Below are 72,089 nucleotides of genomic sequence, written 5' to 3'. Positions count from 1 at the left end.
TGCTGCTCATCACTGGATTGATGCATGATTGTCATTTCAAAATCTTGGAGATGAGTGTGAGGATCATCTCCTTGGTATCCATTGAACTTCGGTAAGATCTGAAGTAATGAAGGCTTCAGGTCATACCGACGAGGTGCGAACAGGTTTGCAGGTAAGGTAATTCCGTTTGGTCTCAAGTTGAGATTAGTTGGGTATGCCAACTGTCTGAGGGTCTGCGCCTGCTCGGCTGCTGCTTGCTCTGCTTCTGCTTCTGCCATAGCTTTGCGTCTCGCTATTCGTGCTCCTGCGTGTAGTCGTCTTTCGGTACGATCAATATCAGGGTCAAACACCAATGCTCTTGCAGCTCTACGAGTTCCACGCATGCACCAATAGCGGAAAATGGAATGAGGAGAGAACAAAATTGTTGCGCGTCACTCCCCGGCAACGGCGCCAATTTTGACACTCACCCGTCGTGCGGTGCGGGCAAAATACTTGTGTATGCCTAGTACAGACGATACACGCTCCTACGTCTCACAACAAGAACTCAGTCTTAGTGGCAAGTGTAGGGTCAAATCCCGCAGGGAGTGAGGAACCACTTTGTTCTCCAACGACAAACTGAGGTGTCACAAGTCTCAATCTGTATACTCTGCACAAGAAATTAACAAGATCAATAATAACAAAGGGGTGAGGTTATTCGGTTAGGTCATAACTGTTGTCAATATTCGTTTCGGTCATAGGCAAACTGATGATCCGTCCATGATCCGTATAGACTTAAGGCGTGGCCCAAAGACATTGGGGCGTTTCAAAAGGCTATACTTCACATTTATGATGGTTGATCCCATTGTAGTCACTTGGTCCGAAGGTCACACATTCCCTGGTCACAAGGCAGTACTTCACTTCTCCTTAGATGGTAGTCATACCCGTTACTCACCAAGTATGACCCTCACCAACCTTCTCTCCCGAGGTCCCCAACTCTGCACTTTGAGTGACACATGCCTCCTGGACACAACTATTTCCGGCTTGTTAGCCGACCAGTCATAGACATGCTACGGCGCAGAAGTTACCTTCCTCGTTTGATAACCATGGCTTGATGCCTCGTCACAGTTGATGGATAGTCTCTAGAGAAGCCCAAGACTGAGGAAGGACAGTGTATCCCATCAATCATTTCCCCACCTTCTGGATCTACAACGCCTTTTGTTGACGCTGCTCAGCTACTCGGTCATGGGTATACCGGTTGTCACGCCCTGGTATGCCCTGGCCTTTGCTTGACACGGACAATGTTTTACCGAACGGAGATCACCCGTTAGGCCGCTACTGCCCATGGTTTCGAACAGATCCTTCCAGAACCACGAGACTCAACCGAAAGAACAAATGCCTCACGAATGTTTACATGTTGACAATAATTATTTCCACCCCTAAAATCTCACCTAAGGGATTACTCATACATAGCAGAATTCATAATTGCAAAATGAATAAAACACATCATGTAACAAAAAGAAAATAATTGATCAATAGAAATGATACCTACGGCCTCGAGCCCTTGAATCTTGTTCGAATTGAAAGCACAACGGAAATAGGAAAATAATACTGGAATGTAAATTGTTTGGATGCCACACACGGCAGGATTAAAGTAGTAAACTAAAATAAAACCAGAGTTCAAAAGTGCCAAGAAGTTCTTTCACGCTGCACACCATCCTCCTTTTATACTGCTGCATGGTAAAGGTCCAACTCCATCTGCGCCAGCTTCATATCTTCAACGAGATCTTCTTTCCTTCTTTAGCTCAATCCGTGATTGATCTGATTGAAGATAGCCTCCAGCTGCTTGCTGTCGTCAACCTTTCCCTTTCTTCCGATGCTTCTAGCCCCTTCCTCCTTCTTCTCTTTCTTCTTCCAAATCCCCGAGATTTACTTTCCTTTTCTGGCTTTGGCTGTCTGCTTCTCATGGTGGTGGTCAGACGGATTGCTTCCTTCGGTTTGATTCATACCAGGTGGGATGCTTCAGGTTTCCATGCCCCAAGTTAGACTGGAGAGGTACTGCGGCCGAAGCTCCATGCCGGTAAACATGACATTGCAATCTGGGCTTGGTAATGCCCATTCCAACCACATTCTTTCCGTTTCCGCTCCATTGGACCTTCCTTCCTCAACAACTTCATTTTTCCCTGGACAGACCTGAACTAACACAAATAAAGAGAAAAATAGGGCCAAATGGCCCAAAAGTCGAAGACGCATCAACGATCTTATCATCCATCTAATTGTACAAGAAGTTGAGAGAATATGTTGAACTCTTCAAAGTTCAACTCTTGGAGCTCGTCCAAAAGACCATCCCAATCACATCGCAATTTTTCCAAGTTTCAAGCTGATTTTCTCAATCTTGAGAGAACAGGCAGTTGACAAATCTGCTCAGAAATTCCTTCAGCTCACCACCATGATCGAAAATCTCAAATATCAGGTATCTCTTCAAGACGTAAAGGTCAAGAAACTGATCAATACGAAAGTTGGTACGAAGATCAATCCTCTCAAAGAAAAGGTGGACGGGCTGACCACGGATATGCTAGAAGTCAAGCACATGGCCGACTTTGCAAGCGTCTCCCATTTTTATGAAGAGTTCAATACACTGCAAGCCTCCGTTGCATCCCTTTTAGATGATGCCAAAAAGGGAAAAAGATGATCAAGAAAAGATAGTCGACAAAATCCCACCTCTAGAGCGCAAGCAGAACAACGAATAATAGAAAAATTTACAAAAGAAGCCAGAGATGCCATCAATAGAGAAAAGGCTACCCCAATATTCAAAGCCTCATCTTCACAAAGTCTCAAAAGGCCCATAAATGAAGATACACAGGAGCCACCTCATGCCAGATGAAAATTGGATATGGATGGAACCCATGCCCAAGGAAATCATGTCCCTACTCTGCCCTCACTGTTGGAGCAACAACTGAAGCCATACCAACGCATGAAACCTTACTTGGAGGTAGGGATTCTAAAGTCCCTTTTCACCGCAAAGAATGTGAAACACCAAGACTACTGGGTGCCAAGTGACTTAAGTGATTGGTGGATCGGGCTAAAAGAAAGCTTCACCAAATGGTATCTCATTTGCGCAAATCTGAAGAGAAGAGTTCTAGAACAGACCATAAAGGATGCATGGATATACTTTCTCAGGAACTGGGGAGAAAATGAGAAGGTGCATCGTCTCTCAGTTGCAGCAGACTCTGTAAATGCAGTTCATCATCATCTTCTGCATTATATCGCCGTTCCCACCAGGAATGAGATCTTCGACAAGAAAATAGTGGAATAAGAAATCAAGGTCATCATGAACACCTGTAAATTCACCGAGGAATCTCAGCCAGAGTGGGAAAAGGATTTGAGAGAAGGAATCTATCGGATCTACGGACAAAAACCGTAGATTTATCTTGTCTTATGTTATGTTCTCTCTCCTTGTTGTGAATGTTTTCTGAAATTGATAATCATCAGTTTCTCTGTTTTATGAAATGACCTCTTCTCTACATCCTGAAGACAATCACTAGTTGTCCAGGCACTGTTCAGATATTTACTCTTTTTATGCTTTACTCTTCTGTTCTTCTGTAAGTCTTTTTCTGATTGCAGGTTAAAATGTTAATATGTTTAGGGGGAACTGGTGTTCTCTGCTTCGTTTTGTAATTCGAAATCCATGTTGTTTTTCTTCTTGCCGTAGGAACTCAATGGTAAGGTTTTGGCATCATCAAAAAGAGAGAAATTATTGGGACACAAAAAGATATATCCAACCTCCTTGTTTTAATGATACCAAAACTGATAGAATGTCTCTCTTGTCTAATACTCTTTTCTGGACTTAAGTGTTTTAGTCCACATTAACTGAAGAGGCAAAGACTGCAGACCAGTATCTGAAGACTGAAGATCAATTGACTGAAGCATAAGATTGAAGATACATGATCAGCAGAGCCGACTGATGAAATGGCACTAAAGTCTATGTAACAATATTCTGACTGATACCTTGGAATGCATCAGTCCGTTCTTCAAGAAGCCAAAGAAGTCAACCACCGCACAAGGTGAATTTAATGCAAATGACAGAAGCATTAAATGCCGAAGATAGAAGATCGTCTTTGCTGACATAAAGCTTCCTTTTTCATGTCACATCGGCCTAGAAACACCATCTCCAAGCAAAAGAAGACGTTGCCTCTTTTTAGCTTTATGGAGAACAGAAGATTGAATACTTGAGCCCAAATTCAATTATGTCTCACAACGGTAGTTTCTGAAGAACATCTCCTCCAACGAATCTATTCAGGACATTGCCTATAAATAGGTTCAACGTTCAAATTCACTCTTCACCGATTCAAATACAGAAGTTGAACCTCTGCCGAATTTGCAACTCAACCTACTCCTTAAAGTTTGAATCAAAGAAGAGAATATTCAAAGCTCAAAATCAGATTCCTAATTACCTACATTCTCTTAGAATTCTTAGGCAATACATTGTAAACCTTTAGCCTAAGAACTTATTACAGAGAGCTTGTTCTCTCTAATTTAGTTGGAAGATCAAACCCCTTATCAACCGAGCAAAAAGAGAGTTTGAGTGATAGAGATTTAGACGGTTGTCTAGACTCGAAGAGTTCTCAGCCCCCGCAAGCAAGACGAGTGAAGTCTTAGCGTATTTGCGAGATTGAGAAAAAAGAAGAGAAATCCAACCCAGCGTGTTGGTACTGAAACAGTTGTTTAAGTTGTAAGGTTTGATGTGCACCCGTAAGCACAAGGGAGTACTCGTCAGCCTGATCGACTGACCGTGGATGTAGGAACGTGTTTCCGAACCACGTAAAAATCTTGTGTTATTTACATCTTTCAGTATTTTCTTTCTGTTCTCTGTTGTTAATCTTCATACTGAAACTGATAACTTAAAAAAAGAAACTTTAAATATTCATAACTTGATGCACTAAAGGCTTTTTCCGTTCAATTAGCTTTCGCACGTGTGTGACAATTTCACTTGATATTTCCTCAGAACATCGAAACAAAATTCTCACCATACTCTGTGTTTTCTTTAAGTAACTGATCTTCGCTTTCAGTCTTACCTGTGACCCCATAAGTCAAAAAGTTTTCAAAAAGCCTACTGGTGTATCCCCCCCCACCAGTTCTAGCACCCCGGGACCCAACATATACTAATAAACAAGCCAGTATATATTGATGAACAATGTAGTATATACTGATGAATAACAAAATTTAAAATATTTTGCTCCATCCAGGATTCGAAGCTTGAGAAAAAAATTCGCCCTCTAAGTACAATATCAGACATAGGATTGATAAAACAAACGCATGAGATCGTGTCTAAGATCTCACTAAAAATAGGGAGTCTCATTGGAGTGCTCCCATATATATATATATATATATATATATATATATATATATATATATATATATAGAGAGAGAGAGAGAGAGAGAGAGAGAGAGAGAGTGAGAGAGAGAGAGAGATGCACTAAAATAAAAACTTTTCTTAAAATATAAAATATGAATCATTTTCCGCTCTTATTAGATCATCAAGATCTACGGTTGATTCATCACTTTGTTGAATGAATATTCATAGTCCCGAGTTTGAATTCTATACGTAGCAAAAAAAAATTATAGTATATATATATATATATATATGTGTGTGTGTGTGTGTGTGTGTGTGTATGGGGTGGGCTACCATGAAAATACTTTTAAGTGTATAAAATAGGAACAAATCATGTCCATTAGATCATAGTGAATTAATGGTCAGATCAAATTATATGGAGATCTAAAATTTGTAACTGTTTCCCTTGCAATTAATACGTTTTTCTTATTACGAATTGAAAGTACTTTTGTTACAAATTATATTCTATGCACAAATCTGAAGTTCTTTTGTTACGAATTATGTCTTGATTAGGTAAATTTCAAGCCACAAGATCAACCAAAATCTAATGGACATGATTTGTTCCTATTTTATACAATTATAAAAGTGTTCTTATTTTAGTCCAACCATACACACACACCTAATTAATTAAAACCGCAAATGTCTATATATTGCAGACTTGCTTAAAGATAATTTGTAAAATCCAGCTTATATATTTGGACGTGGGTCAAGAGTTCTAAGAGTTATAATAGGATGACACTACTAAGTAAATTATGGTTTTGAAAAGTAATTATTAGTCTTAGAGTCCCATTTTAAAATAGTCATTTGGAACAGTAAAATATAATATTTAGTCGCCTATTTAAAAAATACTCTCTCCTATTAAAAGTACGACATTTTGATTGGGCACGAGATTTAATAAAATGATTGGTAATTTTTATGTAGTGAAGAAAGGGTCTCACCATTATTTGAAATGAATGGTTGAAATTGAATAAGAGGTGAGTTTTTTGTAAATAAGGGGTATTTGTAAGGATGAATGACAAGGAAAAGATGTGGGACCATGTCCTAAAAAGAAAAGTGACATACTCTTTGCGGATGCCCAAAATGACAATTGTGGCATACTATTGGCGGAAGGAAGGAGTACAAATTTTAGCCATTTTTTACATTTTAAAATTGTTTTGCCCTTAATTAGGGCGGATCAGATTCGAGTTTACGTGCGAGTTAGATACACTTGGCATTATTAGTGCAAAAGTACCAACATGAATAATAATAATAATAATAATAATAATAATAATAATAATAATAATAATAATAATAATAATAATAATAATAATAATAATAATAATAATAATAATAATAATAATAATAAGTAAATTGGTACTTTTGACACAAATGACAATATTAGTACCAAAAGTATCATTCGAAGATTAAACCCTAAATGAGGAATCTAAATGGGGAATCTAAACCCTGAATGGGAAATTTAAACCCAAATGGATAATCTAAACCCTTTGGGGAACTGTTCAAAATAGCCATATAATTGCACTAATTTATATAAGTGTTAGGTCCGAAGGGTCTCGAATAGGTGTATGGGAGGGGGGGGGGAGAATACACTTATAGACTATTTTTGAAAAACGAAACTTGAAACACAAACTGACACAACCTTTTTAGTAAAAGAGTTTAGTAAAATTTAGGTTGATGACTGATACTGAATACTCTTCGGTAAGGAGTTATCAGTTAAGTCTGAGACTTTAACTGATACACGTAAAGCTTCAATCAAGTTTGTTGAATAGAGAGATGTTATGAATCTTCCCGACTATCCGGAGATAAATCAGTTAGACTAATAACACACGCAGCGAAAAACTTTTGTTTCGAAATAGTCTGTGAGATTAATCACGTTGTTAGAAGTTAAGTTTCTCTTTGCAGTTAATCAGTTTTCAGTTTAAGAAGGTTTGACCACAAGTAGAAGGTAAATACTGAAAGCTGTAAACAACACAAAGATTTTTACATGGTTCGGAAAATACTTCCTACATCCACGGTCAGTTGATCAGACTAACAACTTCACTGGGCATGTGCTTACGGGTGCACCGAAAACCTGGGCGTGTGCTTACGGGTGCACAACAAACCTGGATAACTGGAGATCCTATCTTCAGTACCAACACACCTGGTTGGATTTCTCACTCTTAGTGCACACTGACACTAAGATCTCTTCGGAGACAGAGCACTGGTCTGAACTCCTTACAACTCAAACTCTCAATTCGGTTGATTGAAAAGAAGTTCGAAAGTTTGCTAACTAGATTACAAAGAACAGGTTCTCTGTAATCAGTTATACCTAGGCTTTGGATATACAATATTTGCCTAAGTTTTAAGAGAATGTATGTAATCAACAGTGACTGATTTTTGGCTTTGTGATTCTCTTCTTCGATTCAAACTTTGGAATGGCTTTGAATGTCGAGTAACGAATTCGGCAGCGTTTCAGCTTATGTAGTTAAATCGGTGAAGATTGAAGTGATCCTCGAGCTCTATTTATAGGAGACGTCTTTAATAGATCCGTTGGCTGAAATGGTCTTCAAGAATTCTTCCGTTAGAGAGTAATTTGAACTTGGACTGAGGCTTCAATCTTTGAGGTTCCTTTGTTTGGTGAGAACGGCTACTTTGAAGAGCAGGAGATAGGACATCTCTGAAAAGGTAGTCACCAAAAGGAGTGGCCTCTGCAGAGAAAAGACGATCATGAGATCTCTGCATTTAATGCAGCTGTACTTCTAGAGTGCGTGGCTTCCTTTAAGCTTTGGAGCTTCAGTCCGAGGAAGAATGTTTAACTAATACTTGACTTTAGTATCAGTTCGCTGAATCCACGTGGCTCGTATTAAGTAATTAATCGTTACTGATTCTTGGACTGGTTAGTCAAATATCAGTATTTTGAGTCGTCAGCTTCAATCTTCAGTCTTCAGTCCTTCGGCTTTAGTCTTCAGTCTTTCAGCTTCAGTCTTCAGTCTTCAGAACATAAACTAAACTAGAAAAAGAACTCTAACACTTGAGTTCGAACAGTTCTAGTCCATTACAAGTGAAACCTATTGATTTTAGTATCATCAAAACAAGGAATAGGATATTTCATTAGGTTCCAACAATAAGACAAGACAGTGTATCAGCACAAGTTTACCAATTTACTTGATTTTTTTTGTTGGTACTTATGGCACTAATAGTGTCAAGTGTACCTAACCCGCGTGCAAATTCGAATCTGATCCGCCCTAATTAAGGGCAAAGCAGTCCTAAAACGTAAAAATGGTCAGATTTTATGTTTTTCAAATCAGTGACCAAAAATTGTGTTTCCTTTTTCAAAATGGTCAAGCGGATGTATTGTTTGTATTATAAATATGCTACATTTTTTTTAGAATTACAAGAGATATCTATTATATAATTAAATAAGTCACTAGTACGCAGGTCAGACCTCTACACCACACAAATGCGAGAAAATAACTACTCGCAAGCGGGACCACTACGCACACAAAGGTAAGAAAACTACACCTTACGCAGGCGAGATTGAACCTAAGACCTCCCATAAAGAAAAATATTTGGGTATCTCAGCTTTGCTACTTGAGCTAGGCCTCATTGACAGTATAAAAGGGGAACTTTTAACTTCCAAATTTTCTTTCTCCTCTCAATTTCCCCCATCAATTTTTCTTTTTTCTTTTTTTCTATTTTAATATTTTTCAAAAATACTTAACCTCAATTAATGAAAAAAATATTCAATATGGATGCTAAACTAAAGATTACAAGATCTTTAATTCAATGTAAAAATTATAAAAAATGAATTTGAAATGAATAAGTTATGATTGTTTAAAATGTCAAAATTAATTTTTGTTATCTCTAGTGTTGAACATCAAACTCTTTTTTCATTTTGTTTTTGTTTGGTTGAAAATTTTAAGTTTTTTTTTTTTACTTTTCAAAAAGTTTACATGATTGTTTACTTATAATTATTTTAAATTTAAATATTTTTAAATTAGTATTCCCTCTTTCCACGATAAGTGTGATGTGGATGAGAGAGCAAATATTTTAAGGAAAAATTGGGAGATGTGTTTAAAGTGAAGAAAGGGATCCACCAAGTTGATTTGTTAAGTAATTAATACACATCAATCACCCTACAACTCACATAAACACACTCACTTAGATGCAATATACACAACAAATATCAATACAAAAAAAAAATCAAGGGCACGATACATATACTTCATTTTCTTGAGTTCATGATGAAGATCTTTCACACCAAACTCTTCAATTCTACATCATCTTCTCCACAAGGCCTTTCATGGTTTGTTTCTTCCTTCAATTCTCTGTTTCTGAGATGTTAGGTCCCTTGGGGTCTCAAATAGGTGTATGGGGGGGGGGGGGGGGAATACACCTATAGGCTATTTTTCAAACGAAAACAAACTGACGCAACCTTTTTCAGTTAAAAGAGATTAGTGAAACTTTGGTTGGCGACTGATACTGAACACTCTTCAGTAAAGAGATATCAGTTAAGTCAAAGACTTTAGCTGATTCACGTTAGGCTTCAGTCGAGTTTGTAAAACAAAGAAGTAATATGAATCTTACTGACTATCTGGAGATTTATCAGTTAAATTAATATTACTGGCAGCGAAAAACTTTTCTTTCGAAATAGCCTTTGTGATTAAGAAAGTTGTCAAGATTTGTGTTTCACTTTGCTATTAATCAGTTTCAGTTGATAAAACGTTTGTGCACAGATAAGGAAAGTAAATACTGAAAGCGATAAATAACAAAGGAATTTTTACGTGGTTTGGAAAACACTTCCTACATCCACAGTCAGTTGATCAGACTGACAACTTCACTGGGCTTGTGCTTACGGGTGCACAGCAAACCTAAACAACCGAAGAATCCAATCTTCAGTACCAACACACTGGGTTGGATTTCTCACTCTTAGCTTCACTGAGACAAAACTATGCCTTTCCGCAAAGACTAAGATCTCTTGAAGTCAGAACACTGGTCTGAACTCCTCTCGGCTCAAACTCTCGATTCGGTCGGGTGAAAACAGGTTCAAAAACTTGCCAACTAGATTACAAAGAACAAGTTCTCTGTAATCAGTTATACCTAGGCTTTGGATATACAATATTTGCCTAAGTTCTAAGAGAATGTATGTAATCAGCAGTGACTGATTTTTGGATTTGTGATTCTCTTCTTCGATTCAAACTTTGGAATGGCTTTGAATTACCGAGTAACGAATTCGGCAGCGTTTCAGCTTGTGTAGTTGAATCGGTCAAGATTGCAGTGATCCTCGAGCTCTATTTATAGGAGAGGTCTTGAATAGATCCGTTGGCTGAAATGGTCTTCAAGAATTCATTTGTTGGAGATAGATTTGAACTTTGCTGAGGCTTCAATCTTCGAGGTTCCTTTGTTTGGTGAGAACGGCTACTTTGAGAGCAGGAGATACGACGTCTCTAAAAAGGTAATCACCAAAAAGGAAGGCTCTGCAGAGAAAGGACGATCTTCAAAATCTCTGCATTTAATGTGGCTGTACTTCTGGAGTGCGTGGCTTCCTTTAGGATTTGGAGCTTCAGTCCGAGGAAGAAGGTTTAACTGATACTTGACTTTAGTATCAGTCCGCTGAATCCACGTGGCTCGCATTAAGTAATCAGTCGTAACTGATTCTTGGACTGGTCAGTCAAATATCAGTATTTGACTCTGCCTTTCATCGTTACATCAGTCGGCAACTTCAGTCTTCAGTCCTCCGGCTTCAGTCTTCAGAACAACAACTAAACTAGAAAAAGAACTCTAACAGTTAAGTTCAAGCAGTTATAGTCTATTACAAGTGAAACCTAAGGATTTTGGTATCATCAAAACTAGGATTAAGATAATTCATTAAGTTCCCAACATGCGATGCTCTAAGGCATTGTCCATTTCAAGCTTCAAGTGCTGGAAACATAGCTTATAATATGGGGTCACCTCCGGGATCAATCCAATGCCATAATCCACAATTGTCCCACTGATAACACTCATGTTTCCATAGTTTTTAATATTCATATGATGTGAATTTTATAGGGAATTGAGTGTTTGATGATTGTTTTTTGCTTAAATTAATTTATCTTGTGAAATATGATACTTGCTCGTACTTTGATAAATTTTACAGAAATATGGAGTTTGAATTTGGACCAATGGTCTTAATGAAAGTTGTAGTTCGTTTCGATACGAGTTCTTAGGCGCAAACAGTTCACAAATCCGAGTTCGGACGAGGAAGATATGACTGAAATGAGATAGTCGCGCGCAGCAGTGAATAGTGTCCGACGAGAATTTCTGAATTTTCGGGATTTTGCGCGATTTTTTGATTTTATCAGTATTTTCGAGTTCTGTACTGTATTTATCCCCTGTGCCTATATATAGGTCCTCTTTTGACCTATTTAGGGTTTCCAACTTTATTTTCCAGTTCTCTAGCTTTTAATTTTCATTGCTTTCTAGTTTTTAGAGCTTGGATTGGATTTCTGCAAGGATTGAAAATTCAAGATTATTCTTCCAAATTTATTCAGAGTTTTTATTTAATTCAGTTCTTTCAATTGCTGTCTTTTTCATTATGTTTATGTTTTCTTTTGCTATGTGTGGCTAAGTTTTTAATCTGATTCTAAAGTTTGTAATAATTAACTGAATTCATGTGATTAATTTGTTAGTACATTTTTGCCTTCCAGTTTATGATTCATAATTTCTTGTGCTTAAATTCTTGTGAATGATCTGATCAATAGTTTGCATGTGTAGCTATTCGGTTTGAGACCTAGCGAAGATAATTGTTTAGCGGATTTAGGAATGTATGATATGATTTTAACCTTGAAACCTAGTGGAGATAGGTGGATCATAGAGAGCTATTCTTATGTGCTTTTGGGAGTTAGTAGATTTTCTTGAAACCTAACGGAGATAGAAAATGTACTAATCTACGATCGTTGCTGCTCTAGCGAGAGTAATTGATTAAATGTGTGATCTATCATCATAACTGGATTAAATTGGTAATTGGGATTAATAGATTGATTGTGTGAATATGGTTAATGACTTTACTTCCCTAGGATCAGTTGTTTTATTATTTGATTTATCTCTGTTATTATTTGCTTTGTGTTATTCTAAATTTCAATTCAATCATTATTTTTCTGTTGAATATTTAAAGTTATTTTGTTTATCAGCCCCTGAGGATACGATACTCGGTTACTTTTTATTTGCTACAATTATATTGTGTTAGTTGTAGTTTATGTTGCTAATAAATTAGTGATCACCCACTAGTTTCTAAAATTAAAAAAAAAAATAGTTACATAAATGCAGAGTCAGAGGGTTTTTTAGGACAATAACTTAGGTTGATTTGGAAATTAGGACAATAACTTTCAAACTTGTAAAAATAGGACACTAATTAATAAGCGTTGCACCCGCAGGACATTTCTGGGCCAATTATCGAATTTTCGGACTTTTCCGCACAGATCAAGCGCATGATAACCCGCACAGAGGGGTTAATTATGTGGCAAGTACGTCATTTTTACGGCTCCAAATAGGATGTCATGTGCTTGGTCCATGCGGGAAAGTCCAAAAATTCAATAATTAACCGAAAAATGCCCTGCGGGTGCAACACTTATTAATTAATGTCCTATTTTTACAAGTTCGAAAGTTATTGTCCTAATTTCCAAATCAACCTAAACCTAAGTTACTGTTTTAAAAAACCCTTTGACTCCATAAATGCATGAGAGCATATATGGAATTTATGCTCTGAAATTTTCTTTGTATGAAATTCGAATCATAGCAAGGATCCAATGGCCACAAAGTTTCTGCGTTTCAGGATGAGAGCGAGAGCTTGAGGTTGAGCGTGAGGTAGCCATGGCTACTACAGAACCGCAACCAAATAGGCCTTCAATTTGTAGATTGTTATATTGATTTATGGATTTCTACCTCAAGAAAACGAAGAACCCTAGTGTTGTAAGGATGAGCCCTAATTTGTAGAATATAATCTCAATTTCTAACTTAGCGAACGAATTACATCATAAACGATGACATTTTACTTTAGACTAAACAACGCCGCATGTCTTGCCGGACGACATTGCCATGTTAGAATTTCTGGGTGCCAGGTAAGTTTTAAATTTGACAAAGTTTCAATTGAAGGGAAAAACCAGATTCAATCAAAAATTGATGAATTTTAAATGACTTTTGAAAGTCATGGGAAAAAATTAGAATACGACCAAAGTTTGTGGATTTTGTTATAAAATATTCATTTCTTAATATTCATGCTCAATCTATGTGGCCTATTGAATTGAGACAGAGAGAGTTTATTAAATAACAATTATTAATTTTGTCATATTGATGGTTTTTGTTATTTGCTCAAAATGAGATTGACTTAAATTATTTGCTTTACAATTTATAAATTTAATTATTATACGTATCTAATTATTATTATACGAAACTCATTAAATTTAATATTATCATACAATATTTTAATTCAATTACTAATATTTAAATTAATATATTTTTTGCTACTAGTTAATCTAACTCATGGATAATGGCTATTTAATATTTTTATATAATTTCAAAATCTAAAATTAAGTCTTCTAAAAAAAATCTAAAAATAAGTAAATATACCATGATTCGTGCATCACATGTGAGGACGTACTAATATGATAAATAAATTAATAAATCTTTTTTTATATTAGTATAGATGTATAAATTTGACAAGTGTAAATCTCTTTTAACTTTTTAAAGTATTTAATGGCTTCATAATCAATATATCCCAGCTGAGATAAGGGGTTAAATGCATATAAATTCACGAACTTTAGTCAAAATTCATTTTTAACACGGACTTTCAAAAATCCATTTTTATACATTAATTTTGGGATACTGTTCAATTTTAACATCAAATTCATCTTCGGTAATTTAAAAACACACATGGCACTAATGTGTAGGCTCACTACCCTTTATCTACCAACCAATCAGTCTTTTCGTGTGTTTTGGGGGAGGGTAGTGAGACTATCCAAAGTGCCACGAGTGTTTTTAAATCAACGAAGATGGATTTGTTGTTAAAATTGATCAGGGTCCAAAAGTTGATGTATAAAAATGGATTTTTGAAAATACGTGTTAGAAATGAATTTTGACTAAAGTTCGTGAATTTAGATGCATTTAATCCCCGAGATTAAGTGTTAAGAAATACTTAGATGTACGTGGTGGTATATTTTAGAGTTAATAGGTCATCTATTCGTCATATTTAATAAAAATAATAATTATTATTAAAAAAAAAATTATTTTTGATGTAAATGTACCAATATATCCTTAATAAATTTTAAAATATTAAAAAAACTAAAAAGTTGCAATTGTTACACTCTTTTTTTCAAAAAACTAAAAATTGAAAATAGTGTGTAATAGTGTAAAATAAAGGTTACACAATTTTTACAAAACTGTGTAACTGTGTAAAAAGAGTGTAATTGTCAAAATAAAGTATGTAGTGATGTAAAATATAATATTACACATTTTTCGCAATTATCACACGATCTTGTAAATCGTGTAAATGGAAAAAGAAATGTGTAACATTGTAATTTAAATTATTATGTATACACGATACGAGAGTATGTTGGTCACAAAGACTATTTTCATAAATTTCTCTATATAATAACATTGTATTTTAGTATATGATCATTTAATCTGTAGTTTTTCTAGTTGGACCGCAATCGCAATTTCCCATATTTGAATCTACGAAGAAGCTCAAGTTTTCACAAATTACATGCAATGTATAAATATATTTGGGAATTGGGATGCAGACGGTGCTTCGACTGAGTAACTTAAGATTACTGGTGCCTTGCACTGGAAGTTCTCATCTTATAGCTCATCGATTTTCCCCAGACAAAAATCAAAAATATCTTTTTTTTGATCAAGCAAGATTCATTAAAAAACGAAAGGGGGTACCAGAGGTACCAAAACAAAGTCTTACAGAAAATGCGAAATAAGATCGTCGCAACACCACCTGGATAAATCCATATCGGGGTCCAAGATACCAAAAATTTTATTCCAACACCAAGAACGGATCTTAATCTCCCTAACCAAAGTTTTTACCTCCCAATCTTTTCCTTCAAAAATCTTCTCGTTCCGCTTTCTCCACATAAGCCAAATGCAGCCCACCCAGATTGTCTTAAGCAAATTCCGGACTTTCTTCTCTTTGCCGCACTCGCTGAACACTATCCAGTGCGCAGCGGCCGATGAGGGCCGTGCCGAGCTAATCCCAGTCCAACTCTGAATCTCATCCCACAGTTCCTGTGCTTTTGAACATGTAAGAAACAGGTGATTCAAATTCTCACCGTGAGCGTGACACCATGGGCAATCTTGGTTCACGTCTCCCAGCATGATATTCCTCTTCCTTAAGTTGTCGGCGGTTGGAAGGCGGTTTCGCAGCAGTCTCCAAGCTGTGACGAGAGCTTTTTGCGGTGCAGCCGTCTTCCAAACCGACACCAAAGTTTTCACCTCTGATCTTTGGTTTTGGTTCACACTCCTCTTTGATTTAATCGTGTCGTAGGTTGATTTAGTGGAGTACCTGCCATCCGTGGCTGCTCTCCAAGTCCATCTGTCTTTTGTACCTGCAGTTGGGACAAAAGAAGAAATAGCATCCATAAGTGATTTCACCGTCTCCCTCTCACAATCCCGTAGCTCTCTCCGCCACTTCAAATCCCAAACCCACACCCCTTCAACCCACCTTCCCGACTCACCAACGCTAACCTTCCTATTTTCACAAAGTCGATAAAGCCTATGGAAAGAGATATTAAGGGATTCCCTGCCCACCCAACTATCCTCCCAGAACTTAGTACCTCGCCCATCTCCTAATCTCCGTTTGATGTTCTCCAAAAACCAACCCTCGTTTCCCCTCCCAGCCGCTGCAACGATCTTGGACCACCAACCATTTTCCATCCCTCTATTTCCCCTAAGAACCAAGCCTCCCTCCCCCCACTCTAATTCGCCATAAAGGGAGTTCACCACCCTAGTCCATAGTAGCTCATTCCCATCCCACTACCTCCAAATCCATTTCATTACCAGTGCTGAATTAACCCACTCAAGATTTCGAAAACCCAGCCCCCCCTCTTTTTGGCTAAGACACAGATCACTCCATTTAACCCAAGGAATGCCCCCATTGAATCCGTTCCCACCCCACAGAAATTTACAAAAAATGGAGTTCAAAGATCTCACAGTAGCTTTTGGAATAAACGAGAAGGAGAGCTGATAGATGGGTATCGCTTGCAGTACCGCTTTCACCAGTGTGATTCTGCCGGCCAAGGAGAACTTAACATTCTTCCACCTTTCAATTCTCTTCCTCACTTTTTCCACCAGATAATTCCAGTTCGCAATGCTTTTACTCTTTCCTCCAACCTTGACCCCCAAGAATTTAAAGGGTGCTTTACCGATGTTGCACTGGAGCTTTGACGCCATTCTTTCTGTTATAGCATCATCCACACCAATTCCCACCAGACAACTTTTTCCAAAGTTCACTTTCAGACCAGAGAGGAGTTCGAAGATTTTCAAAATGAATTTAACCGCCTCGGCATTCCTCTCGCAATTCTCCAAGATGAAGATCGTGTCGTCGGCATATTGCAAGTGGGAGAGCTTCACCTTGTCTCTACCAACCTCAGCCGGCTGAAGCAGTTCCAGAGTCACCGCACGATCGATGAAGGATTGGAGCCCTTCGGCAACAATGAGGAAGAGGAAAGAAGATAGGGGGTCTCCCTGACGAAGGCCCCTCTCCAAGTAAAAATCCCCTGACGGTGAGCCATTTAACAGGACGTTCGCTGAAGCTGAAGATAAGCAACCCTTCATCCACTTCCTCCAAATTGCATCAAAGTTTAATCTCTCAAGCATGACGTCAAGAAAGTCCCATTCCACCGAGTCGTAGGCTTTAGCGAATTCAATCTTGAAGAGCATTCTCCCATTGCCACGTTTTCTTGCTTCATTGATAACTTCATTCAGGACAATCACACCATCAAGAATGAATCTTCCACTTATGAAAGCAGTTTGATTTTCAGAAATAATGGAGCTCATGACCATTCTGATTCTGCCTGCAAGAACCTTTGCGATGACTTTATAGATACTCCCAATTAAAGAGATTGGCCGAAAGTCCTCGAAGGAGCCACAATCCTCTTTTTTTGGGATGAGAACTATGTACGAAGAATTACCTCCTCTAGGTATCTTACCATTCTTATGGAATTCCTTCATAAGGAGGATGAAATCTTTTTTAATAGTCTCCCAGGCCGATTTCCAAAATTTGAAGTTGAAGCCGTCCGGCCCCGGGCTTTTGTTGGCTTCGCAGCTCCACACCGCTTCTTTTAATTCGTCTTCTGTGAACGGTCTAACAAGCCACGTCTTGTCTTCAGGAGAGAGTCTTCGAGCCGCGAAATCAGGGGGAATAATCGGTAGGATTCTATCATTCATTCGGAAGAAGTTCCCAAAGAATTCTGAAATCTTAGCCTTAAGATCACCTGGTTCATCAACCCATTGATCTCCAAACCACAAACCAGTAATCTCGTTTTTCCTCCTCTGCCCAGCAATCACCTTGTGAAAAAAGTGGGAATTGATATCACCTTCTTTCAACCATCGGCTCTTAGCTTTTTGCCCAAGTAGTCCATTCTTGTTCCTTGTATGAAGAATGATCTTGGCTCTCACCTCGTTCCTCTTAGCAACCTCCTGCTCATCAAGGCCGAAAACATCATCAATCGCATCCCATTGTTGTAATTCCTCCTTGCCCATCTTGATCTCATTATCGATGAACCCGAAACTGGATTTATTCCACTCTTTCAGAGCCTCCTTCAACGCCTTCAACTTTTCCTTGAAGATGAAGAAACCCCACCCCTCAACCTTGGTTTCGTCCCACACCTTTTGAATAAGTTGACTGAACTCCGGGTGTGTAGTCCAAGCATTTATGAACCGTAACGGTTTTGGCCCCCAATCCACTGTCTTGGTCGAGAGTAAAATCGGGCAGTGGTCCGACACGGATCTCTGAAGGACCCTCCCGGCAGTTGACGGCCAAGAATCAAGCCAATAGTTATTCACCAGAAATGTATCCAATTTGCTCTTGCATCCACCATTCGCTTGATACCACGTGAATTTCCTCCCCTGTGTACGAACCTCTGTCAACTCGCTATCTCTGATAGAGGTGGCCATCCGAATCGGAACCGTGAACCGATACCGGGAACCGGACCGAACCGCACGGTTCCGGAACCGGAACCGTTAGAGACGGTTCCGAACCGGGAACCGAAACCGGTTCAATACGGTTCGGTTACGGTTCTATTTTTTGGAACCGCCGGTTCCCGGTTCCAAACCGGAACCGGAACCGGAACCGTGGAACCGTGGAACCGCGAACCGCCGTACTTGAACCGTGAACCGTACCAAAAAAAAATTGATCATAAATTATAGATAAAATAAAGCTTGTTTACAATTAAAAAACTTAGTGCATGTCAATTGTACGAAAAATAATTTACTATTAAAGAGCTTGGTGATTGCGAATTATTATGATTCATTAATATCTGAAGATATTGTAAGATAAAATATCATCAAAAAGAAAAAAAATATATACTATAATTTTTTGGCTTAAATTATTGTTTTGTCTTAAATTGGAAAATTTAAGACTAAATACATGACCAAACCAATTATTTGTGCTAAATTAATCATTAATTAAATTGGGATACTTCACACAAAAAAATATGATTATTTGTGAGTTTCCCTTAAAAATAAAGTAATTCAGAGTCAAATTTATTCTTGGTGTTAAAATAAACATATTTATCAGAACGATTCGCAACTTAACCTCCTTTTTATTGTAAATTAAGAGGTAAAAATTAATTTATATTTACCTCGTTCCAATTTAATAAGCCACAAGGTTTGGACACAAATATTAAGAAATGAATAATTTATAATAAAATTTAAGAGGTAAAAATTAATTTATAATTTCCTCGTTCCAATTTAATAAGCCACAAGGCTTGGACACAAATATTAAGAAATGAATAATTTATAATAAAATAAGAGAAATAAGGTAATTTTTTTGAGGATATATTTGTCTAAAAAGTAGGCGAGATAAATAAAGAAGAGATAATTATTTGTGAGGTAAAATGACATTTGATGTAAATAATAAGTTATGTATAGGATATTTATTATGTATTGACTTTTTATTTTAGGAAGTCACCTATTGAATTAGGGTACATGGAGTATCTTTTTTTATGTTAATAATGTCTAATTTATTTTTACTATTTTAAATTGATAATTTTAATAGTGTACTCCAAAAATAATGGTAAAACTATAAGAATGATTATTTCTTAATATAGATATATATATTTTTATCTTAATGCCTATTTTGTTTACTATTTAAAGTTTAAACCACTAATAAGAATATATAAGTTAATTATATAAGAATATAAGTTAATTATATAAGTTAAGAATATATAAGAATATATTCTTTGTAAGAATATATAAGTTAATTATTTTATATTTGTAAGAATATTTGTAAGAATTGCAATTTATAAGTTAAATTATATTTGTAAGAATTGCAACTTTTATTTTATTAAAGCATATTTTATTTAATTAAAGCATATTTCATTTAATTAAACCATATTATATTTGAATACAATTTATAAATAAAAGAAAAAAAAAATCACGGTTCGGAACCGGAACCGGCGGTTCGGAACCGGAACCGGAACCGCCGGTTCACGGTTCGGAACCGGAACCGTGGAAGTTATAAATCGGTTTGGTTCCGGTTCCCGTGTTCGGAACCGTGGAACCGCCGGTTCCGGTTCGGTTCGAACCGGGAACCGGACCGTGGCCATGTCTAATCTCTGATGAAGGCGTCAAACCTCCTCATATCTGCGGTATCAAAGTTGTCGCTCTTTCCAGCCCTCTCACTCTCGGATTGCATTAAAGTCTCCCATAATACATAAACATCTATCTCTGTTATGCTCAACTAAGATCTGAAGCTTATCCCACAGATCAGCCCTTTCTCGGGCCACATTAGAAGCATACACATTAACAAGACAGTAACTTAAATTACCATTTTTTCCGACCCCATTTATGATCACCGCTCCCTGCATATCCCACGAACTTGTAGCTGTAAAGAGGTCCTTGTTCCAGGCACATAAAATTCCCCCAGACCTACCTTCCGCGTCCCTTCTAGCCAAACTAAAATTGTTCATATCCCACCAGCCAAGGCACAATCCGTCCTCCATAGATTCCATTTTTGTTTCCTGGATGAAGCAAAGGTCGATACGCTGCTGTCGAATAACATCCCGAACATCTCGTTTCTTCGCAGAACTTCCCAAGCCTCTAATATTGTAAGATAAGAAATTCATAATTAAACAACTCTGACCTCTCCCAGCACGCCCTTTGGTTGGTTTTGTGACCTAAATTGTTCCTCCATAACATCATCCGTAAGATTGGTTGACAAGCCAAGTTTTTTACCGAAATCCCAGATGTCCCTGCCCTCGTCCGCGTGCTGCTCTTGGCCTTGTCTCATCTGAATTCCGAAATCAGACGCCTCAATGCCTCCAGTTTCTTTGTGGGAAATCGACTCAGATTCCATCTGAGCTATGAAATTCTTCCACTTTTTCTTTTCACCCGCCTTCAAGATGTGTTTTCGAAGCTTTTTATGTTTCTTGGCCCGATTCTTGTCAGCTTTATCCCGCCATTCCCCTTCCTCACTGTTAGAGTGGGCAGTTCGGAAAAACTGAGGATCCTCTCCCGTTTGACTCTGCGTGTCCACAACTTCCTCTATCGCCCCTTCCAGGTCACCTGAACGCCTTTCAGAGTTATCGGTGTCTTGCGCAGCAGCCGGAGTGACTGGATCCGCTGGCACCTTCATAGTCGAAACCAAAAGATCCCTCGAAATCAATTCGCCGCCAACCTGATTTTGATTTGCGGAAAAATCCTGGCGAGAAAGGGGGAAAACAGGTTGCGTAGGATTATCTGGGTCAGCCTCCAAAGGACCACGATCAGGGTCCAAAGAAGAAATATCGAAATGGGCCGCAGTCCCTAAGGATTGGTTTGGAATAATAGAAACGTCACTTGGGCCGCAGGGCCCGGCAAAATTCGGCCCATTCTGATTAAACACCAGCAAGGCGTGATTTGAATCTGCTTCGGGAATTGAAGATCTGGGTTCACGCCCAGCCGCCAAGATCTCACAGCTTTCCACGCGTCCAACGCACACATTATTTGCCAAAGCAGGAAACGAGGAGACGCCATCATGATCCACCGCTCCGCCTTCCGCCTGAACGTCGGAAAAAGTGTGATTGTCGATGATGGCCTCCGCCGGAGCAGTCGAGATCTCCTCCCACGACCATTCGGATTCAGACTCGGACGCCATCTTCCTCCTGTCTTCCTCGCAAGGAAGTTCGTTAATGGTGCGGACTTCTTCCACCCGAATCTTGAAAAGCAACTCCTTCGATTCTACAATTAATAATTCTATCGATCGACTGTAGGCCCGTGGAGATTTGAACTCTAGCTTCATCGAGTTTATCTCTGAATCTAGTGCCCTCTTCCGGCTTGAGCACCAATCCGAACTTTGAGCATGCAACGTCGAAAAATCTAGGGTTCCATGCATGAAGTGGGATTCCACACCATCTTGTCCAAACAATGCGTTGATGAGTAACGTCAATATTCCTCCAAGGCCTGCACCATTGAAACCAAAACTTGCTCCACTCGTCGAGTTCTTTCAACACTTCCTCCGTTGTTTTGTCGCAAAGGCTCCGAATCAGGACCAAGTTCCCTCCGAGAGAAGTAACCGATAATCTACCTGAACATTCGCAATTTATCTCTTCCTTAATCTCCTCCCAAGCATGATCATTTTTAATGAATCCCGTGTGGGCTCCTCGGAGCCATTCCTTTTCCGACTCCAAAGGTTGGAAATGAAGTTCCTCATCAAACATCGGTTTACCCCTGTTACCCACCCTATCTGTCTTTTCCCCCGTCAAGGCCTCTCTAAACGAGACCCCTTCCCTCCTTGTTCCAACCGAGCAACTTTTAATCTTGAAGGAGGTCGAAGGAACGTCTTGTTTCTTCTCTGTGTCAGTGCTGCCGTTGCCAGCTCTTCCTCTGTTGAACTTAGGCTTAAACACCCTGATTTTGTAGCTGCCAATCCAAAGGTTATTGAGTTCTGTCAGAAGCTCCTCTTGGTTCACGACTCCTTCAAACCTAACGAAACCGAAAGGTTTTCCTTTGAGGTCACGTTTCGAAGGGCAGAACACATCAATAGCTTTCCTAACTGTGCCAAACTTTCTCTTTAGAAACTCCACGCTGCAATCCTCTGGAATATTGTTGAAGAAGAAAGTAGTCAGATCGTTCCCGACACCCCTCGAAACGTTCCTCTTCCTCTGAAGAGAGGCAAGGTTCCAGCTTCCTGCTGTGCGGGTCCTTCTATCAGCTCTCACATGAAGGGTCTTAGGGTTAAACCCACCGGTGGGATAAAATATCTGCCTCACCGGATTGCACTCGGAAAAGGTCGGCGCTACCCCTCTCTTCCTCACCTCTCTCCACTCGCCTTCCATTTGGTCTCCAAAAATCAGAAATATCATCGCACAATTTTTAATATTAAAAAATTATAAAGATTATGCATGATAATAGTTAGTTAGTCAAGATAAATGAACATAAAGCAGTTAGTTATGAATCTTGATTCTAATTGGCTATTGATTTTGCTGAAATCTTATTGGTCAGTTGCGGTGCTGCGATTGAGGTCAACAAAGCAAAATTGATTTTTACTCACTAGACTAGACTAGCCTTTTTAGGCCTGCTTTCTTTTTATTTTCACCACTCGATAATTTTTTCCTTTTTTCTTCTGAGGAATAAAACTCGATAGTATTTTTTTTTTCTTTTTCTTTAATGAACAAAACTCGATAAATGATTGCGGTAACAAAATTCGAATCGAGCTTGTTATACATAATTTCTTAAATTTTATTTATTTATATATTACCGTGATCTTTATAATAATATGCAATTTCAAATTGTAATCGCGTGTCTTCACGTCATTCGAAACTTAATATATCCTTCATACATAGCATGAAATTATAATTTTAAAACTTACAATGAAAAATGCAGGTGAAGATTAAAAAAAGTGCAGGTGAAGATAGTATTACTCCTCAAATTCATTTTTCAATCTTGCATAGTCATTTAATTTATCGTATCGTTACTATAATGGCCTTCTTATTTTGAAACTCAAAGCTTTTAAGTTTAATACTGTTCATCTAGACATATATTTCATCCATTCGAAAAGAATATGCCTAGTTCACATGTTAATTAAATGTATTGTGTAAATGGAGAAAATGGTCCACTTTGGTGAATAGAGTGGAGAAATAATGATGAATCATAAAGTTGTAGAAAAGTACTGAAAGTGGTGATAAAAAATACTTCTCCAATCTTATAAGTTAAATTGATCAACTTCTTTTAGACATGTGATTTAAAAAACTAGTATTTTAAGTGCTCGCTAGCTTTCAAATAGAGAAATAAAAAGGAAATGGAATCAAATAAAGGAGTGAAATGATAACAATAACCATTGTTTTTATTGAGTGTTTGGTTAAACAATGGAAATGAATCATTAGTAAAGGATTCTCTTTCTTTTGTTTCTCTTCTATTTTGAGAGGTAACAAATTAGGTGATTGAGTTACCCTCAATAAGGGTAATGATTAACTCATTACTCAAATCAAACAACAAGTAATGAATTCAATTAATTGAATCTATTTCCAACCTCTAAAAACACTCAATCAAATGTGGGCTAAGTGTGTTTGGTAATAAAGTGAATAAGTAATTAAATGTTTCCTTACTTATATTTATTATATATAAAGAAATTGATCAACTTAGTTAGGACGGCCCGAAAAGAAATATTGATCAAGTTAGTTTGGACAGAGGGAGTAAGAGATTAGTGATGGAATCCAGACGAAAAAAGAAAGTGAATATACTTTTATGTGATGGATGAGTATAATTTTCTTAGGAGACTCAAATATGCCTTAGCAAACTCATATTTCCCAGGAAATTACATACCTTACTTTTCAAATTTTTATTATTGTAAGTAAATTGCCATTCCATGATACTCAAAATATATATATATATATATATATATATATATATATATATATATATATATATATATATATATATATATATGGTTGGGTTCCGGTGGATCCCTATGCTTATAATAGATCCGTAGATCCAAACCTAGACCACACATTTATGATATGTGGCGCATCAAGATGGTGAGTACACGTGGCAAGGCATTTCAAGGCAAAATCTGGAGAGGGGTAAAATTGGAATGTAATTTTCGAAATTAAAAAAAAAATTAGATTTTCTCAAAATAGGTATATTTTAGATGCATAAAGTTTCATACGAGAATGCATTAACTTTCATATAAAAATGCATAAAGTTTCATATAAAAATGCATAAGATTTCACCCCACCCCAACCCCACCCCCCATACCCCTGAACCCCACCCCACCCCAGAACCCCACCCCCACCCACCCCCCCACCCACCCCCCAATTTTTTTTTTAAATTGATTTTCTGACCACTGACCCACCCCTACCCCCACCCCCCACCCACCCCCACAATTTTTTTTTCTCAAAAACTGATTTTCTGACCACTGACCCCCCCACCCACCCACCCCCCACCCCCAATTTTTTTTTTTTTTGAAATTCAATTTTTAAAAAAATAAAATAAAAATTGGGGGGGTGGGGGGGGTGGGCCAGCAATCAGAAAATCAGTTTTTGAAAAAAAAAAATTGGGGGGGGGAGTGGGGGTGGGGTGGGTGGGGGGGTGGGGCAGGGGTGGGGTGGCGAAACTACCAGATTTATTAAAATGAAATGCATTTTTTGTATAATTTAATGCATTTTTATGTGAAAACTTTATGCATTTTTGTTTGATTTTATCTGCATGTGAAACATGCCTATTTTTGGGGGGTGGTATCGGGGAGGGTTGGGGGGTGGTGTGGGCTGGATTGGGGGGTGGTATGGGGTGGGGTGGTGAAAATACCAAAACTGGAAAAATTAAATGCATTTTTCTGTTCAAAGTTATGCATTTCATGTGAAAACTTTATGCATCTTTGTGTGAAACTATATGCATCTAAAATATATCTATTTTGAGAAAATCTAAAAAAATATATATTTTCTTTTAATTATTAAATCCGAAAATTACATTCCAATTTTACCCCTCCAGATTTTGCCTTGGAATGCTTGGAAGCTCCTTGCCACGTGTCACCATCTTGGTGCGCCACATGTCATAAATGTGTGGTCAAGATTTGGATCTAGGGATCTATTATAAGCATTGGGATCTATATGATCCCATTCCTATATATATATATATATATATATATATATATATATATATATGGGAGAGTTCAATGGAGACCACTCCCTTAGATAAATAATAAAGGCCAAATCATGTGCGTCGATTTTGCTTAATCTAACGGTGATAATTCAACTGATTAAGATTATTAATTTTCGGTTATTTGATTTAATAAAGTTTAAGTATGTAATTTTCTATTGTGCATATCCGTTTAATGCACTAAATATATCTAATCAAATCTTTTATTTATAGAATATTCATTTGGAGATAAGTTTGTTACATGAATAATGCATTCACATAAAAGGCTGCGGTATGTTCGTATAAAAAACAAATGAACATACTAATGTTCGTTGATATGTTCGTATAAAAATAAATGAACATACTTATGTTCGTCGATATGTTCGTATAAAAATAAATGAACATACTAATGTTCGTTGTTCGCTAATTATTTTCACCACGCCGCAAGTATACGGTGTAGTTGCAATATAAGGGAAGCAAGGTCGTATTCCACAAGGATTGGTGAATTTAAACTTCTAAATATTATTAATAAGTTGTTTTCAATCTATTTAGACAACCAAAGTTCAAGAGGTGTTGATAACTAAAACAAAGCTAAATAAAGCAAGTAAAGTAAATAACAATAACATAAACTTAGTGAATAAATTGGGGAATGACTTGAATGAAAGTTATCCTAGGGACTAGATTTCGATGGATCGTAATGAACTTCAATCTAAATCAATATAAATCTTGATATGGCCCATTTATCTAGGGCGATCTCCCCACTAGTTTTAGCCCCCTCCCGGACGACTAAAACAGTAGATTACGAGTCATAATTGCCGTCCCCGGTCAATTTCTAACCTATAACTCCCAATAGCACAAAAGATCAATAAGCCCTCACCCAACTCTCAACCTCCCGGTTTATTGAGATGATATGTATCAAACTCCTAATCTATTGTAATTATCCTCTCCCAATTCAAATCACAAATTAGAAATGCGCAAAAGGTGGTCAACCAATCATACAAGAGATAAATCTAGGACTTGAAAAGATAACAATAAGCACAATCAAGATATATATAGAACAAAGAAATCAATCCATTACAAATCCATCTAATCTAATCCCTAAGATAAGAGATTTTAGCCAAGCATATTCATAATAAAAACAAATCTCAAGTCATAAGAAAACATAAATAAAGATATAGAGAGATAGAGATTCATAGACAAATCTTATAATCTTCATCTTCAATCATGTAGTCTTGATGAGCTCATTTCCAAGTCTTCCCCTTATTTCTTTGATTTTGGTGTTGTTCTTGCGTGTGGAAGAGAGAAAAATGGTAGAGAATGGAGGCTAGGGTTTGGAATTGGAGTGTTGGGGAAGATGAAAATGTGTGGGAATGAGAATGATATGAAAAGAGGGGGAAAAATGGGTATTTGGGGGCTGAAATCGCGTCTGGGCCCCACCAAAAACATCAATTCCGTGTTTCACCCGCGGTCACGGCCGTGACCGCGGCGTAGGACCGTGGGGGAGCTTTTGGAGATGGCCCGCGGTCGGGCCCGCGGCCGCGGCCCAGACCGCGGGTTCCGTCTGGCGTTCTGGACGATTTTGGAGCAGAGGCCCGCGGTCGGGCCCGTGACCGCGGCCCGGACCGCGGGGTACTGGGCTCTGTGCGCAGTCCGCTTGTTTTGCTCCGTTCTCCCTCGTCCGGACTCGGATTTGGTCGACGTTTGTGCTCACGGATTCCTCTCGAGACGTACTTCAATATCATATCTTCAAAATACTGCAATTAATCCTTGAGTTTTCCTGAAATCACTCCAAAACTACACTGAGGAATCAAATCTTCATAAAACTCAACATTAGGGTACAAACACGCATTGACAAGAAAAATATGAAGGGAAATGACAACAAATCATGTGGAATTGAGGTACGGAAATCATGTTTGTCAACCCCCAAAACTTAAAGCGTTGTTTGTCCCTAAACAACAAAGAGAAGGGAAATAAAAGAAAACAAACATGTGAGAATGAATTGGTGTCATTTCAAGGGCTTCAAATTTTTCAAAAGTGTATCACAAGTGGAAATGCATTTCAAGAAATCACAAATGTCAATGAGTTCAACATTAGAGACTTCCAAGCTTGAATCCTCACAAAGGTGGATGTTTCAATGATGCACTCAACTCTCAAGTGTTTAGATTGGACGTGTTTGCACTCAAATTGAGATAATGTATGTAATCTACCATAAGCTTGCCATTTATCCTAACTCTATATACTTCAATGTGTTATAAATAATGATCAACAAGGGCTTTTCTTTAGGTTGCAATGAGGGCTCTTTGGTGAGGTGAGGTGTTTATAGGTAAATTACTCATATCCCACAATCTAACAATCACAATGAACAAGTCAAATTCACCATTTCTCTTTTCTAATCAATCAAAAACCAATATCCCCACATTTCTTCTTTTCACCCTTAGTGATACTTATCATGATATGATTCAGGCAAATCACTCCCCTTTATGCTCTTTTATTCACATTCATTTTCATTTCTTTTTCTTTTTTTTTCTTTTTCTTTTTAAGCTCATAGGGGACTAGTGATTTTCACTCAATCAAAGCTTGATAAGCAATTTCAATCATTTCCCAAACATTTACATCAAAGTAACCACTAACAATCTAAGTTCTACCCATCATTGGTTAATTCAAAGAAATGCTACAAGGCACAAAGAGGGTAAACTAGGATCATATGAGAATTTGGACACAATTTAAGTCAAGTGGCTAGCAAGGATGGCCTTAAATCACTTCAATATCCATAACACATCTACTTTCATGTTTTTAGAGAGGACTTATGGCAAGTTCTAGAGATTAACGAGCATGTTCAATTGATTTACACTCAAGAATGAAATGAGATTATGATAATATGACAATCAATGGCTCAAATCTTACAAGCTCATTATCAAGTTCTTGGAGGCAAAACATTTAACTCACTTGTCACAAGTTCAAACTTTTCATGCATAATCCACAAGTGATACACACAAATTTTTTTTTTTCAAAAACAATAATCATAAGCCCAAAAACCAATCAATTCATCATCACAATATTTGCTACAATTATCCCAAGCAAAACAAAAACAAAAAAATCAACCCAACTAACTCTCAAGCTTTCATTTATTCAACAATAACAAAAACAAGACAATAAAACTAAACCAAACAAAAACAAGTAAAGCAAAAGATAGATGAGACAACTAATCCATCTTTCCCCTCCCCCCAAACTTATTTCACACAAAGTGGAAATGAGTTTGGAGGAAAAGAGAATGAGAAGTTGTCTCGGACTCACAAAAAAAACTAACATAAAAAACCACACACATATATAAATATATACATAGATTAATATATAAATACCTATGTATGTGTGTGATTATTGAACTTGCAATAATTAAAGGGTACCTTGTTGGGGTGCCTCCCAACTAGCGCTTAGTTTAATGTCGTGAGCTCGACGTCTTCACGATGGTGTCATGGCTCGGGGATGGTGCCAACGAACACTTCAACTTTTGGTTTCAAGGGCAAATACACCTTGATTCTTTCCTTCTCAACCACAAAGGTTCTTCCATCCTTCTTTTTCAATTCAATTGCTCCATTATTGAAAACCTTGTTGATTTTGAAAGGACCCGACCATTTCAATCTTGGCTTTTCCGGAGGTAGTGATTGACGAAAGGTGAGGAGAAGGACTTCATCATCGGGTGCAAACTCCCGTTTGTGTATCATCTCGTCATTAGCACTTGTTGTCCTCTCCTTGTAGAGGCTTGACTTCTCAAATGTGTGATACTCATCTAACTCATTGAGTTGGAGTACACGGTCTTGCCCCATTGGATGTATCTCATTCTCACCAAAGAATGCATTTTTTTTTATCAAGAAAATGCATAAATAAACGAAGGTACCAGAGGTACCAAACAAAAAGTCTCACCAAAGAATGCATACTTCAAGTGTGTGGGGAGAAGCTTCAACTCCAAGCTTGGAGATTTCTCCTCTCCCTTTTCTTTCTTCAATTTTTCCTTCAAGTTGATGCAAGGTTCGATCACTTGCATCATTTTGCATTCCTCCATTTTCATTATTTCTTCCTCATCTTTGTGCTTGGGAGCTTTGTGGATTGAGAAGGTAACACTCTCATCATTCACTCTCAATGTGAGCTTGCCCTTTGCAACATCAATTAGGGCCCTCCCCGTCGCCAAGAATGGACGTCCAAGGATCAAAGGTACATCCTTGTCCTCAACCATATCCAACACCAAAAAATCCACCGAAAAAATGAATTTGTCAACCCTCACCAAGACATCCTCCACTATCCCTTTAGGATATGAAACGGAACGATCCGCCATTTGCAAAGCAATCGTGGTTGGCTTAATGGTTCTTATTTCAAGCTTGTTGAAGATGGAGAGATGCATCAAATTTATGCTTGCTCCCAAATCACACAAGGCCTTTCCAAAACGACCATTTCCAACATCACATGGGATAGTAAAGCTCCCGGGATCCTTGATCTTGATAGATAGCTTCTTTTGAAGACGGCACAACATTCTTCGGTGAGGCTGACCGTTTCAAATTCTTCCAATTTCTTCTTCTTGGATAGAACTTCCTTGAGAAATTTTGCATACTTGGGCATTTGTTGCAAAGCTTCAACAAGGGGGATGTTGACATTCACCTTCCGAAAGATTTCAAGGAATTTGGAGAACTCACTCTCCACATTCTTCTTGGGAAGCCTTTGAGGAAAGGGGATTGGTGGGCAATAAGGAGGTGAAGCTTTGTACACTTCTTTCTTCTTTTCCTTATCATTTTGCATTTTTGAAGAAATGCCTCCATCATTGCTCTTCTCTATTTCAACCATGTCCTCCTCTCCCAAGCACATCTTGGACTCTTCAAAGGTTGTCTCACCTAGTATGTTAATAGCTTTGCAATGCTCCTTAGGGTTTACAATTGTGTTGCTTGGAAATTGCCCTTGTTGGCGTTGATTGCTTAAAGATTCGGCAATTTATCCCACTTTCATCTCAAACATTTTCAATTGGGTCGCTTGAGCCTCCAACCTTTCATCGGTTCTCGTCATGTGGGCTTGAGTGGCCGTCATAAATTTCATTAAAATTTCTTCAAGGTTGAGTTTCTTCTCTTCCTTGATCATACCATCGCTTACCGCAAAATCCGGGTGGTGGTTGCAAGAAGTTGTTGGGATTACCATAGGCAAGATTTGGGTGGCGATTTGTTTGAAATCCTTGATTGTATTGCCCTTGCTCTAGATACCCTCCTTGGTGTTGAGGATGAAAGTTTCCAAAGCCTCGATTATTGTTAATGTAGTTCACATCCTCAATATTGGTTCGTTCCTCCACTATAGGCTCCGGCTTTGATGTGGACATAGCATCAATTTTGCTATTCATAGCGGTCAATTGAGCCGTCAAAAGAGCTATCGGATCCGAGCTTGTTGTAGCCGCCACCTTCTTCAAAATAGTCCTCTCCCCCGGAAATTGGTAGCTATTTGCGGCTAAATTTTCAATGATGTGGGCGGCCTCCTCGTGGCTCTTCTCCAACAATGCTCCATTGGCCGATGCATTCATGTCTCTTTGCATCTCACCACTAAACCCGGTATAGAATGAGCAAATAATGGTGTTTTGATCCAAACCATGGTTGGGACACTTCCTTATCATCTCTTTGAATCTCTCCCAAGCTTCATAGAAGGTCTCTCCATCGAATTGATGAAATTGGACAATGTCCTTCTTCATCTTCATTGTCTTACTTGGAGGGAAGAACTTGATAAGGAACTTTTGAGCCATTTTCTCCCATGTAGTGATGGAACCAATCTCCAAAGATTGATACCATGTCTTGGCTATGCCCCTTAGTGAGAAGGGAAAGAGTCGGAGTCGAATGGCATCCTCCGGGACTCCATTTATCTTGATAGTATCGCATATCTCCAAGAAATTGCCGAGATGTCAATTCGGGTCATCTTGAGAAAGACTGGCAAATTGATTTTGTTGCACCATGTTGATGAGACTCGCCTTGAGTTCAAAATTGTTGGCATTGATTCTTGGGGCATGCACTCCCCCTTGTTGGACCACGGGTTGGAACATATTGCTAATAGGTGGCGGTGGTGGTGCATTCCTTCGAGCCTCTTGCTCATTGATACGCCCTTGCATAGCCTCCAATTGTCTTTGGAGTTGGAGGATCAATTCTTGATTTTCCATCATGTTTCCCTCCATTTCTTTCTCTCTTCTTGCTCTTGCTTTGTTGTGTCGGCAAAATGCTTCAACCTCAAGGTCAATGGGTATAAGAGGTGCACCCTTAGACCGTGTGTTCATACACTACCTACCAACCAAAAAGAAACAAAGAGTCAAGACAAAATCTTAAAATTGAAAATAAAAATAAAGCAAGTAAAATGTCCAAAGTAGTTAAGCACAATGATTCAAAATATCACAAGTAATCAAACTAAACTAATCCCCGGCAACTGCGCCAAAAACTTGTTCGCTAATTATTTTCACCACGCCGCAAGTATACGGTGTAGTTGCAATATAAGGGAAGCAAGGTCGTATTTCACAAGGATTGGTGAATTTAAACTTCTAAATATTATTAATAAGTTGTTTTCAATCTATTTAGACAACCAAAGTTCAAGAGGTGTTGATAACTAAAACAAAACTAAATAAAGCAAGTAAAGTAAATAACAATAACATAAACTTAGTGAATAAATTGGGGAATGACTTGAATGAAAGTTATCCTAGGGACTAGATTTCGATGGATCGTAATGAACTTCAATCTAAATCAATATAAATCTTGATATGGTCTATTTATCTAGGGCGATCTCCCCACTAGTTTTAGCCCCCTCCCGGACGACTAAAACAGTAGATTACGGGTCATAATTGCCGTCCCAGGTCAATTTCTAACCTATAACTCCCAATAGCACAAAAGATCAATAAGCCCTCACCCAACTCTCAACCTCCCGGTTTATTGAGATGATATGTATCAAACTCCTAATCTATTGTAATTATCCTCTCCCGATTCAAATCACAAATTAGAAATGCACAAAAGGTGGCCAACCAATCATACAAGAGATAAATCTAGGACTTGAAAAGATAACAATAAGCACAATCAAGATATATATGGAACAAAGAAATCAATCCATTACAAATCCATCTAATCTAATCCCTAAGATAAGAGATTTTAGCCAAGCATATTCATAATAAAAGCAAATCTCAAGTCATAAGAAAACATAAATAAAGATATAGAGAGATAGAGATTCATAGACAAATCCTATAATCTTGATCTTCAATCATGTAGTCTTGATGAGTTCCTTTCCAAGTCTTCCCATTCTTTCTTTGATTTTGGTGTTGTTCTTGTGTGTGGAAGAGAGAAAAATGGTAGAGAATGGAGGCTAGGGTTTGGAATTGGAGTGTTGGGGAAGATGAAAATGTGTGGGAATGAGAATGATATGAAAAGAGGGGGAAAAATGGGTATTTGGGGGCTGAAATCACGTCTGGGCCCCACCAAAAACATCAATTTCGTGTTTCACCCACGGTCACGGACGTGACCGTGGCGTAGGACCGTGGGGGAGATTTTGGAGAGGGCCCGCGGCCGCGACTCGGACCGCGGTTTTCGTCTGGCGTTCTGGACAATTTTGGAGCAGAGGCCCGCGGTCGGGCCCGTGACCACGGCCCGGACCGCGGGGTACTGGGCTCTGTGCGCAGTCCGCGTGTTTTGCTCCGTTCTCCCTCGTCCGGACTCGGATTTGGTTGCCGTTTGCGTTCACGGATTTCTCTCGAGGCGTACTTCAATATCATATCTTCAAAATCCTCCAATTAATCCTTGATTTTTCCTGAAATCACTCCAAAACTACACCAAGGAATCAAATCTTCATAAAACTCAACATTAGGGTACAAACACGCATTGACAAGCAAAATATGAAGGGAAATGACAACAAATCATGTGGAATTGAGGTATGAAAATCATGTTTGTCATTCGTTGACATGTTCATCGATTTGTTCGTATAAAAACAAATGAACATACTAATATTCGTCGATATGTTCGTAGAAAAATAAATGAACATACTAATGTTCGTCGATATGTTCGTAGGAAAACAAATGAATATACTAATGTTCACCTATTATATTCATTGACGGATCAAGTCCTTGAATGGGAAGAGAGGAATTTCTGGAATTTGTTCAACGTGATCCCAGATTTCAGTAGATTTGAGTGGACATATTTGTCATTTTTCGGATTAAATAAATGTAATTAACCAATATTTAATTACATGAAAAATCAAATCAGGAAATTATATGAACCGTTGATTGGAGTGAGATGAATGGCCTTGATTTGGTCTTTATTCTTTATCTAAGGGAGTGGTCGCCATTGAATGCGACCCTATATATATATATATATATATATATATATATATATATATATATAGGTATATATATTAGGGAACAAATAAGAACTTCATTACTAAGAATCAAGAGAGTTTACACAATCATGAAAAAAATCAGCAGAAAAAGGCTGCAAACGATTTCTAAGGGCCAACTTTGGTAAACTATCAGCTATACCATTTCCTTCACGCGGCGTCCAGCTCATCTCTACGCGTTGCATCTGGTCCATCGCTTTATAAATATCGTCCATGAACTTTTCCAAGTAAGAGAGATCCTCTTCATGTTTCTCCAGTTTCCAGTAAAGGTAGACAGTCCATCTCAACAATAGCATCCGACACTCCTTTTTCACGATAAAAATTAAAAGCCTCCATAACTCCAACCGCCTCCGCCTCCACTTCTGTAAACATCCCATACCGGAATCCATGTCTACAACCCAGAAACTTGCCTTCACCATCCTTCATGATGACACCAAAACCTAACCCAACATTTAGCTCAACCGCAACATCACTCCAAACTTTCACTTGATCCCTTCTTGTACATTCCCGCTTTGTAGGGGGAGATCGAGAAGGACTTTCACAAACTCTCTTCGTGCATGTAGCTCTTTGCGCCATAAGCAAACAATCCACATGAGAGAACTCTCTTTCTTGAAAAGTTAACATATTGCGTGCAAACCAAATCACCCAAGCAATATTTGCAAAAGTACTATGGTGTTCCTTCTGTGGTATGCGCTGAATCTTTTCAAACCAAGAAGGAATATCCCACAACTCATCACCGTCGAAATGGGTTAGGCAGAGAGGCGAGACTTCCCATAAAAATCTTGCCCACGAGCAGTCCCTCAACGCATGCTCAAGAGTTTCCACATCCTTACCACATCTTCGGCAAATCGGGTCCACCTCAATGGATCGGCTCCTTAGCCCTTGTGCTGTGGGTAGAGTGTACGCCATGCACTTCCACATAAACAATTTAACTTTTGGCATAACATTTAAGCCCCAAATCCATTTCCAAAGAGCCTTGTAGTCCGCCGAACTTGAGGCCTCACTTCGCCGCTGAAGAGCTTCCGAGAAGAAATAGCCAGACCTGACTGTATAAGAATTACATTTCCCATGAGGCCAAAACACCCTATCCGCAGTTGTATTAGTGATCCCAATACTAGTCAAGATTTTTCATACCTCATCACCTAGAATATTCTGCTCCATTTTTTCCACATTCCAGATACAAGCATCTTCCATAAATAATTCATTAACTCTTAAATTTTCTTGTCCATGAGCCACATGTGCTGGATGAAAACCACCCTTGCCGTCTGGTAACCAAGCATCTAAACCAACCCGCCCTCTCGCACCATTGCCAATCCGCCATGCAATTCCCTTAGCTAACAAATCTCTTCCCACTAATAAGCTTGTCCACGTAAAAGACGGATTATGGGCTTTTTTAGCTAGTAAGATATCTGTTCTTGGGAAATACCGAGCTTTCAACGATCGTGCCAATGGAGAAGAGTCATTCTGAAGTAAACGTCAAACCTACTTAGCCAACATAGCTTGATTGCTTCAAATCCCAGAAACCTAATCCACCGTCCTTTTTAGCTATGTAGAGATTTTTCCAATTTTTCCAGTGAATTCTTCTTTCATCTTTCTTTTGGCCCCAAAAAAAGCTCGCCGCCATACTATTTAATCTTTGAAAAATCTTATCAGGGATAGCAAAACAACTCATCAAGTACGATGGTATAGATTGTAAAACAGATTTGATAAGCATCATTTTACCAGCCCCAGAGAGGTATCTTCGTTACCAGTCTTTTGGTTTTTTCCTAGTCCTATCTACCAGTATCTCGAAGATCTCAGTCTTCGACCTGCCCACTGAACTCGGAATCCCAAGGTAAGATCCACGTGTACCCTGGAATTGAACCCCAAGATGATTCGCCAACTCCCTCCGCACATCATCGGACACCCCTCCACTAAAATTAATGCAAGACTTGTCAAGATTAGCCTTTTGCCCCGACACCACTTCATATTTAGTGCTCGTTTGGTTCAAGTAGAGGAATGGAAAGGGAATAGAATCAAATAAAGGAGTGGAATGGTAACAATAACCATTACTTTTATTGAGTGTTTGGTTTAACAATGGAAAGGAAACATTAGTAAGGAATTCCCTTTCTTTTGTTTCCCCTCTATTTTGAGGGGTAACAAATTGGGTGATTGGGTTACCCTCAAGTAAGGGCAATGATTATCTCATTACCCAAACCAAACAACAAGTAATGGATTCAATTACTTGATTCCCTTTCCAAACGTCTAAAAACATCCAATCAAACGTGGGCTTAATGAGAATCTCTTTAATAGTGCCGATATCAATGGAGTTTGCTCGCCCGAACACAATACAATCATCTGCAAAAAGCAAATGGCTTATTCTTGGAGCCGTGCAGCAGATACGTGCTCCATGAATAAGATTTTTTGTTTCGGCCTGCCTGAGTAACCCCGAAAGCGCCTCTGCACACATCAAGAAAAGGAAAGGCGAGAGAGGGTCGCCTTGTCTAAGCCCACGACTAGGTTCAAACTCTTCACCTAGAAAACCGTTGACAATAACACGAAAAGAGACAATAGTGATACAACGCATAATAAGATCAATGAAAAACGCATGAAACCCAAACTGTCTCATCATAGCTTCCAAAAAACTCCACTCTACCTTATCATAAGCGAGCATGGTTTATAAGTTAGTAAATATTGTAGGTTAGCCAGTTAGGCATATTAAAGCCTTATAATTTTATTTTATTTTTTTTGACTTGCGGGAGTTGGGGAGGGGGAGCAGTGGAGTTTAAACTCGGGATCTCACTGTTCACACACAGGAGGTCGCACCACTTGGTGTCCCCTTGAGTAGGGATGGCAACAGGCCAGATCTGGACCGGGTCTGGCCAATACCAGATCCAGATCCGTTTTCATATACTAGATCCAGATCCGTGGATCTGAAAATTTTGGATCCAGATCCAGATCCGTCAGATCCGCGGGTCCACGGGTCCAGATCCATGGATCTGTTATTTTTAAATTAAATTAAAAAATTTTCACAAAATCAACAACATCTAATTTCCATCATGAAAAATATAACACAAAATACTTTTATCTAATTACTTTTAGATTTTATTCTTTTGAATATAATTTATTTATTATTTTTAATTTAGTTAATATTATTAGTAAACTAAATATAAAATATAAAAAATATATATAAAATAAAACGGATCCACGGGTCGGATCTGGGTCGGATCTGGGCCGGATCCGGATCTAAAATTTCAAGATCCAGATCCGTTTTCAAAACTGAGATCCAGATCCGTCGGGTTCAAAAAATTGAGATCCAGATTCATTTTTACGGATCTGGATCCACGGATCTGGACCGGGTCCAAGATCCACTGCCATCCCTACCCTTGAGGACCCAGTTAGGCATATTAATTTAAGCATACATTGATAAATAGTAATTCTATATACAAGAAAACACTAGCTAGCTTAGTATGTAATATTTCTTAGTATTCATGACCGTCTTATTATTATTATTATTATTATTTCTGGTGACCTAAGAAAAAAATCCTTTTTAATTTTTATATGATCGTTTTTTATTTCGTAAATTTCATTTTTATGCAATATTCCACTATCCACGAAAGAATTGGATAAACGAATATTATAAGATGGTCTAAACTAAATCATCAGGGTACATTTCTAATAATAATAATAATGCCGGTCCATAGAATTACACTCATGAAACATCATAGTACCCTTGTATTCTTGTTGCTAGACAAAATTCACTTTACGAATATTTATTTTAATTAATGTCCATTGATATCATTATACATTAAACATGCCTAATTTTATTTTATTTTCCTCTTGGAATTCAATTATTCAATTAAATACTTTAAATACTTGTCGACCACTTACTTGAGTATCTTTAATAAATTAATTTACTCCGATCCTCTCATCAATCAATTTGACTGTATAGTTTAATCTCAAAATCAAGTGCACTACACTATTCTTAATTATAATTTGTTAATCAATATACATTTTAAATTATTTATTTATTTTCACTTGACAAATGGATATATAATTAATGATTCAAAATTCTCAAAGTCAAATGTAATTAATTTATTACTTATATTTCCTTGTCAAAAGTTTGGTTTCTTGTTGTCACTTTCTAATTAACTTTTATTTTTTATACTCCTTTGTCTCGTTACAAATGTCTAAATTTTTATAATAGGATATCTCATTATAAATGTCTTATTTATTTTTTGATAAATAATTTAATGGGCCTTCCACCATACTTCCTTTCTCTATACCTACTTTAAAATCACATTTAAACAATTTTCACAACCCACATTACATATTTCTTAATCTTCGTGTTCAAAAGTAATGAGATATTTATAATGGGGCGGAGGGATTACATTTTAATCAATGAAAATTCTTGTTTTTTTTTTTTTTACTTGGGGGAGGGGAGCGGTGAGGTTTGAACCCTAGATCTCACTGTTTACAGACAAAAGTTTAGGGGTGAGCAGTCGGTCCGGACCGGACCGAACCGACGAAATCGAGGACCGACTTTTCAATATTTTTTGGACCGAACCGGACCAACTGAAGCCCTAGGACCGAATCGAAATCGGACCGAAACCGCCATCGGTTCTCGGTCCGGTTCGGTTCAAAACCGATTATTAAATATATATTAATAAAAATATTTTATATGAATATATATATATATATATATATATATATATATATAGGGGAGGGCTAGAATAAAAACACTCTTAAGTGTATAAAATATAAATGATTTTCAGCCCTTAGATCATCAAGATCTACGGTTGATTCGTAACCCTTTTGGATGAATTCGTGGTCCTGGGTTCGAATCCCAAAGATAGCAAAAATTTATTTTTCACAATTCGTAACCATGTTGGATGAATTCGTAACCCTATTGGATAAAATTCGTACATTAAAAAACGTTTATATTTATATTTTAAGAAGTGTTTTTACTGTAGCCCTCTCCTATATATATATATATATTCGGTTCGGTCCGATTTTCGTCGATTTTGGCCTCCCCGGGACCGAAACCGAACCGAAAACCGATCCTATTTTCGGTTCAAGAAAATAGGATCGGATCGGACTAATACATGGACCAAAACCGGTTCGGAACGAAAAAATCGATCGGTTAGGTCCGGTCCGACGATTTTGGTCCGATTTTGCTCACCCCTACAAAAGTTCACACTGCTTGGTGTCCATTTGGGGACAATGAAAATTATTGTTAACTTCCGAAAAGGAAAACAAGATAACTTCCAAAATCCGATAACTTTTATTTAATGAAATCTCATATATAACTAGTGTTAGGGTTGATTGCATATTATAACGCCACTTTTATTCATTTTTTTTTTGTTAATAGACTTGCATAAAAAAATAGTTTTTTTACCATTTATACGATTTACAATATCGATTTAAAATTAGGCAAAAGACAAGTAAAGTTGATATTGGAAAAGTGGTTTGCCTCCTTCCGAAAGTGATTTTTGTTCATGTGTATTTTCTCAAGAGCCACATCAACTTCTGAAAATAAATCAATATATGTTGTAAACTCTCAAATTGTAAATGCATTATTCCTTTGGACAATTCAATTTTTAATAACCAACAATTGTAGTCGATAATCACAATGCAAATTTTTCGTCCGAAACCCTAGATGGTTAGGGTTTTAGGAGTGTTGCTTTCTTCCTCTTCGGGAACGGTGCTTTCATCTCGTTTTGGAATGTGACGAGCCCATTTTTCGTTCGTCGTTTAGACCTAGATCGATTCTTTTTTTCATGTGTTTTGTGTCTTTTGTGTTTGGGATGATGCATTTTGAGCAATATTGCAGGTGAATAGGATCTTGGACAAAGCAGGCTGCATTCCGCAAAAGAGGCAAAGATTTGAGATCATTTATGGGCACAACAGTCGTACTCATTTTGCCTAGACCAAGTATCGTAGGGAATCCAGGGCAAAGCGGCGAGCCAAACTTTGAGCAGGAACTGAGCAAAGACGTGACGTAGACTTTGAGCCAAAAGTTGGTGTTAAAGGGCAAAGCGGAAAAAACCGGTGTTCAAGGGCAAAGTGGCGAGTCAGAGTTCGAGCAAGAACTGAGCAGAAATATGATGTTGACTTTGGGGGAAAACCTGGCGTACAACGGCAAAGCGCGCGCTCATTAGTAGAAGGAAAAAAGATGGCGAAAATCCACTTACCTTTTATAGGGAGATCTGACATGTTTTACTTGCCAAAGAATGAAGTGCATATCTGATTGGGCTAAGCACATAAGTAAAGAAATCTGAGCAATGAATGTTCGCGACTGTTCGAACGAATTCTCAATTCTTACACTGTTTGTAGATTTTAAAAAAATATTCTCTCTATATGTATATATATATATATATTAAAAAATATTATATTTATTTATCTCAGTAGTATAATATGACGACAAATTCACCCTTTGACAACAACATGATCCAACTATATATGTGCACATGATGTTCATATCTTGTCCAACTACAGGAAACAAACTTTTTGGTTTATATGCATTTTGCAGACTTATCTTCTGCTACATTTCAACCTTTTTACCTAGTTATATATACATGTGCGTATATATATATATATACACAACAAATAACCCTTAAAAAAAAAGTAGACCTATCATATCATATCACAAAGAGTTATGCTATCAATTCCAACTTAGGAGGATTTTATTCACCTTTTTCTTCTCTCTCTACTCGTACATGCATCATTTTGATCTGTAAAGTAGAGGTGATTATGCTTTGTCCAAACAAGTTGTCGATCACCAAGGGAGCCACGATTTTATTCTGTTTTAAATTTTTATTTATATATATTTTTCTAGTAGGATTCGTGTCGACATAGGGTTTCATGAGATAAATGGCCATATACATATTTTTGTTAAATGAGTTATTTGTTCTATATATAATTACTTTCATATTTGAACTTGATTTTGCTAAGTTATTTTTTATAATAGATATTTCCGAAACTTTTGATGTACATCATGTATGGAATACGATAAGAAAATAGAAGATATCGTTTAATTTGTTGGGTAAGAATGCACTTTCTTGATTAATAAAATTCAAAACATGGAACAAAGGGTTCCTTGAATCCCAATCTCTAATTAAGGAACACAAAATTTAAGTGCTGAACCGCAAAAAAAATGCAAAAAATTCAAAGAACTTCGAGTAAACGAAGATGAATATATGTTCAATTAGGTAGAAAAATGAAGGGGGGAAAATTAAGGTATATATAGGCTAATGATATGCTACATATCAACCATGAACACTATTTATGAACACGGCTCACGTTTAATCAGCATATAAGTATTTTTTATATATGTATTTTGATTTTAATACCTTAAAAATTATTATCCAAAGAAATGCACATTGATGTTACTATTGACCAACTAAAAGGCCTTACTACTTATCTTAGAAATTATAGAGAAAATTATTTTGAATTTGCTATAAATTCAACTAGAAAAATAGCTAATTAATGAGACCGAATATAGATTCCATATTTTGTGAAAACATAAAATTCATAGAAATAACAATACGGTGAAACTAATGATAGGGAGATTGCACTTTCAACTAAAAAGTTTTTTGAAGTTGAGTATTTCTATGAAAGTAAATTTGAACAATTTAAAGAATATAAAATTGTTTTTGATTTTTGTTTGATCTTAACATTTTAAAAATATTAGATGAAGACGAACTAAGAACATGATGATGTTCAAACCTTGAGAATTATCTAAAAATCAAAGAACATTAAGATATTAATGGACTTGATTTATTTTCAGAGCTAAGAGTGTTGAGAATATTAGAATGACTCATTCATAAAACATGTGGTGAGATGTGTTGTAATAACCAATGTGAGTACTTAGGCAGAGATACTGTAACGAAGTGGGTAACAAGAACAGTAACAAACACAATATCTGAAACGAACACCAAGAATGATAACCCAGTTCGGTTAAACAACCTACGTCTAGGGGGCTGACAAACATGATTTTCGTACCTCAATTCCACATGATTTGTTGTCATTTTTCTTCATATTTTGCTTGCCAATGCGTTTTTGTACCCTAATGTTGAGTTTCATGAAGATTTGATTCCTTGGTGTAGCTTTGGAGTGATTTCAGGAAAAATCAAGGATTAATTGGAGAATTTTGAAGACATGAGATTGAAGTACGTCTCGAGAGGAATCCGTGAGCGCAAACGGCGACCAAATTTGAGTCCGGATGAGGGAGAACGGAGCAAAACAAGCGGACTGCGCAAGAAGCCCAGGGACCCGCGGTGACCACCCGCGGCCGCGGGCATGACCGCGGCTTCCTGGGCGTTTTGATACAGATTGTATCCGCGGTCCGGGCCGCAGCCGCGGACCCGACCGCAGGGCTCTCCAAAAGCTCCCCCACGGTCCTACGCCGCGGTCACGACCGTGACCACGGGTGAAACACGGAATTGATGTTTTTGGTGGGGCCCAGACGCGATTTCAGCCCCCAAATACTCATTTTCCCCCCTCTTTTCATATCAGCCATTTGTATCAAAACGCCCAGGAAGCCGCGGTCATGCCCGCGGCCGCGGGTGGTGACCGCGGGGACCTGGGCTCCTTGCGCAGTCCGCTCGTTTTGCTCCGTTCTCCATCGTCCAAACTCGGATTTGGTCGCTGTTTGCGCTCACGGATTCCTCTCGAGACGTACTTCAATCACATGTCTTCAAAATCCTCTAATTAATCCTTGATTTTTCCTGAAATCACTCCAAAATTACACCAATGAATCAAATCTTCATAAAACTCAACATTAGGGTACAAACACGCATTGGCAAGCAAAATATGAAGGGAAATGACAACAAATCATGTGGAATTGAGGTACGGAAACCATATTTGTCAGGGGCCTCGCCCAGGGAAAATCATCCACTATGAAGTTAATTAAGATGTCAAAGGACTTACACAATAAGACTCTCTCTTAATTACTTAGCATCTACATCTTCCCAAAACCTCACCAACGGTGAATAATTGAAAGCTAGACAACGACTAACTTCCTAGGCATGAACACCGACGAACACCACCTAATCCCTTGAGAAATAAGAACCAACAATAAATAAGAGTTTATAACTCTTTTACAATGTACGCTCAATTGTATAACTCACAATACTCTTGTGCTAGTATAAAGAAAAAGTACAGTAGCAAGAACAGTACTACATAAGGTACTAGACCAAAGGGGATACCTAGCAGGAACAAAAAATTCTCAACTACATTGCGAGAGCTGTTATGAACGAAAATCCCCAGCCATCTTTCACGAGATATGGCCTTCTTTTATAGACTTCAAGCCTCCAATATTCTCTTGTAGCCCAAGTTGATCATTTCCTGATCGTAGATGGAAACAAGAGTTCTAGCTTGATGAGGACTCTGCTTGGATGATCTTGATCTATTAATCTGATAATTATTCTTCAAGAAATAAGAGTCCAATCATATGGTGCTGAATAAATTCGTGGGGCATCTGATTGATAAGAAGTATATCCATACAATAATTATACTTTAAATAGGAGATTTGTCCTTATCCTATAAAATCTGACAGATTTGATGCTGTCTCTGATACCGTCTACATAATGACAATACAACATAGAGTATCCATACTCTAGCAGTATTAAATTATATTAAAAATTTTGCTTGTTCTCTGAACATATATTGCTTATAAAATATTATTAACCATACCTATAACATTTGCTTCTACTGTAAGAAGTTTTTCAAAATTAAAATTAATAAAATTTTATTTAAGACTGAATGAATTAAGTATATTATCTATTAAAAATGATATGTTGAAATATCTTGATTATAAAAATTTATTAAGTACTTTTAATATTGAAAAAGCAAGAAAGATGAAATGAACTAGTATTATTTTTTCGCGTCAAGTCCTTATTTCTCTTTATCTGGCCCTGGTACAATACTAATAATAATAAAAATTACTCTCTCCGTCCATAAAAAAATTGTCACATAATGAATGACATAGGTTTTAATATAATGTGAGTGAAGTTGTTAGTATAAATAGAAGTGATAATTTTTTTGTGGACGAACCAAAAAGAAAATTGTTGCAATTTTTTCATGGAGTGAATTCACTTTTTCAATAATATAAGCAGATTCAACTGTGCAAATATAAACATATTTAGTTTCCTAGCTATTAGCATTTGACCGTGTAACTAAGAACATACAAAAAAATTGACAGCTTATTTGCATGGTAATTTTTTTTAATAAACTAATTAAAAGAATTCTTTTAGGTCAGCTGATAAAATTGTAAAAAAACTTCATATTCAATAAATGCTATGTTAGCTGATTCGAGTAGAAGGAAATTTTTTAATTTTACACTTAAAAGTGACTATGATAGTGTATTTATGGGTGCGACTAAACTTGCACTTCTATGAAAAGTGGGCATTATTACCTATTTTCACAAAATAAAAAAAAATACCAATGTTAATGTTCAACAACCTATTTAAGTGTTATACTTGCAACACAACAAAAATAGAAAAATTTTAGCCCTAAGAATTACTCCCTCCGTCCCATTATTGAAGACACACTTTCCTTATTGGGTTGTCCCAATAATAAAGACACATTCTATTTTTGGAAAAAATTAAGGTATTATTACATTTAATTAATCCTACCCTAATTACACTATAAAACTTGAAACCCTAAACTATCTAACCCATTATCTCCCAAACCCACCGCCCCATTTCTGGAACACACCCAAATCCGCCGCCCATCTCCTTCCCCTTCTCGGTGAAGTCGCCGCCGGCGAGCCAAGGCCATCGCCGAACACCGTCGCCCCTCCGTCCAATCCCTCACAACAAGAAGACTCCCCCAGAAATTCCGCCGACAACAGCGGCGCCCTTCCTAGGCCACCTAGATCTGCTGAACCACCAGAAATTCCGGCGATAACAGCGGTGCCCTTCCCACGCCCTCCCTTACGCTGCCGCCGAACACACCACTAGCTTGCGCCGCCGGCTCTCCTCTCTCTTCAACCAGATCCACCGTCGCGGCTCCGTCCTCTCTCTCTTCGATGGCAGCAGCCATCGCACAACCACCACCGCCCTGAGCCCTAGCCCTACATCCCGCCGGCTCAACCACCGACACCTTGCCCGATTCATTGCCTCGCGTCTCCTCGCCTGAAATCCAACCTCTTCCCCAAATTGAATGTTTGGGTTTAGGTTTTTAAGTAGTTTTGGCTTCTGAAAATTCTTGAAATCTTGTTTGAAATTTAAAATTTTGAGATTGAAGTATTTTCTCTTTCAATTTGGTTTCAGTCTTTCAATTTTGTATATGGTCACACTTACCATTAATTTCCATCTGCACATTGACAGGACTCCATAATCATAAAACCTCTCAAGAAATCACCAGCCTCGTTACAACCACCACCATCGCCACTGTCTGCAGTCGGCGAATTAGAGAGAAGAAAAGAGAGGAAAGCGTTGAGAGAGAAATTGCATAATATAGTCAACATTAAACTCTTTGGTCCACACATTCAAAATCTATATTAAACTCTCTAATCTATCCCTCCTTAATCTCCGTGCCCAAATGAAGTGTGTCTTCATTATTGGGACGGAGGGAGTATGTTATATTTCAGTGGGAAAGCATCAAGCTGAAAATTTATTGGCATTTAATTGTGAAATCATTCAGAATTGTCTCAATTAGGGATGTCAATTGGGCCAGCCCACCGGATTTTCGGGCTAGCTCTATTGGGTTTCGGGTTAGTCGGGTGCGGGCTAATCGGGTTGGAGATTTTTTCGGGTTGTAAATCTTCAACCCTAACCCTAAACTTTCGGGTTTCGGGCTAGCCCATTGGGCTAATCAGGTTAAAGGTGTAAAAATAAAATTATCATTTGTATTTTATTATTCCTAATGATCTAATATTGTATAATGTATAAAATATACATAGATATTAAAGATATAAATTATATAGCAAAGCATGAAATGCAAAAATATAAGATATTCAAGATTACATAAACAAAATTATATTAAAATGAGATAGTAAAATTTAACATGTATCAATGCACTAGAATCAATCTGGATTATTACTGAATAATTAGTGGATTTGCCATACACGTCTCATTGACAGAAAAAAAAATTGGTATCACTTTAAAATGAGATACTAATAATTAATTTCTAACTAATGAGATACTAATAATCAATTTCTACAAAAAAATCCGTAATTAATTTCACTTTTTTTAATGAGATTGCACACACAAACACATATATATTCTAACTAATTAATTTCACTTTTTTTTTTAATGATGCTACATATATATATTTAAGCAAATACCATAGATCTAAACATAGCAGAAGTTGTAACTGGATGCATCAGTCACAATTCCGTCAGCCCACCGGGCTAGCCCATCGGGTTTTCGGGCTAGCCCTATCGGGTTCCGGGTTAGTCGGATGCGGGCTAATCGGGCTGGAGGTTTTTTCGGGTTGCGATTTTTCAACCCTAACCCTCTAATTTTGTCGGGTTATTCGGGTCGGCCCACGGGTTTCGGGTTGCATTGACATCCCTAGTCTCAATGTTGGTGTCCAGGGCTTCCTATATGATATGATTCCGCAAATAAACTTACTGTTACTATTTATTTACTTTTGAGTTTATTATTATTATTATTATTAATTAATAATACTGGGTTTGGTGTTTGTTATCTACACAAATTGTACACCACTTTTTCCCATGTTAATGTTTAATCCGTGCAGCACATGACTGAGTAAGGGGTATTTGGATGAGTTCATAATCCAATATTTAATCTTAATATGGAGTAATGTTTTAATTCAACAGAAAATGTATTAATAAATGTTTAAAGAATAATCCAATATTGTATGTATGTATGAAATGCGAAGTCTTTATTTCATTTCCGATATATATATTTCAAAATTGAAACCTATTATTACTATTATTTCCACTGTAAAAGTGTGTTACAAAATCTATCATCTCGGTAGTAAGAGAGATTTGGGCGGCCTGAATTGACACAGTCAAAATCAAATTTAGATCAATCCAAGCTCCAATTAATGCAGATAAGATTCTGTTTTTTGGCCAAGATCCGATTATTCGGTGATGTAGGTTTTGTAACGCATGTATAGTATTAATAATTGATCGAATATCATATCTATAATGTGACGTAAAAATGCGAAATCGAAGGCGACGACTGGTCTGCTAAGTTGATGTATGCAAATTAATAAGCGTGAAATAAATCAGAAATCCCTATTTGAAAATAGTGTTGGTGTCATTATCCAAAACAATGTGACCTTAGTGAGAGAGACATGTGGGAGAGAGAAAAGGGGTTGCAAAAAATTCACAAATTCAAATTATCCCGTGACACATAAAATGATAGGCTCCAAATCTCCTATCATGGTATTTAAACTTGAATAAATCATGGAATAACTATATGATCGGTCTCTAAACAAGATATGGGGCCTCTAATATCGCAGGTCTAGTATCCATCACCCTAAATTATCAAACAAATCCAACCTCAACTATAAATCCCATCTCCCGAGAGCTTCAAAAAAAAGTTACTACTACTTTTGAGAGGAAAATTTATATTTTATTTTCCCTCGATACAAATTTCGTTTCTTAAATTTCTAATCTAAGTCGGAGAGAGAGACTCATGACCACCTCGAAGGAAATTCTAGCTAACTTCTTTGGAAAGATTACTTCGAGGCAAATGATATTGTTTCTCGCCTTATGGTCTCAAAACAAATCCCATCTTTCAAGTTCTAAACGAGAAGACTTCTTCCCCGTCTTCGTGCAGAATTCATTGCGGTAACGATTTCTGAAAACGAATGCGGTGGAGATTTTGCTAAATCCAGATCGTTGCTTTAGTAATTTGTGAGAAAACGTGTGGGAGAGGGAGAATTTGGGGAAAAACTGAATTGCTGCTGAATCCACGTTTTTTCAAACGTGCCTGATTTTGGAAAAGAAACTGTCAAAATTTTGCCGGGAATTTTTTGCCGTTAAAAACTGGTGTTTCATATAATATATAGATTAATATAGAATATTCAGTAATTAATCACTAATGCATTCGTATTATCTCACTAAAAATCCCATCTTTCAGGTCTGGATGAGAACTTTAATCTTGTCTTTCACCTTTAAATACATAAGAGACTCTCGTGAGAACTTTCCAAAAGGGTATTATGACCGACTTGAAAAAGTTACTTTTTGAGGAAAAGCCAAACTCAAAATTGACACAAGAGAGGCTAGGTAAAAAAAACCAAAACCTGAGCTTGTGCACCACAGGTCCACAGATCACAAATCTGAAAGAACATTTAATACATTTTGGTAGGGGCCTCCCAAAATTTCTGCACTCTCCCAACACAAACTACAAACACTGCAATAACTTTGATCATGCTCATGCTATGGGCAAAAAATGAAGACAGCAACATATATAGACTTGGACGCCGCAAACAAACCTTTCAGGCATCTTGCCACACAAGACTAAAAACAACACTAAAATTGATGGATCATTGCCACCGATAACGACCAATTAATTTTTAGTCGTCGTAGAATTCCTATAATGTATTTGGACATTAATTTTTTGTTTTTTAGAAAAAGGGCTTAAAATGAAAATCTGTTGGTTGGTGTAACTGTACTAACATGCTAGCCGAGGGTACTACAGAAAAAGCTATTAGACTGTGAGTAAAGTGGGATGGAAAAGATAGAATATTTCTTCTCCATTATTTTTCGGCTCGTGTTACATTAATTAGTACATCAAGAAATGATAGGCAAAATACTACAGAGACCTTCCCTTTATATTCTCTTGCACCCTTCTCTTGATCACCAGTCTATTAACACCATAGAGAGAGAGAGAGAGAGAGAGAGAGAGAGAGAAAGATATGTTCATCTCACAATCTAACAAACTCTTTAGTCTAAAACCTCTAGTTTTCAAAATACTAGTAGTTGTGTTGCTTAGCATCACAATCAATAGAGAGCCTTGCGCCACCCCGACGCGGCGATCGTTGCTGGAAACGATGCTTTTCGAGGGGAACCTAAGCTTCAACAACATGGAGCATGCATCAAGGGACTTCGGCAATAGATACCATCTCATGCCATTGGCAGTCCTATACCCAAAATCCGCCTCCAACATTGCCCACATCATCAAACACGTGTTCGAGCAAGGCCTGAGCTCCGACCTCACGGTGGCGGCCCGGGGCCACGGCCACTCCCTCGAGGGGCAGGCCCTGGCGCCCGGGGGCGTGGTCGTGGACATGGAGTCGTACAAGTCTCCTGCGATGACATTCCACACGGCCGGGAAGCACCCGTACGTGGACGTCTCCGCGGGCGAGCTCTGGATAAACATCCTGCATGAGAGCGTCAAAAGGGGCCTCACTCCCAAATCTTGGACAGATTATCTCCACCTCACCGTCGGAGGCACCCTCTCCAACGCCGGCATCAGCGGCCAGGCTTTCCGGCATGGCCCTCAGATCAATAATGTCTACCGACTACGTGTTGTCACAGGTTCATTATCACATGCACAAACACAAACACAAAAAAATAAATTCAAACATTTCTTTTTTCTACTAATTTGTGCAGGCAGAGGGGATGTGGTGAGCTGCTCAGACGAGGAGAACGCCGATCTCTTCAATGCAGTTCTCGGAGGATTAGGGCAATTTGGGATCATGACAGAGGCCAGAATTGCTCTAGAGCCAGCTCCAACAAAGGTTATACCAAATCTTACATAATTTAGCAAAGGGTGATCGATTGCGTTTAAATATTATTTGTGGCAGGTTAAATGGATGAGAGCACTTTACTCGGATTTCACCACATTCACCAACGATCAAGAGCGTCTGATATCTTCAGGAAAAGGGTTGGACTATTTAGAAGGATTCGTGGTGATAAACAGAAGCGGCCTACTAAACAACTGGAGATTATCGTCCTTCAATCCCAAAGATGCTGCGCAAGCACAAGAGTTCAGGTCGGAGGGAAGGATTTTGTTCTGCTTGGAGCTCGCCATGTACTTCAACAAAGAAGACGTCGAAGCGGTGAGATTCTGCGGTCCCCTCCCATTCCCGACTTGTCCGCGAGCTCACACTCGCCGCTTTGTGATGCAGGAAGTGGACAGCCTTTTAGCTGAGCTCAGCTACATTCGCTCCACGCTCTTCGTGTCGGAGGTGCCCTACGTGGACTTCCTCGACAGGGTGCACGTGTCGGAGATGAAGCTCCGCGAGAACCAGCTGTGGGACGTGCCGCATCCGTGGCTGAACCTCCTTGTGCCGAGGAGCAGCATCCATGGCTTTGCCCACCAAGTTTTCAACAACATTGTTAAGGATACAAGCAATGGCCCTGTCCTAATCTACCCTCTCAACAAATCAAGGTACTGAAGAAATTCAGTTTTCGTATTCCTATATATGGAAAGTTAAGTGATGCAGTATATATATAGGTGGCGAAACGGGACGTCGTTGGTGACTCCTGAGGAGGAAGTGTTCTACCTAGTGGCGTTCCTGAGCTCGGCGGTGCCGTCGTCTACAGGGAGAGACGGCCTGGACGCCATTGTAGCTCGGAACAGACGGATTGTAGAGTTTGTTGGCGGCTCCAATTTGGGGATCAAACAGTATTTGCCACATTACAGCACCACACACGAGTGGAGGGCTCATTTTGGGAGTAAATGGGAGGTTTTCCTAAGGAGGAAGATGTTGTACGACCCCCTCGCCATCCTGGCTCCGGGCCAGAGGATTTTTCCCAAGCCCAACTTCAAAAACACTTCTAAATCAATTCTAACACGTTTACATACATAATCATAAATATAATGGCAAGAGGCCAGAGGGGATCACTGTTGCTCTCACACGTGCTGCTTTTTCTCACATGTAACAAAACTTGACCCCATGTGACTTGCTTCTTCCCAAATCCATTTATGCATTATTTTACTTCCTTTTATTGGAGGGCCTCAGACAAGAACATGGCTAACAGGTAAAGCAAAACCAAAATGACGTACAACTCAAATCAATGGCTGTGGTTAATTAAGTTTTTGTATGAACTCAGCCTTTTGTCCCTTTTAGGGCTATGAAAAAGAAAGAAACATGAACTAATCTTATCTACTAATTTGAGAAATGAAAGAATCTATTTCCAACATAGACTGCTGTTTCACCAAATCAGCAAGCTTCTCTGCCCTCTCTCTCATCTCATCCCCCTCTGCAGAAGCCATCAATCTCCTCAAAGCCTCTTCCACTAGCTCGTGCCTACGCGTCAAGTCCCTCACTTCAACACCTATCCTGAGCACCTTCGTGTCCTAGGCTGATCCGAGTGCATCGGCCACGCTGCAATAGGCACCCCCATTGATATACTCTCCATGCACGAGTTCCACCCACAATGGCTCAAGAATCCGCCAGTGGCGCCATGCTCCAAGATCTCCAGCTGTGGCGCCCATTCTCTCATTACAATGCCTCTCTCTTTAACCCTCTCCTCAAACCCTTTAGGCAGCTCAGCTCTCCTAACCCCATCTTCAAACACATCTCCCCTGTCTGCATCTCTCACCATCCAAACAAACCTGGTAACCAAGACGTTTTTCAATCAACCAAATAGGTTGGGGGTTTGAGTAACCACTGGGGGAAGTAAGAAACCATTATTGATCCTCTTTTTTAAAAAACAAAATAAAATAAACAAACAGAAACAAACCTCTGCTCGCTTTTTTCTAGCCCAAATGCCAGCTCCTTGATCTCATCATTCGACAGAGACGACGTCGTCCCAAAAGACACAAACACTACAGAATTCCTTGGTTGTTTTTCGAGCCACTCCAGGCACTCGGAATAGTTTCCTGAACCCGGTTTTCTTTCACAAAAAACCGGGTTCAATGGGCCAACTGCAAACTGTTTTCCCGGTTGGAGTTTTGCTAGTAAATCAAGAAACAATCCTTCTGCAGCTCTGCTAGAGTTGTAAATAATCCCAGAGTGGAAATGGGAATTTTGAACCTTTTTCTGCAAATCCAACAGCTGTTTGAATTCCGGGCTGAAGCATCCCTCTGTTGAGGGGAGCTCCCTCATCGCCTCGGCCGCCTCCGGCTCTCCGGCGGCCTCCCAATGAGTCGAGTACGAAGTGAAAGCCAATATGCTCTCGAAACAGTATGATTCGACGTTTGGCAACGAATGCGTGGATTGAACGATGGAAGCCATCAGAGAATCAAAGATAACTACAACTCTTTGATTCTTTGAATATGATTCTGTGATGCGAGCTTGCTTACGAGAAGGGAGAAGGGGTGGTGGAAATGGGATAAGACGGCGGCGATCATTGGCCGGAGATGTGAAGGATACTTTTGTGATGAGTTTGAGTTGGGGGAGAGATTTGGGAATGGAGGTGTTGGGAAGCTGTGGAAATGGAGGTTGCTGGTGGTAGCTGAAGGGTGTCTGGTCCTGGCCTGCCTGAGGTGGGTGGCGGAGGCTACGTAATGGACCGGGATGTTGTGGGCGCAGATGCGGCGGGAGAGGCGGAGGAGCGGCGTCAGGTGACCTTGTGCCGGAAAAGGCACCACCACCACCTTTTGATAGTTTGCCATTTTTTTGCAGAAATCTATTATTCTTGATGTCATTTAACGAAGCTCGTGAATCTAGATGAATAAAACATTATTAAATGTATATAAACCAGTGTTTTGTTTAAGTTAACAATGGTAGAATTTAATAGTCAATTTTGATCACATGCTATGATTTTTATGTTTCTATCTCATGTGTCTCGAGATTCAATATAGGAGACTTTGATTTTAGGGTTAATAGTAAAAAAATACATGAATTATCACCAAATTTGTAAATTGCACATGACCTTCAAAATTAACCTCAGAATACATCACCTTTTAATTTTGTTGTAATTTGCACAAGGCGAGATTTCCGGCGAGGAATAAGTTTGACCGGTGATTATGTGGAGATTACATGGCATATTAAGTGGCTTTTTTTACACGTTGGCAAGCCACGTGGGCAAAACGACGTCGTTTTGATATTTTGAAGAATTTACTCAAAAAAAAAATTTGCAAATGTCTCATCGACATCTTCTAGATCAACACGGCAGCAGCCCCTTGCTTCTCCGGCGAGGAAGGCCTCTCCGACATTAACACGGCAGCTACGGCCCTGCCTCCCCTCTTCCACCTCCACTCAACCACCACCTTCCACCACCACACCACGACACAAACACCACACAAATCCCCAAATTTGCAAAACCCCCAAATCCCCCACATCCTTCTCCGCCTCCAACCTTCCAAAATCGGTGTCGAGCCGGATGAAATCGAAGGAGTGGTGAGGGAAAATCTATATCAAATGGGAAGAAATCCCCAGATCTTAAGCCACAATCCTTGCGTGGTGTGTGTGGGTCGGAGAAGGCAGAGGTGGCGGTGGGGTAAAAAGGGGGAAACCCCCAGATCTGGCGGCGGCGGCGGCGAGGAGGAAGCGGAGTTGGGATTTGGTGTTTGTTGTTGCGTGGTGTGTGTGGGTCGGAGAAGGTCAGAGGGGGTTTGGTATTGGCAGTGGAGAGACTCGCGACGGCTGCAATTTGGGGATCTAGGAGGCCGAGGGCCGCAATTTGGGGATCTGCAGCCATGGCGCTCCTGGCGGTGGAGGAGGATGAAAGCGGCGGCGTTGTTGGAGAGGATGGGTTTGAGGGAGGCGGACAGAGAGGCGACATGGCGGAGGAAGACGGAGTAGGTGAGGCGGGGGGTGGCGGCATCGATGAGGTGACGGAGTAGGTGAGGCGGCGTCGAGTAGGACACGCTCTGGCGGCTGGTCTGAGCGGTGGTGGTGGAACGCGGTGATAGTGTGCAGGGTGCGGCGGTTGGGAGTGATAAGGGAGGCGCCGGAGATGGTGTGCAGGGGGTGCAGCGGCTGGGAGTGATAAGGGATGCGCTGGAGATGTTTCCCTCTTTTTTTTTCTTTTTTTTTTAATTAGACTCAGTCAAAACGGCGTCGTTTTGAGTGTAGAATATAACTACAAAACGACATCGTATCATTTGAACGCCGGAGTGTCCACATCGGCAAATTCCTGGAGCCACGTCAACACCGATTAATGTGTTGGTCAACGCATGTGCAGTTTACGATAAAATCAAAAGTTGATGTATTCTGAGGCTATTTTTGAAGCTCATGTGCAATTTGCAAATTTGGGCCCCCATGTTCCAATTTAGGAGCAATTAAGCCCCTCCGTCTAACGGCATTAGGAGGTGCTTAATTGCACCCAAATTGGAACATGGGGGGCCTAATGACGTCGTTTTGTAATTTTATTTTTTTAACTATGCACTTCACTTCCACTCTCTCTGCGTAGCTGGAATTTAAAAAGAGAGGAAGGAGATCGGCGGCGCACACAAGCAAACATAATACAAACCAACATAATTTGGAATCACCGAGATATCACCAAATATAAGACAAACCACTCATACACATACACATACAAGCAAAATCAACAGATCTTGAATCTTATCAACACAAATATACAAATAAAAGTGATGCAAGATATTCAACCTGGTTGAATTTGGTCTGGAGCTACGCGTGATTCTACTTAAGAAACTATGACAATGGTGACCCGAAGCGTTGAAGATAAATAACGAATTGCGCAAGTCTGATATAATAATGGAGTACTTCAATTGATCTGAGTTTATGTTAGGTGGGATTTCTAGTGTTAATTAGCGGAGTTTTGAGTTTGCGAGCAGATAAACTAAACCCAAAATTTTCACTGATTATAACATTTTTTTCACTTAACCAATTGAATCACTGAGGGGTTGTTTGGTTTGAGTAAGTGAAATGAAAGGTTTTTTCTGTAAATGAGTTTTTCTGAGTGTTAAACTTGTCGAAGGCATGACGGAGGGTGGTGAACTCGCGGCGTGCCTTGTCAGAGACCAACAGCTACGCCATACATTTCCAGTGAATAGTCCTTCCCTGTCAATCAGAAGTAGGCTTCGCAGTTGCCTAAAGTCGTGCATGGGACTGCAGTCGCCACCGATCTGCTCCATCTCATTTTAAATTTCGGTGACACAAAGAGGGTGGAGGTGCTGTGCAATAATTTTCTTTACAAACGACGTCATTAGTCCCCCCATGTTCCAATTAGGGTGTAATTAAGCTCATCCCTCTAACGACGTCAAGTCGTCGTTAGACGGAGGAGCTTAATTGCACCCAAATTGTGTAGCACCCCGATTTTTCATAAGAATAATATTAGATTATTTTCTAGAATATTTGAAGGAATTTAGGATTTATTTTAAATTTAGAATGATATAGATTTGAGAATAACATATCGTTACTCACTTCTCTTTATATTTAGAAATTTGCATTGATATCCCCTTAAGCATTTTCATAACATGAGCTCAACTGCATTATATTGTCATTTTTATTTTTATTTTCTAACTAGAAGATATATTTTACCTAAAACTCTATTTAGAATTTATGGATTATATATTGATGAGGACTGGAATACTCATCAACACTATGCTTAGTAATCCAAGCCTATTTTACCTTGTTATGATTATTGTTATTATTATATAAACTAACCAGCGCAGGTTTAACTAAAAAGACTTGCTAATAAATGAATATGAAGAGTCAATCAGCCTTGACCAAAGTGCAGAGATGTTGCCTTGCTAAAGTGCAACACCACCAGCGCAGACCAGAGCAGCGCAGCCAGACCAGAGCAGCGCGGTAGAGCTGTGCAGCACAGCAGCGTAGAGTAGCAGCACAGCGAAAGCAGCGCAGCAGAGCAGCGCAGAGCATTAGCACAGCAGCGCAGCCAGAGCGCAGAGCTGGTCTTGCTAGAGCCGGAGTTACCCGCTTCACCAACGAAGGACAGCGTAGAGGGGTCAAATCAAGATCATTAAAGGGCCTAAATCCAACTATTAGAGTTCATGGGCCTAAGGCCTTTAGGGTTCATTCTCACAACTATAAGTAGTAGGTTTAGCATTAGCATAGGAGGGGGGGATCAATTCAATTTGGAGCAACACACTTGTAATATGTAACTCTCTAAAAATATAGTGAAACCAACGAAGAACCTCTCGTGGATGTAGGTCTTAATGGCCGAACCACGTAAATCCGTGTGTCGTTTATTGCTTTCTAGTTTCTACTTTAGGTGTTGGTGATTCCGTGCTTCACCAACTAGCGCTGTCTGTGGGAAAGGATCGGAGCTACGTCGTGAGTTCCGACGAGCTTACAAAAATTGGGAGAGTTACTGTTCATCACTGATTACTGTTCATCGAAAATTTTTGGAAAATTGGGGATTCGGTTACTGTTCATCCGGAAAAAAATTGGGGCAAGCTTTCTCACTTTTCTGGGCAAGAAATCTCCGGCGAGATTCCTCCTTTTCCTTCCGGCAAATTTCTTCGATTTTGGCGACAATGGGGGGCTTATGCTCAGGTCCAGATTGGGATTTAGGTTCATATTCTTTGATGATCCAGATGGTGAATCAACCAAAACTGGCTTTGGGTCTTATTCATCCTCATCCAGATTGGGATTTGGACTCGTCGATTCAATCGAATCAGTCGCCGGATTCTCGACCGAAGAGCCTTCTGCCGCTGTCACCAAGCTCAGCGCAGGTTTCGATCGAAGCTGCCGCCCTTCTTCCATGACTGTAACCTCCGATCGAAGACCCCAATCGCAGCAGAAACCAGTCACCACCGCCGCGCCGAGCTCTCCTCCTCTGAGCCAACCATTAGCTCGCCGACTATTGGCATAGGGGAAAACCCCCAATTTTCTGATTCATGAATCTTTTAGCAATTTCGAACTAATTATGGCGAATCATGATGATTATTTATGTTTTGCTCATTTTTGTAGTGTTTCCCAGCAAATCACTGGTAGAGATTCATTTTGCAGAGATCATTACCCGCCTCATCGGCGTTTGAAGGCTGCAAGACCTACGCCTTTTGAGAATTAGGGGAATCGCAGAAATCCGGTGCTCTGTTGCCGTTTCAGAAGAACCACAATCCAGTTCCAGAAATGGCGGATTCAGCTACAATCAAGGAATTTTTAGAAAGTTTCTGAGGAATTTGGGCTAAGACCAAATCACCAGTAAATTTTGGCAATCAAACTCCGACAAGCGCCGCCACCTCCTTATCTGAACTCCGGCGAAGCCGGCACCTCATCCGGTCGACGACGCTTTCGCCTGACTCGCCTCTCTCTTCAACACCACAGAACATTCTCCCGCATAGATTCAAGCCACCCCGCCGCTTTATCCGGTGAAAATCGGTGCCGCGGTGAATTACCGCCCTCTGGAACAGATTCACTCGAGCCCAACAAAGACAGGAATAGAGCCCTAGGTTCCACTATCAGAATCGCTGCCTCCGCTGCCACCGAGGGCTGGCGAGGTTCGCCGCTCCGCTGCATGCTCGACTGAACAGAGCAGTTGTTCTACCTTCGTCAAAAGCTAAGTTATCTATTTTCACTATACTAAGTCTTGATGAGTCAATTACTTGCTACTACTGTGATAGTTGATTGTTGGGTCAATTGACTGAGATAGGGCAGAACATAGTGCAAAATGCATTTGTAAGGAAAAAACCTCTGCTATACTTGATTTCTTGTGGGAGTGAGCCTGCTTACATTGCTCGATGTCTACTTGTTAGGATCCGATTTTGTGAGGTTAACTGGATCAAGAATACATCTTTAGCTCTGTTTATTCAAACGTATCCTGGAATCAATGGGTGCCCGCTGTGTTTTGCTAAAGTGACCATGTCATCTTGATATAATCTTGCTTTGATTTCATAGTGATTTCTCTAAGTTAGGGACTGATGTTGGGACTGATTTCGTTATGATTAGGCTCTTAAAATAGATTCGAATTTATTAAAGTCTTGATACGAAGAGGTTTTCCAGTATCACAAGAAGCGCAGGAACAGGCTGCACAGGAATAGGCTGTCAGTTTCCAACCCTGACCCAGCACCGTTATTCAGCGCAGGAAGAGGCTGTCAGTCTCCCACGTTGACTCAGCATCATTATTCAGCGCAGTAAAAGGTCGCCGGGTTCCAGCGTTGCTTGGGAATTCTCAGCGAAACGGAGGAATATGCTGGTAGTCTTTGTTCCTTGAAGCAATTAATTTTCCAAGGGAGAGGGTACTTCACTTCGCCACTGCGCTGTGGCAGTGCGCTGATGCAGCGCAGGTAGGGAGAGGGGTAGTTCATCAGCTCGCTGAAGCAGCGCAGGGAAGGAGAGGGCAGCTCATCGACTGCGCTGACGCAGCGCAGAGAGGGAGAAGGGTAGTTCATCAGTTCACTGAGTATTAAGCTCTCAGTGTTCAGTGCTACATTCAATATTTTATCAAATGCATATTTCCTGATCATGCGAAGGAAGATACAATAGCAAAGGAAAAAGAGGAATTAGTGGAATGACAAGATGAAGAAGAATTATTAAGCTGCGCAGGAATGAAAGCAAGAAAAATTACTAAAGCTGCACTGCAGAATCGCCAAACTGCGTTGCAAAAATCACTAAGCTGCGTTGCGGGATATCTAAGCTGGTCTTCAACACAGGAACTTTACATTATCTCAACGCAGAATATAATAGTCGTGTCCAACACAGAATCTCTAAGCAGTCTCCAGCGCAGAATGTCTAAGTCGTAATGTAACAAAGGTAACCCACTAACTAGTGGTGATCCAGGTACTTTGCAGAACTATAATTTCTCACTACATGATCTTAGATTATTTTATTGAAGCATGAAAGCATGAGTAAGATTTGGGAAATGTTATACTTTACCACTTGAGAAAAATCACGATTTATATTATCTCTTGAAGGGATTTGTGAATTTGATATTATGTCTTTGAAGCTGCACAACTTCTGCATATGTGCCTAGGGTTGAAATATGAATTGACTAAGTATACGAAGCTGCACACCTTCTGCATATGTGCTAAGGGCTTGGAACATAATTTGGATAACATACTTTGAGACCATAGTAGGAACACCAACCACAAGCATACACATAACATGTTTTGTTGAATCATGCACATGTTACTAAGAGGGAGAGAGTAGGGTATATATGTTGCCATCTGTATTTTTCCTGAAAATTTACAGCACAACAATAATGGTTGACAACGCTGGAAAACCTGCTTTGGCAGAAAATGAGCTTTAGTGGCAATTCAGCCACGCTACGGAGGGGAAAGCCTTAAGTGGAATTTGGGTCTTCTCAGCGCAATCAGGACATTTATCTCAGCTACCTCTGCGCAGCTATCTCAGCGCAGCTATCTAGTTATCTCAGCTATCTCAGAGCAGCTATCTCAGTTATCTCAGCTACCTCAGGGCAGCTACCTCAGCGCAGCTATCTCAGAGCAGCTATCTCAATTATCTCAGCTACCTCAGGGCAGCTACCTCAGCGCAGCTATCTCAGTGCAGCTATCTCAGCTATCTCAGTAGTTTTCAGCGCAGAATGTCCGAGCCGTTGTCAGTTCAGAATGTCTATGCTCCGCGCAGGAATATCGTAAGCCGCGAAAGTTAGACAGGGTTCTTTGATTGTCTATGCTCCGCGCAGGAATATCGTAAGCCGCGAAATTTAGACAGGGTTCTTTGATTGTCTATGCTCCGCGCAGGAATAACGTAAGCCGCGAAAGTTAGACAGGGGTGTACCATCTTGAGGGCCGCTCTGCGGGGGTGTACCATCTTTGTACCATCTTAAGGGCCGCTCTGCGGGGTGTACCATTTTTGTACCATCTTGAGGGCCGCTCTGCGGGGGTGTACCATCTTGAGGGCCGCTCTGCCGGGGTGTACCATCTTTGTACCATCTTGAGGGCCGCTCTGTGGGGGTGTACCATCTTGAGAGTAGAGGGATCATGCTGCCACTTGAGCAGAGGGATCATGCTGCCACCAGAGCAGAGGGATCATGCTGCCACCAGAGCAGAGGGATCATGCTGCCACCTGAGCAGAGGGATCATGCTGCCACCAGAGCAGAGGGATCATGCTGCCACCTGAGCAGAGGGATCATGCTGCCACCAGAGCAGAGGGATCATGCTGCCACCTAAGCAGAGGGGTCATGCGGCCAGCCGCGCAGAGGTCACTATTTAATCGTAAGCCGCGAAAGTCGGATACATCCCCCCGGATCATCCAAACTCCGCGCAGAGGGTTACTGTTCAACCGTAAGCCACAAAAGTTGGTTGCACCCCCAGGGTTTTCCATGCTCCGTGCAGGGGGTTACTGTTCAATCGTAAGCCGCGAAAGTTGGTTGCACCCCTCGGGTCTTCCATGCTCCGCGCAGAGTGTTCCAGCTAGCAGCCTGGGGAAGCAGCAAAGGGAAACAATGAAGGGAAGCAGCGAGGGAAAGCAGCAAAGGAAGCAATGAAGGGATGGCCCAAAAGGAGTCAGAGAAATCCTCAAAGCAGGAGTCAGAGAAATCCTCAAAGTAGGAGTCAGCGAAATCCTCGCCAGAGGAATCAGCGAAGTCCTCGCCAGAGGAATCAGCGAAGTCCTCGCCAGAGGAGTCAGCGAAATCCTCGCCAGAGGAATCAGCGAAGTCCTCGCCAGAGAAGTCAGCGAAATCCTCATCAGAGGAATCAGCGAAGTCCTCGCCAGAGAAGTCAGTGAAATCCTCACCAGAGGAATCAGCGAAGTCCTCGCCAGAGGAGTCAGCGAAATCCTCGCCAGAGGAATCAGCGAAGTCCTCGCCAGAGAAGTCAGCGAAATCCTCGCCAGAGGAATCAGCGAAGTCCTCGCCAGAGGAGTCAGCGAAATCCTCGCCAGAGGAGTCAACGAAATCCTCGCCAGAGGAGTCAGCGAAATCCTCAAAAAGCGGAGTCATAGAAATCCCCAAAAGACGGGACCAGAGAAATCCCAAGAAAGGCAAACACAGGGGGTTCGCCAAAGGAAGAGTCAGAGAAATTACGGCAACACCAGTCAACGAATGCAAAGATGTCATAAGGAAACCATCAACCATATCAAAATCAGAGAAATCCAATCAGAGGAGTCAGCGAAATCATCAGAGGAGGAGTTAGCAAAAATTCTAAAGAAAAATTTCAGCACTTTGATTAAAAAGATAAACACGCCATTTCACAAGAAGGAAATCTAACTTGGAATTACAATTCCAAAGTCAAGGGGAAAATGCTTATCTTTGCTTTCTTACAATATTAGAACTCTTCTTCATGATTTGCATGGATTAAGGAAAACAGCACAACACTGGCTTTCACAATACTTCGCTGGTTGAACACGAAGGATACCCGGTTCAACCAGACTAGGGGGAGTAGCTGATGAGGACTGGAATACTCATCAGCACTATGCTTAGTAATCCAAGCCTATTTTACCTTGTTATGATTATTGTTATTATTATATAAACTAACCAGCGCAGGTTTAACTAAAAAGACTTTCTAATAAATGAATATGAAGAGTCAATCAGCCTTGACCAAAGTGCAGAGATGCTGCCTTGCTAAAGTGCAACACCACCAGCGCAGACCAGAGCAGCGCGGTAGAGCTGTGCAGCACAGCAGCGTAGAGCAGCAGCGCAGCGAAAGCAGCGCAGCAGAGCAGCGCAGAGCATTAGCACAGCAGTGCAGCCAAAGCGCAGAGCTGGTCTTGCTAGAGCCGGAGTTACCCGCTTCACCAACGAAGGACAGCGTAGAGGGGTCAAATCAAGATCATTAAAGGGCCTAAATCCAACTATTAGAGTTCATGGGCCTAAGGCCTTTAGGGTTCATTCTCACAACTATAAGTAGTAGGTTTAGCATTAGCATAGGAGGGGGGGATCAATTCATTTTGGAGCAACACACTTGTAATATGTAACTCTCTTAAAATATAGTGAAACCAACGAAGAACCTCCCGTGGATGTAGGTCTTAATGGCCGAACCACGTAAATCCGTGTGTCGTTTATTGCTTTCTAGTTTCTAGTTTAGGTGTTGGTGATTCCGTGCTTCACCATATATATATATATATATATATATATATATATATATATATATATATATATATATATAATTACCTATTCTTATAAAAAATTCTTATATAAATATGTATATATAACACTACGTATATATATAACTATACTAAATAAATAAGCTTTAGTTAATAAATATCCATGTTGATATATATGTGTAATAGTACATATGTAAATAAATATATATGTATAGACGTATAACACATATATATATATATATATAAATAGTTAACTAATGAAAATAGGTTGATTACATATATAGACACACGTACCTACCTTATATATATAAATTAAAATGAGATGTAAGAATAAATAGTTAAATTACTATGCAAAGGAAAATGCATGCATGAAAAAAAAAAAGAGATACGTGGCTGAATATTAAGTGATTAACTAAGCATACCTATACCTAGTGGTATGACTCATCGTACCTATTGACACTAATTAAGGAATAGTATAAATAGGTGAACTTGGGTATTGTTTCAGTCATGAAAGTAGAGTATATTAAGGCTTTTGATAAAAAACAGAAGAGATTTTGTGGTGTGTCATTAGTGGCTTGACTCGAGGAAAATCACGAATAAGTGACAAACGAGCATCATAATTAAGGTGGGTTATATTTTTCAAAGTATATTTGAGTTATTAAGCTCTAATGTTATTATTTGAAATGTGGTATGTCCATGAAATGTTTTCACATTCTCCCACTGTTTAATGCTCTTGTGTTAACAATTGTGGCTTTTAATGGGTCTCACACACCTATTAAAAGTTGTGCGCACACTCTTAAGGTAGTAGATTGATCCCCACGAGCCTTATAGACGAAAGGAGGATTTTGGGTTCGCCCTTAATCCGGTTAGATGGTGTAGCTGACATGGGTTTGTCCCGGGGTTCCATCTAGTTAATGATGAATGAATGAATGATTACTTCCCAGGGGTCGCCCAGGGACTACGAATGAAATGATAAGGGTAACAGTGGTGCTACGGTATGGCGCGCGCGATGAATGAAAATGTTTTGTGATTATAGAAGTTAAATGTTTTATTTTAAAACCTTCTATAATTCACGTATGTGCATGGACTATCATATGAAAATGATTATTTCAAAAATGCACGACCCACTGGGTACACTAGTACTCAGCCCACAAATCTTTTCAATCTTTTTAGGTTAGTAAGATGGTGGAGACGGAAGCAGCTGTGGCGGGTTGGCTGCAATATGTTGAAATAGCTAGCTATTATATTTAAAAAATATGTCATATATTCTGAGTATGTAAAATGCTAGTTAAAGATTATATATATGATATTATTATTGTGCAATAATTTATTTATCGCTCGATGGAGAGTGCATGTAGTCGGCCCTTCTTGGACGCTTGACCAAAGCCCTCATGATCATGTTGTGCTATGCCAATTTCATGAGTGAGCTGGTCGGTCAACTCCTTTCGGCTAGCTAGACTCGGTTACCCCATCATTTACTGCTTTATTAAAATTGTAATTAAATGTCCGATTGTTTAGCCGCACGTATTTGTAGACTGGTTCTAAACCACCAGCGTACTGAGCCAAACTTTCCGACTATAATATTAAAATTATTGCTACTTAATTAAGTCATCTATGTATTATTATTATTATTATTATTATTATTATTATTATTATTATTATTATTATTATTATTATTATTATTATTATTATTATTATTATTATTATTATTATTATTATTATTACCCCCTTCTTTCCCGCTTCTTAAATCCAACCCCTAGTCACGTTTCGGCATTCGTGCCTTCCTTCGAGAATTGGGGCGTGACAAATTGGAATATGGGGGTCTGGTTTATTGAATCTTGAGTATATGGTGTCAGACGCCATAGTGGTGTCTATGGTAGGGGCTAAATTGATACTTTTCCATATAGCAAAGTACTAAATAAGTTATTTAGGAGTTCACTAGCAGTTCAACAATAAATCAAAATAATCAATTTTTGTAGGGTAAAATACTAATTTCTTCCCCAACATTGACCCCCCTATCGCGTTCAATACCCTAAGAAAACGTTTGGCCCTCTTCGCACCTTAACGTCCAGTAAGTTGAGCAATTTACCCCATCCCCCCCGCATTAGACGGTAAGTTAACACCGTTAACTAATTTAAATTTTTTATTTTAATTCGTGTGGGACCCACTTTCTTCTGTGCGCCGGCATAGATCATGCCGAATTTGGTCATGCCGACGGGTTTGAAGCAGAAATTGGACGACATGTCGGCGACGAGCACCTCATTCTCGCCCGCCAGCGTCGGGTAGGTCAAGTGTTTCCAGGCGATTCGAGAGCCCAACGTTGCAGCCGTTGAGCCGCTAAGTTCACCTGTCCCGATATCTCGTGCCTCTTCTTCGATGTAACTAATCTTATTTTATCTCGTGCCGCTTCTTCTACATGCTTCAACTACAGAAGGCCAAAACCTACTACAAATTAGCCTTAAGGAAATCGATAAAAACTCCACCACCACCTACGAGCCATGGCTTACAAGAATCAAGAACCCCCGACTCTAGGGCTGCCAACGGCGGCTGTGAATCTGCAACGTGGACTGCTCGAAGATACAACGGCGCTGCTGCCAGAACCACTGCACAGACTTGAGCTCAGACATGAACAACTATGGGTTGTGTGGGATCAGGTGTCGTTTCACGCGGCAATGTTGCGGGGGATATGCATTGATATAAATATAAATCCTTTCAACTGCGGATGATGCTATCACAGATGCTGATTTCCTAGCTTCTGGGTCTATGGAATGTGCGGTTATGCGCAACTGTGTGAACTAGACATTGGGCTGTCGAATCACCCAACAACACTAGCGGTGTAGATTATGATGGATATCTGCAGCATTTTAATTTTCTGGTGAGCTTGACGAAAAAGAAAGGGTGGAAGGTCTTAATTGCACCGAAATTGGTGGTGGGTTCCACCACTAATGAATAAAAAAAATACTTAACGAAGTTAAATGGCCGTTAGGGGAAGGGCTTAATTGCACCAAAATTGGGACATCGGGGGCTTGATTGATCTAATGTCTAGTAGAGGGGGCTGGACGTGATAGGGGTACTGTCTATGTTAGGGGTGTATTTGATACTTAACCCTTAATTGTATTGTGATAAACACTCATTTTACATTGTTTTTTAGTGCTTAAAGTGTTAGGATTATGCCTATTTGTGATATCTTTTGGTTTGAGTTGTATATTCTTTTGTGATATTACGTTTGAGTATAGTTTTGGCTATATTGTTATAGGTTTAAGTGTTTTTGAAGCTAAACACGAATAATGAGATCCAAAAATTGAGTTTGAAGTGTTCCTGGTGCAAGAATTGAGAAAACGAGCTCGAAGAGCTCGAAAAATGCAGAAACGGAGTGAAGCAGCGCCGCTGGTTGAAAGGAAAAATGTGAAGTGTTCGGTGTTTAGGCGCCAACGATTGTCGGGGCGCCCGCCGAGAACTCGGCGTCAGCAGCAACCCCTGCGGCGACCACCGCCGCGCATCCGGCTGCCCTTATTTTTGTATGTTTTTCAGTGTAATTCGAGCTCTGAACTGTATTTTTCCCTTGTGCTTATATATAGGTCATTTTATTGACCTATTAGACACATATTTTGACCTCTTTTCTCCATTTTTTCCTTGTTTTTCAATTTTACAATTAGAATTTCATAGCTTAAGTTTATTTTCCTGCAAGATTCAAGCTGTCATTCAACGTTCATTCCGGGTTTTATATAATTTAGTTTTTATTATTGCTTTCTTTTCAACTATGTTCATGCTTGACTTTATGATGTCTGGCTAGTTCATTTATCTGAACCTAGGGTTTGCACATAGTTGATTGAATATGTATATTTGATTTATGGGTTAAGGTACAAATCCACCCCTAAACTAAACACCCCTAGAGCGTATACCCCCCCATTCTCGACCTTGGCCCAAATACAACCCCAGAGTCCATAAAAATGATGCATTTAAACCCAGCAAATTAACGGTCGTTTCTTGCCGTTAACTTGCTGGGTTTAAATGCACCATTTTTATGGACTCTGAGGATGTATTTGAGCCAAGGTCGAGAATGGTGGGGGGGGGTATACGTGCAAGTTAACTTAAATTCTTTTTTTTTCTAAGTGGCGTCGACGTGATTTCGATCTCAATCGGCGGCGGAGAGGGGATCTCCTCTCCTTACTACCTGGATCCATTTGCAATCGGCGCATACAGCTCCGTTTTGAGGGGCATTTTCATCTCCTCCTCAGCTGGCAACGACAGCCCCAACGAGATGTCGGTGACCAACCTCGTGCCGTGGCTCACCACCGTTGGCGCCGGCACAATTGACTGCGATTTCTCCGCCGACATCATCCTCAGTGACGACAGAAAATTCTCTGGCGTGTCCCTTTACTCCGGCGCGCCCCTCAATGGCAAAATGCACAATTTTATTACTTGGAGACGGCGATGATGACACAACAGAGGGGGGAAGTTGTCGGTGTCGGCACTGGGAGTGAGCTCATTGGCACATGTGCCAGTGGAACTATCACGATGGTAGGTAAAGCTGGAGGAGTTGAGACCGGAGCTGCAGCCAAGAGTGTTTTTAATGGCGGTGAAGGTTGGGGTTCTGACGAAGGCTGGCCGGAAAAGTTTGAAGGGGCGAAATCCATAACTTAAATTAAAAAAAAAGTTAACGGAGAAATAACGGTGTTAACTCGCTGGGTTTAAATGCACCCTTTTTATGGACTCTGGGGGTGTATTTGGGCTAAGGTCGAAAATAAGGGGTATACGCTCTAGGGTGTCTAGTTTAGGGGTGGATTTGTACATTAACCCTTGATTTATTGATATCAATTTGTCCTCCAACTTGTTATTCATGATTCCCGGTGCTAGATTTCTTGTGAATTACCTAATTTGCATGTCTAGTTGTTCAGTTTGAGACTTGAATGTGATAATTGTTCAGCTGATTCAGGAATGCATGATATAGTTTTGCTTTAAGTCTTGAATGTGATATGTTGGCTATAGGAAGCTATCTATGTTGCACAGGTGCGAGGGGGCGGGTGTGGGAGCGATACGATTCAGGCGCGGGGATACGAATTTTTAAAAATTATAGGGTGCGATTCGTGAAGGATACGTCTATTATATTTATATATTTTATTATATATAACTAATCAAATACCATATATATTTATATATTTTAGTATATATAACCAATCAAATTTATAGGGTGGAAGTTTAGGAGAGTTAAATTATAGAGTATAATGTATTAGTCCATCATAAAAGATTCAACACTAAAAATACAATTTTGCAGCCCATCATAAAGAATTCAACACTATGAAGACCCAGCCCATTTCAATAAAAGAAGGGGCCCAAAGCCCATTTTAATACTTAACCTAAAATAACACACACTTAAAAACATTCCATCACACACACACTCAACACACATACCCGCCGCACCCTCTCATCTCATCCCTCTCTCGACCTCCCTCTGTCTCCGCCGCCGCCGTTCAACGGCGTCGCTGTCGCCACCGGTGAGCGGCAACTCCTTCTCTCTCTCCCTCCCTGAAGTCTCCTACTCTCTGACCCTCTCTTGTCTCTTCTCTAAACCTCTCTCTTTCTCGGAAACATGGCATATCAGCCACCACCGCGATACGCCACTAATGCCTTCGTCCTCGCCGGTGGAAACAGGACGGCAGAGCCGCCATAGCCACCGGCCACCACCACCATGTTTGCTGTGTGAAGAGAGAGAGAGAGAATCCCGATTCGTGAATCTGATTTTTTTTTAATTTTTGGGGGGATTCGCCAAGTGGCGAATCCCGTGCGAATCCCACACGAATTGCGCCCACAGCCGTCCCCTGCGCAAATCGGATACTGCACGGTGTTGTTTTTGCGCGAATTCGTGCAACGTAGGAAGCTATTCTTTGTGTGCTAATGGGAGTTAATTTATTCTCTTGAGACTTAAATGGTATGGGGAATTTTTTAATCTGTTTTCATAGTTGTTCGTTAGATAAGATTATGAATAGTATAATGATCTTTCATCAGGGCTGGATTAAAATTAGTAATTGACTTAATAGGTTGAATGCATGTGTTTGATTAATGATAGTACATCTCTAGGGTCAGAACCTTTCATTATTTGATTTATTCTCCTGTTTTTATTTGCTTTGTTTTGAGTTTAGTTTTATTTCATCCATCTTTTTATGTTTGCCTGAATATTGTTAGAGTTTTTATTATGATTACTTAAAGTGATTTCGCTCAGCAGTCTCTGTGGATACGATACTCTACTTACTTTTTATTGTTACAATTACATTGTTATAGTTGTAGTTTTTGTTGCTATTAAATTAGTGATCATATTGTGAGTGGAGAAATGGACCTACCATACGGTAGAAAGGATAAATAAGTATTCCCTCTGTCTCATTACAAATGTCATGTTACTTTTGGGCACAGAGATTAAGAAATGTGTAATTAGCAGATAAAGTGAGTTGGTGGAGAGAGGGAAATAAATTGAGATTTGTAAAAGTAGTTACAGAGAGAAAGGGAGTAGGTCGGGCCATTAATTAATTAGTCTCTTAATTATTTGTCAAAAAAGGAATGAAACATTTGTAATGAGACATCTTATTATGGAAACTGGGACATTTATAATGTAATGGATGGAGTAGTATATTGAGGATAATAAGTTGTAGGATATTTTCCAAAAATGGAAACGAAATAATTTTTGTGGATCTCCGAAAATAACAAAAATGAACTATTTTTTATGCACGTATGAAGTAATAATTTAAATAATATACGCTTTAATAAGAAGTTAACCCTTTATTCATTTTCGAGTTTTCACTTTTTATTATTAGTCATTACGGACATACAGAGAGGTGAGAGCGTGAGTTATTCACTTGAATTTATCCACTGTTAAATTTTATCATCGATGTGGCACCACATCTTCCACCTCGAGCTCTTCCACTCAATTGTAGATCATATTTTTATCTGATATGTGAATTTGTTTGTGTTGATGAGTAGTATATTTTATTTTCATTTAGAATTCTTAAAGAAAAAAAGAAAAAAAAAAGAAGGGGTAATTATGGCTAAAAAATACACAAACTTTGGTGAAAATTGTAATTATCAACTGAACTTTTAATTAAGTCAAAAAATACACGAACTTATATTTTTAGTTGCAATTTTCACGTAAGCTTGACTTTCTACAAACTTAAACTTAGTTGGCAGTCGGTAGTTTGATGCAAAGTTCCTTTCCCTTGCAAAGATGCTTTGTGTTGAAGTTTGATGCACTTTAACAACCTTACCATTTTTCTTATATTAACTTTCGACTACCAACTATGCTCTAATTTCGACGAAAATCAAACTTAGGTGAAAATTACGACTTAAACATAAGTTCGTGTATTCTTTAACTTAATTAAAAGTTCGAGTAAAAATTGCATTGTCCTCTAAAATTTGTGTATTTTTTAATCATCCAAATATATATATATATATATATATATATATATATATATTCTTCTCTATGTAAACATGCTCTTCCTCTTGAGTAGAGGCGGCCACGGTTCCGATTTCGGTTCGAATCGGAACCGAACCGGCGGTTCCACGGTTCTAAAATTTGGAACTGAAATCGAACTGTGAAAGCCCTCTCACGGTTTCAATTCGAACCGTGAACCGGCGGTTCCATTTTCGGTTCCAAACCGGTGGTTCACGATTCCAAAATATGGAACCATTTTTTTTTTTTTATGTTTTAAAGTATTGATTTGAAGTTTATAAAATTATGTTGGGAACCCCATGGAATATCAGGTTTTATTTTGACGATACCAAAATCCTTAAGTTTGATTTGTAACAGACTAGAACTGTTTTGAACTCAAGTGTTAGAGTTTGTTTCTAGTTTAGTTAGCAGTTCTGAAGACTGAAGACTGAAGGACCGAAGGACTGAAGGACTGAAGATACCAACTGAAGTATCAGTTGAAGAATCAGTTCAGAACTGATTACTTCATGCGTGCTTTGAGGACTCAGCAAACTGATACTAAAGTCAAGTATCAGTTAAACATTCTTCCTCGGACTGAACTTCCAACGTTCAAAGGAAGCCACGTGCGTACACGTACAGCCGCATTAAATGCAGAGATCTCAGGATCATCCCTCTCTGCAGAGGTCATTCCTATTTGGTGGCTACTTTATCAGAGACATCACATCTCCTGTCCCTCAAGAGAGCCGTTTCCACCAAATAAGGAACCTCGAAGATTGAAGCCTCAGCCCAAATTCAAATTGCTCTCCAACGGAAGAAATCTTGAAGACGGTCTCCGCCAACGGATCTATTCAAGACCTCTCTAATAAATAGCGCTCGAGGATCAACTTCAATCTTCACCAATTCAACGACCTAAGCTGAAGCTCTGCCGAAATTGCTACTCAGCCCAAAGCTTAATCTCCCCAAAGCTTGAATCGAAGAAGAGAATTCCAAAGCCAAAATCGGTCACTACTGATTACACACATTCTCTTAGACCTTAGGCATATATCTGTTTACCCAGAAGCCCAGGTCAAAACTTGCTCCAAAGAACTTGTTCTTTGAAGTATAGTTGGCAAGTTTTTCAAACCTCCTTTCGCAAGAAAGAAGCCGAGTGTTTCAGTGAATAGGAGTTCAGGAAGGTACTCTGACTCCGTGAGATCCTAGTGCAAGGTTGTGCTAGGAGTGAGAAATCCGACGCGAGTAAAACGTGGGTACTGAAGTAAGGTCTCTTCAGTGAAACGGTTGTGTGCACCCGGTAAGCACACGGTTCGATTTGCAGTGCACCAGTTAAGCACTTGCGGAGTGAATTGTTGGTCTGATCAACCGACCGTGGATGTAGGAAAAGGTTTTCCGAACCACGTAAAACTCTCTGTGTTATTTACAGCTTTCAGTCTTTCCATTCTTATCTGTGTTCTTACTGTTGAGAAACTGAATACTGAATAACCGCAAAGAGAAACCTAAGACTAACAACGTGCTCAATCGAGGCTATTCTGAAACAAGTTTATTTCCGCTACGTATGATATCAGTCTGACTGATCTATCTTCTGATAGTCAGGAAGATTTATATCATCTCTGTTTTAGCAAACTCGACTGAAGCCCTTACGTGCATCAGTTAAGTTCAACTCATTACTGAAGAGTTTTCAGTATCAGTCATCAACCCTGTTTGGTCAAAACTCATTTCAGTCAACAGGTGTCAAAGTTTGCGTGTAAAGTTTCGTTTTGATCTCATTCTAGAGATCCCTCTATTTTTAGAGGAATTCGTCAAAAATAGCCCATAGGTGTATTCCCCCCCCCCCCATACACCTATTCGAGACCCTCCGGACCTAACAATTGGTATCAGAGCAGGTTGTTCGCAAGAACAGTCTGTCTCTGACTAGGTTCTAACTGAACTAGATCCTTTTTCTCAAAGGTTTCGAGAAAAACCTCTCTCTTTCAAGTAGTGCTTGTTATTTGCTCCTATCTGTTGTTATCTGTTATTATGGAGACTAACCATGGCAGTATATCTTCATTACCTATGTTTAGTATTGAAAAATACGACATATGGAAATTTCGGCTTGAAAGCTTCCTCGTTGCCCAACATTGCCGAATGTGGGAAGTCATCTCCAATGGACCAATCATCATCACCGAAACTGTCAAAAGAATTCCAGTAGATCTTTCTCTGGATCCGTACGATGAGGTCCAGAACAAGCCAAAGACTTCACCACAGAAGAAAGGAAACAAGATGAGCTTGACAATCTCGCCAAGAGCATCATCTCCAGCACAGTACCAGACAAGCATGTCACCAAGATCATCAAGTGTCAAAGTGCAAAGGATATGTGGGACATTCTTGAAGGAATGTGCATAAGCTCTGAGGAAATCAAGGAGAACAAGCTATCTATTGCATGTCAGAAGTTTGACTCTTTCCTCATGCTCAAGAATGAATCTGTCGAAGAGATGGAACTCAGATTCAATCAAATCTTGAATGAAGTTCAATCCATCTCGAAGGACAAGTACACTCAACGAGAAATCAATTTGAAGATTCTTCGAGCACTGCCATGAGGAGAATGGCAGATCTACTCTGTCGCTCATCAGCATAAACCTGGATTCAGTCAGCTCCCGACAAACAAGCTTTTCTCTGATATCATGGCAAATGAGTTCGACCTTCAGAGAAATCTTGGAATCAAGAAGGCTGGAGGATCAGACGAAGATGGTCCATCAACCTCAAAAGGAGCAGCACTGAAAGCCTCAGCAAGAGAAAGCAGGAAGCAAACTAAGAAACCAGCGGAACTCAAACCAGAGGACTTCTTCAGTCAATATGCTCTGTTGACTGAAAGATTCAACAAAATGAAGTCCAAATTCCGCAAGTACAGAAGGTTCCACAAGCAGCACTACAAAGGAAAGGAAAGACAGA

At 39.4% G+C, this 72,089-nt stretch overlaps 3 protein-coding genes, 1 non-coding gene and 1 pseudogene across 6 annotated transcripts; 2 read left to right on the top strand and 3 right to left on the bottom strand.

The window, feature by feature from the left end:
- Window positions 1-15,262: 15,262 nt before the first annotated feature.
- On the bottom strand, window positions 15,263-16,234 carry LOC130990569 (uncharacterized). The gene has a single exon (XM_057914790.1). The coding sequence runs from the start codon at window positions 16,232-16,234 to the stop codon at window positions 15,263-15,265; it is 972 nt and encodes a 323-aa protein (XP_057770773.1).
- Window positions 16,235-31,245: 15,011 nt separating this feature from the next.
- LOC130991126 (small nucleolar RNA R71) lies at window positions 31,246-31,352 on the top strand. Its single transcript, XR_009091088.1, has one exon. It is a non-coding gene; the product is annotated as a small nucleolar RNA R71 (small nucleolar RNA).
- Window positions 31,353-34,255: 2,903 nt separating this feature from the next.
- Window positions 34,256-34,921, bottom strand: LOC130990568 (uncharacterized). Its single transcript, XM_057914789.1, has one exon. It carries the CDS (start codon window positions 34,919-34,921, stop codon window positions 34,256-34,258), a length of 666 nt encoding a protein of 221 aa, XP_057770772.1.
- A 13,676-nt stretch (window positions 34,922-48,597) lies between these two features.
- On the top strand, window positions 48,598-50,870 carry LOC130990174 (cytokinin dehydrogenase 1-like). Of its 3 annotated transcripts, XM_057914395.1 has the most exons (5): window positions 48,662-49,454; window positions 49,530-49,657; window positions 49,724-49,978; window positions 50,048-50,310; window positions 50,377-50,870. In XM_057914395.1, the coding sequence occupies exons 1-5, from the start codon at window positions 48,833-48,835 to the stop codon at window positions 50,729-50,731; spliced, it is 1,623 nt and encodes a 540-aa protein (XP_057770378.1). In that variant the 5' UTR covers window positions 48,662-48,832; the 3' UTR covers window positions 50,732-50,870. The 3 variants fall into 3 exon arrangements, with proteins under 3 accessions (XP_057770376.1, XP_057770378.1, XP_057770377.1); XM_057914393.1 differs by having other exon boundaries at window positions 48,598-49,657; XM_057914394.1 differs by having other exon boundaries at window positions 48,669-49,454; window positions 49,724-50,310.
- A 154-nt stretch (window positions 50,871-51,024) lies between these two features.
- LOC130990567 (zeatin O-glucosyltransferase-like) lies at window positions 51,025-52,482 on the bottom strand (annotated as a pseudogene).
- Between the last annotated feature and the right edge of the window lie 19,607 nt (window positions 52,483-72,089).

Source organism: Salvia miltiorrhiza, chromosome 6, assembly GCF_028751815.1.
Source record: "Salvia miltiorrhiza cultivar Shanhuang (shh) chromosome 6, IMPLAD_Smil_shh, whole genome shotgun sequence".
NCBI lineage: Eukaryota > Viridiplantae > Streptophyta > Magnoliopsida > Lamiales > Lamiaceae > Salvia > Salvia miltiorrhiza.
The sequence above is the reverse complement of the archived record's forward strand: the minus strand, read 5'-3'. Positions and strand labels throughout refer to the sequence as shown.

Bases quoted from the DNA above. Each gene is read 5' to 3' on its own strand.
- LOC130990569 (XM_057914790.1), bottom strand. From the start codon at position 16,234: ATGGAAAATGGTTGGTGGTCCAAGATCGTTGCAGCGGCTGGGAGGGGA.
- LOC130990174 (XM_057914393.1), top strand. From the start codon at position 48,833: ATGTTCATCTCACAATCTAACAAACTCTTTAGTCTAAAACCTCTAGTT. The intron at 49,658-49,723 runs GTTATACCAAAT...TATTTGTGGCAG, and splicing joins TAGAGCCAGCTCCAACAAAG to GTTAAATGGATGAGAGCACT. The intron at 50,311-50,376 runs GTACTGAAGAAA...GTATATATATAG, and splicing joins TACCCTCTCAACAAATCAAG to GTGGCGAAACGGGACGTCGT.
- LOC130990568 (XM_057914789.1), bottom strand. From the start codon at position 34,921: ATGGCGTACACTCTACCCACAGCACAAGGGCTAAGGAGCCGATCCATT.